This window comes from Mustela nivalis, assembly GCF_964662115.1.
Source record: "Mustela nivalis genome assembly, chromosome: 3".
NCBI lineage: Eukaryota > Metazoa > Chordata > Mammalia > Carnivora > Mustelidae > Mustela > Mustela nivalis.
In genome coordinates, this window is record NC_139022.1 from 165362154 (window position 1) to 165434242 (window position 72089).

At 34.7% G+C, this 72089-nt stretch overlaps 1 long non-coding RNA gene across 1 annotated transcript; it reads right to left on the reverse strand.

Annotated features, from left to right (window-relative positions):
- Positions 1-20810: 20810 nt before the first annotated feature.
- On the reverse strand, positions 20811-48867 carry LOC309860988. Its single transcript, XR_014309713.1, has 3 exons — positions 48808-48867; positions 33749-34056; positions 20811-21327 (listed from the first exon to the last, which is right to left on the reverse strand). It is a non-coding gene; the product is annotated as an uncharacterized lncRNA (long non-coding RNA).
- Between the last annotated feature and the right edge of the window lie 23222 nt (positions 48868-72089).

Genomic DNA, 72089 nt, shown 5'->3' on the forward strand with positions numbered 1-72089 from the left:
TTTCTAATCAACACCCTCAGATGTTCTACTGACAATGTACTGGAATAACCAAAAATTGTTATAACTTATCTCTCGATAGTATGTCATGGTGCTGTTCAATATAATACTCACTCACCAATAATGGACATTTCTATAATCTACATTTTCTAATATGGTAGCCACAAGCCACATATATCTATCGTGTAACCCAGAAACTGAATTTTAAATTTTATTTAAATTTAATTGGTTTAACTTGGCATAGTCATGTTCATGACTCATGGCTACTATATTAAATAGCACAGCTATAGATCAACATAGCCATTAGAAAAAAAATGCATCATCTAGTTATGTATGCCATGTTTAAATATTAACATACACTTTTATTTTGTTTTTATTTTTTTAAGATTTTATTTATTTACTTGACACATGGAGATCACAAGTAGGCAGAGAAGCAGGCAGAGAGAAAGGAGGAAGCAGACTCCCTGCCGAGCAGAGAGCCCAATGTGGGGCTCAATCCCAGGACCCTGAGACCATGACCTGAGCGGAAGGCAGAGGCTTTAACCCACTGAGCCACCCAGGTGCCCCTAACATATGCTTTTAAAATGTGTCCTGTTTTGAACTCCATGGAACTAATTTCACCCTTCATAGATCAAAATAAGGAATCATTCTTACACAGCTCAATAAATCAATGAGACAAGAAACTTCAAGGACAAAAATAAATATTTATTGGGAAAGCAGAATCTATTTATCCTCACTTAGGGTTTACAGAGATTTTGTCTTGCTACTGTTAATTCCTATCTAACAACCCATGATGTAGACCTGGTTAATATCCCAAACCTAAAAATTAGGAAAAATGGTAAGTATAGACCCATTCCTTCCCTTTCTTCATAATCAGCATAAATAATATAATGCCATGTGTGATATTTCTTTAGTCCTATTAGTTAATTTTATTTATGTTTTTATCTCCAAATATTCTATGAATTAAAGAAATTATTTAGTTTAAGCAAAATAAGTTGAATTAAAAAAATTTCCCTGGTCAGGGTGCCTGGGTGGCTCAGTGGGTTAAAGCCTCTGCCTTCGGCTCAGGTCATGATCCCCGGGTCTTGGGATCGAGCCCTGCATTGGGCTCTCTGCTTGGTGAAGAGCCTGCTTCCTCCTCTCTCTTACTGCCTCTCTGCCTACTTGTGATCTCCATCTATCAAATAAATAAAGAAAATCTTAAAAAGAAAAAAATTTTCCTGGTCAATAACTACCATGAGAACTTAAATTAACTTTTTTTTTGAATAGCTATAATTTTGTTTTAAGTTTTAAAAATGTATCAAGGCATAATTTACATAAAATAATGTTCGCATGTTAAAATGTTCATTTTTATAAGTTTTGACATATACACAATCCTTTAGCAGAAAATTTGGCATTTTGATTATGGGAAAGCTTTAAAGTTCAACTGCATATATAACAGGAAAATGAACAAAATAAAAAGTCATATTTTACACAAAGTTTATAAATTTTACAAAGTTGTACAAAAATTATAAATTTTATAACTGTTACAAGAATTTTACAAATTTTAACAATTTTACGTTCTCATGGAATAAGGTATTGAGTATCTCCATTATCAATGGAAAGTAATGTTCATAAAGAATATCTCCACTGTCATCTTTAGTATCCAACTTGTAGATATTAAATCACCACAGCATGCTGAGGAGATAGAAAGTAATCCCTTGTCAGCCAGTGTTAGTTTCATTTAGATATAACCCATTACAGTTAGCTCATGCTACATAAACATTTGTAGAATGGAATTCAAGGCACTTAAATAACCACGGAATAAGAAACTTGGCCCTCTGCCCAAAGAAGTCAAGCTTATAAGAGACACCATTTTATTTGTCCCTGAAGAAAATATTAATCGATAAGTGTTGGAAAATGGCAATTCTGAAGAACATAGGACTTCATTTTAGGAAATGAGAGTGGAAGTATGCAATTAGAAATGATATGTCTTTTGGAATTCTGTGTGGACCCATGTATAATTCAATTCATTAGAATTTTCATTAAATAGATGTTTATATATGTATGTGTGTGTGGGTGGATGTATGTATGCATATTAGAGATTGCCTTCAATACTCTATGATTCACTTGCCTTTCCTAAACTCCAGATACTTCTAGCCATTAGTTTATAATAAGTTAGGGTACATCTAGTCCTCTGAAACATCATATAATCATCATAACAAAAAAAATTACTGTCGAAGGATAAAATTTGTCTAGGCTCTTTCAATTTACAAAAATATCATTCATTAATAGCTTTTAAGGTAGGCAGAAAACATGTTTTTTTTTAAATTTTTAATGTATTCTTTTTTTTAAATTTTATTAGAGAGGAAACGGAAAGTCAGGAATGAAAGAAAATTCACAAAGTATGTAAGTGAAAAGCTAAAGAAAAACCCCTTTTCTTCCTCATACCATGCACTCCATTCTCTGAATGCTATTTCAATTTAACTTTAACCTCACTTCCAAATATAAGTAGCAGCCATAGGGTGTAAATCACCAAATGCCTGGTGATTGATATTATCTTGGCAAACAATCAATCATATGAAAATGGCATGTTGCAATGGATAGAATATCACACTTTAAATAAAGAACTAATCTATAGTCCTATTTCCCTGATGACAAGCCATGAATGTTAATATCACTGAGTGTAAGTCTACTCAACTTTAAAAGGATGGTTAAGGCCTGTGATCCCTATGTTAGTTCATTCCTCAAAAATTCTACACTTAAAAAAAAAAAATCTTATCTGATTTCACTCCATTTAAGGTATCTTATTTTAAACATCTAATAATCAGTATCATAAAGGAGAATGGATATTCCTAAGGATGTGCACCTACAAACTTCAGCTTTTTCATTAACATGCTCATTTCCATATTTCCTGATATTTAATTTCCCATACAATAGTCTTGGAAATTCAGTGTCTGCATTTTATAGGCAGATGTGAGTATTTGGTCTATGATCGCTACACATGCTAAAACATGTGAATCTGTTCTGAAATTTTTACTTCATTTTGCCATAAATGGTTTGTGATTCTTTGATAGCTATGATTACTTATTAGGTTAGGAGAAATATAATCAGTTACTCATTGCCACCTGTGCAATCAAATGTCAAGTATAATTCCTTGAAGTGAAGTGATACTTGCCAGTGTCTCAAATTCAGCTTCTTGAATGGATTATGAGAGCATTAAGACACTAAAACTTATGTGCAGGTGGGAATATTCTATATCAGTTTTCTCAGAAATCCTTAATTCCAAAAAGTCTTTCACAAACTTCCCATGATAAAGTCAGGTGAGCATGTTAGGAAAATGTAAGTTCATGAAGAAGAGAGGGTATGAACCTGAAGAAAATTAACAATATTGACAAATTCTTCCATGATAACATCAGACAAAACTATTTATTAGACTGGAATACATACATTTTAATAAGGAAAAAATAACCAAAAACAGCTGGGGGTGCCTGAGTGGTTAAGTGTCTTACACTTGGTTTCAGGTCAGGTCATGATCTCAGGGTCGTGAGATTGAGCCCCATATCAGTCTCTGCATTCAGCGTGGAGTCTGATTGTCCCTCTCCCTCTGGTCCTCCACTTGCACTCTCTCTCTCTTCCCCCTTTCTCTTTATTTATTGGAGAAATAAATAAAACCTTAAAAAAAAAGTCTGAATACAATCTTTCCTTGAATTTACCTCAATTATAATAATGAAGGGTTTAATATTTGGAATTTGTTGCTCTTGTTTTTAGTACATATGTTCCATTTTGTGAGAAGTGAACTCCAGTTTTTCACAGACATACCAAAATTTGTTCAGTTTTTAGGTAGGTACGAGTAAGTCAGTTTTGGGATACACAATCGCATATTGTTTGTTCACACATGTAGTTCACAACTGAATTCCATTGTCATGTTTGGGGAACTTTAAAATTTCACAGACTATGTCTTAGAAAATATCTCTAATATTGGTGACAGGACAGTTTTACATGTCTTAAAGTTAAGCATAGTATATTTTATAATTTTCTATCTTGAGCATTTTGATATTGATTTTATTAAATTTTCTTACCTGATTAATTGAATATTTCTTATACCTGGTAGTCTTGCAGTGCAAAGAATTGTAGCCACACAGCCTACTGACCCCAGCTGAAGGACTCCATGGCATTGTAACTATGGTGTTTCAGACACAGCAGTTCTCAGGATTGGGTACCTGTGTTTGAAGACAGCTACATTCTTCGAGGGTTTTAAATAGGGCAAAATGTACATGCTGAAGAGTCAATAGTCTGAGTGCTTTGGTTCCAAAACTTAGTTGCAAATGATATTAGAAGGGACATGTGAAGTATTCTTAAAACTAATTAAGTACTCTACAATGTAGATTTTTTTCACTTCATCTTCATAATGAGTTGATGAGTTAGGTATTAATGTTTACTATAGGGATTTAGGCAGGTAAAAAATATTACCCAAGAACTTACAGCTTTTCCTTGGTAACACTGAGATTTAAAACCTGGATTTCTGACGCTGGCAGGCTATGTTTACATATGCTCAGCATTTCTTTTAGAAAGAGAATAATAATTAATGTTTACTAACTTGAAATCAAAATATGAGTTACAAATCAGCGCATAATTTTTAAATGAGGCTACCTTTCTTCAGAGAATACTTATAGGAGAGTCTTTGTGTGTTATGGATTATAGTATGGGTTTCAGGATCCTATTAAAATACAAAACTATAACCAATTAATATCACATCATCTACCATTAGTATGTATTCCCTTTGTCCATACATAGCAGAAGAGTGAATATTTTTCATCAAATCATTTTTACTGTGTTCTGTTATTTGACAGAAATTATTCCCAGAACTTGACATTTTAAAAATGCAGGTAATTATGTTCTATAATGAGGAACTTTTCAACTGCTATGATGGGCCTCAAAATGCAAATTACCAAACATATTGACTATTAAATTATTAAATTAGCCTTTAGATCATAGATAATTTTGAATATTCCTTCATTATTAAATTTAACCATAAGCAAAATATACACCTTTGTTCCTCTATGTTTTCAGAAATATGAGCAAATATACATACTGTCATTATCAAATAATATCCAGCAGAAGAAAAGCAAATCCTTAAAATAGGTATTGGTACCAAAAAGTAAATCTGAATGTGTCACAAAAATATCCTCACAGTATGCAGTATAGAAGCAATAGGTCACAGAATTCTCTTAGTTACACTCACACACAGATATCAATCACTACCATGATGACACTTTCCTTTTGAAGGTGGTGATATGTAGGTATGGTTAAAGATTTAATATAATAAAACATATGCAAATAAATATCCATGTACAAACACAAACTCTGTATGTATCTTCATAGATCCATGTATGTCATAGTGGCATGCCAAAGAACAACATCAGGAAAGAAAATTAATCAGAGCATTTATGAATTAACCTCTAATTACTCAGAAAAGCAATTAGTTGTTTCTTTAATAATCCATAATTTCAAATAAAAGAGGTTGTACATAAGATAATTGTTCTGGTAATGATTATTCCATACTTATTTATTTATTTGCTTTTCCAGAAAATATATCAAAACTGCTAGCCACTTGAAACCATGATATTCTACTTCTTCTGCTAATTTGAGTATCTTCATTCTTTGATCTTTGTTCAGGCTTTATTATAGGCCCTTTAATCAAGACTTTTTGAGCCCTATTCCAACTAAAATTGGGAAACAAGCCAAAGTACCATGCTATCATAAAGGGAGTAGTGACTGATAAATGGCAGACATCACAAAGCTATAAAGAAACCATGGTATCACAGCACATTGTATCCAAATAATTACTTTACCTTTTGACATAAGAGTGTACTTTTCAATATATTATCGGAAGAAAGTGAATATTTTTAATGTACAAACTATACTAACTAAACTTTCCTAATAAATGACTTCTGCCCACATAAAGTATTTAGTTTTATCATAGACAAGGAGACAGAGTACAAAGAATAATAAAAATAAATAGGACATTCATTATATAAATTAGGTTCATTTTGACATTTTATGATAAAATTTCAACGCTGAAATATTGATATGGTCTCCATATACAATGAGCACTTACAGTGGTGTTTTTATGGAAGAAAACCCAGATTTTATCTTATTATTATTATTTTAGATAGAAGGCAACATCTTTTTTTTTAAAGATTTTTATTTGACATAGAGAGAGAGAGAGGGAAAGAATGAGAGTGAGAGAGAGCACAAGCATGCAGAGTGGTAGGCAGAGGGAGAGAGAGAAACAGACTCCTGGATGAGCAGAGAACCCAACATGGGGCTCCATCCCAGGACCCTGAGATCATGACCTGAGAAGAATCTCAGATGCTTAACCGACTAAGTCACCCAGGTGCCCCCCCCCCCAAAACCCAAATTTTAGTATAGGAAAAAAAAAAAAGATTTATAAGCAATAGTGTTCAAAATCAAAGTGTGTGCAATTTGAGTGTGGTTGGTATTAGAAAAAAATGTGTGAAAAGTTTATAGAAATTACCTGCACTGTCTTTGCAACTTTTCTGTACACCTAAATTATTTCATATTGATTTTTTTATTACAGCATATTGAAGTGAAGCCCCAAGCAGAATATGCCCGAGTTCCTCCTCTTGCTTTTCTGATATTACTAACTCTAGGTTAATGTATGTTTGGTATATCCTAGAAAATGGGTAACCACTCTCTTAGTCTTGACCTTCCCCCTGTTTTTACTAGTCCCAGAAAATATTCCTATTTGTAGATGGCTACTGATCCTAGGTGGAGAGGCATTTTTCTTGACCATAAAATCAGCTGAATTTAACCTGTTTGAGAAAAGGGGGAAGACTTTGCTTTCTCACCCTCCGAAATCTCTCAAGATGTCCTTGCAAGGTAATTCTCTTTTTAAGTTGTGTGATGATTCAATCATTTTCAAAACAAAGAAACAGACAAACAGAAAAATATCAACCAAGTAGCAAATGAGGACCTCAAGTACTCAAAATACTATTTTCCACCAAAAGGCAATGAGTCTACTTGGAAATCTTTTTCTTGGAAAGAAAACTGTAAAAAAAGAAAAAAAATCTACTAAAGATCTATAAAATAGGAATAGGTTCAAATTTGAAAAGGCTAAATAAATAACCAAATAATAGCTGATGAGAAAAACATTTCTACAAAATATTTCAGCCTAAACGAAAGAAAAAATGCTATAAGAATGTCAGAGTTATGCAACTTTGAATCACTTCAATAGATCTATCATTAAGCATCAACTGTTACTAACCAAAAGAAAGCTATCTAGCTGTCATGTCCCTCCTTTCTGAAACAAAATACCATCTACTGAAGGTGACTTGCTAAGAAAATAAATAATGACAAAATCGGATCAAGCCTCTAATTGAGATACAATTTATAGGAAAAAGGAAGACAGATAACTGTTATTTACATTGTGTGATAATGATACTTTGAGCAATATACTTTTATCTATAAATCTGTGTCTAAATATGTATGTCTCTATGAATGTATCTATGTATGTATGTATCTTTCTCTTTCTGGCAATAGCAAGTGGGGTAAGAATCCTAGGTAGTCTGATTTCTAATGCACTTGCAAGATCATCTCTTATTTTTTCTGCTCATATTAGTAGTATTTTCTTTGTTTGAAAATCATAGTTAGTAGACTTTATCATTAATATAAAAATATACAGAGGTCATAATAGTCATTAAAACATTTACATTCTCTGTGACACACACACACACACACACACATTTTACTATACTGGTGTAATCACTGTACTTATAAATTCTGAATGCATTATTATTTTGAAGATAGATAATGGCTTCTGATATACTGATAGTATGTATATTTAGCTTGTTATAAAAATAATCTTGTACACTTATCACATTAAATATTTTATTTTTCTACTGGTATTTATTTCCAGAGCAAGGATATCATATATTGAACAATAATGTTATGGAAAGACTAGTATCTAGTGAAGAAATATATTTCTATTATTATTGTTTTTAATTCAAAATACCGAATTAAAGAGAGACAAGAGGTTTAATATAAATTTTATCTGTGTATAAAACAAAGTATTTTTACCTAGAATTTTAGAGGGCAGAGGTAGTAAGGAGTATTTGCAGAATAACAAATGATTCATAGGTAAAGAAAGTTCCAACATGGAATTTCTTGTAAGATTATGATGCATTTATAAAGGGGATATTGATGTAGATATTTATATCCATCTATCTATCAGCTGAAAATGAGAGAATATGATAGGTATGCATGGACATGACCCCCTCTAGTACAAAAACATATATGTATATCAAAATTGTGTGCAGGCTAATGGAAAGACATGGGTTGTTGGATTCTTACTCAACCTATTTCTGCTTCCCGGAAGGTCTGAGATATTTAGACAGTTAAATAATGAGCTTTCCACATCCTTATTACTAGTAAAAAGTGTTAGTATCCTCTATTTTATACAGTTATTCTTACTATAAGTAGTATGCAGTGTGGTTCTGATTTCAAGTCCATGCTTCAGTGTGGAGTATCACATGGAGGGTTTTATTTCAACCTTGTGTGAAGTCATTCTTACCCAGTATTTTATGTTCCATTCTTCCATATGCTAGGCTGCTAGAAAAATTCAAAATGAAACTGATCATTTCCTTGAATCATTCCTTTTCTATTAAAGGAAAAATAATTGTCTCTTGAAATTCCTCAACTAATATTGCAAATGATTTTCTGTTGCTCATTACTTTTAAATGTTTTTGCTCTAGTTATGAGTAAACCTATGATGAATTTGCCTTCTATCCATTGTAAATGACCTTGCTTGCTCTCCGTGGCTGTAGTCTCCGAGCTCTCACTCCATCAGAATTAACAGAGATACAAGGGTTCTGAATGCTTCAAGATGTCTTCCAGCCAGAAAGCAAATTTAAATTGAGCAAAACCTGGAAAAAAACGTCTCTTTGTATTCCTCACAAATATTTCCCTGGTTGCAGCAACTGGGGATCTTTTGGTTAACCATTCTTTTTTTACCTACCACATGTAGGCAACAGCAGTTCTATAATGATAAAGAGTCTCAAATTATCTTTTCATTGACTGTAATTACCTCAATTATAGTAAAGACTACGGACAACTGAAGGTATATAATTACAACACATTTGTACTTAAAAATGGAGTTCCAATACTTAAAGATCAGTATTTAATGGGAACTACTCTAAAATAAACTGCCACAAGTGGACTTATGCTAAATTATCCACAAAACTACCAGATGGTTAAAGATGTTTCAATTTTATTTTACAGAATATCTAGTGTAAAACTCCAAATGGCACAGCCAAACTTGGAAAGAAACAAAATACGTGTTCAAGACTCTCAAAGTAATGCTTAGTCAGTTTTACAATACCTTGAAATTGATGTTATTCAACTGATGAATTTTATATGAAAATGATATAATTAGTTACATAAATAGTTTATATACATAATGTTGAATTCAAAGGCAGTTTTTCCACTCACAACCTATTGAATTGAGCTTAATTTTCCAACAGACCTGCTTGGAATTCTATAGATTCTGTCTGCAGAGTGCATTTGCTTCACAATTACCTCCATTCTATCAAGTAATTAAAAAAAAAAAAAAGAACAAGTCAGGCATGGATTATGGCAGCTTAGTTTAAAAGCAAAAAGATACAGTATGGTTTTGTAATTCAAAAATGGATAAATCTTTAAAATTTTAGTTCCTAGATGACTGAAATACACTGGCCCTTGAAAAATATTGTTTTAAGCCATATTGGTCTATTTACATGTGGACTTTTTTTTTTTCTGTAAATGCAGTACAGGACTGTAAATGTATTTTCTCTTTCTTATAATTTTTAAATAACATTTTCTTCTCTCTAGCTTACCTTATTCTAAGAATACAGCATATAATACATATATAAAATATGTGTTAACTGTTTATGTTATCAATAAGATTTTGGACAATATAGGCTATTATTTAAGTTTTTGAGGAGCTGAAACTTATACATAGATTTTTGACTGTGCAGAGGATCGATACCCCAACCCCTGCATTGTTCAAAAGTCAACTGCATTTTCAAGGGAATCAAATGGTGGATTTCACATATATCCATTACCTGCTTTCTCAGTGAGGATCATACCAAGTTTCCATGTTTTTGTTGTTGTTGTTTGTTTGTTTCTGCTGTTTGTTTGTTTTTAAGTAGACTCCACACCCTGCATGGAGCCCACACAGGGCTTGAATTCACAGCCTTGAGATCAAGACTTGGGCTGAAGAGTCAGACACTTAACCAACTGAGCCACCCGGGCACCCCTAAGTTTCTGTATATTAGGCAGAAATGATTGTGGCTGGATGGTGACAAGTTATTTTTACTAGTTTTAAGTTTGAAGTTATTTCTGGGTAAAATAGCTTCTTTTCTCTAAGACCCACTTAATAAGATATCTAGTAAGGGTCACTTCATAATTTAACCTATTGCAGCTCACATGCAGAAAGCAACATGGAAAAGAAGGATGTCCATAAAAGTACAGAATCAAGAATTTGGGGTTTTACACTTACACCTCTGATAAAATGTATTCACCCTACATTTGACTGACTATCTCCTCCCCATTCCCACACTGCCCTACTAACCATAACTCGATTCCAATAGGTTTGTCTTTTGTTTATGCTCTACCCATTGGCATGAGTCTTTTCCAACAGTGTAATTCCTTAGTTTTCTCCCTTCTGAGTTTGGTGTCCTTTCTTATTTAAACTCAACTTGACTGTTTTGGGCTTTAGAGATCAAGAACTTGCTTTTAATTACTCCTCCATTTTGCATAAGTAGTATTTATATTTAAAAAAATATTTAAAAAACTGGCAGTATAGAGCAATCTATACTTTCCATGCCATCCTGATCAAAATTCCACCGGCATTTTTGAAAGATCTGGAGCAAACAATCCTAAAATTTCTATGGAATCAGAAGAGACCCAAAATTGCTAAGGAAATGTTGAAAAAGAAAAACAAAACTGGCAGCATCACGTTGCCTGATTTCAAGCTTTACTACAAAGCTACAAAGCTGTGATCACCAAGACACCATGGTACTGGCATAAAAACAGACACATAGACCCGTGGAACAGAGTAGAGAGCCCAAATATAGACCCTCAACTTTATGGTCAAATAATCTTCGGCAAAGCAGGAAGAAATATCCAGTCGAAAAAAAAGACAGTCTCTTCAATAAATGGTGCTGGGAAAATTGGACAGCCATATGTAGAAGAATGAAACTCGACCATTCTCTTACACCATACACAAAGATAAAACCAAAATGGATAAAAGACCTCAACATGAGGTAGGAATTCATCATAATCATAGAGGAGAACATAGGCAATAACCTCTTTGATATCAGCTTTAGCAACTTCTTTCAAGATATGTTTCCAAAAGCAAAGGAAACAAAAGTAAAAATGAATTTTGGGGACTTCATCAAGATCAAAACCTTCTGCACAGCAAAGGAAACAGTCAACAAAACAAAGAGGCAACCCACGGAATGGGAGAAGATATTGCAAATGACAGTACAGACAAAAGGCTTATATCCAGGATCTATAAAGAACTTCTCAAATGCAACACACACAAAATAGATAATCATGTCAAAAAATGCACAAAAGATATGAACAGACACTTCTCCAATGAAGACATACAAATGGCTATCAGACACATGAAAAAAATGTCCATCATCATTAGCCATCAGAGAGATTCAAATCAAAACCACATTGAGATACCACCTTACACAAGTTAGAATGGCCAAAATTAACAAGGCAGTAAACCACGTGTGTTGGAGAGGAGGTGGAGAAAGGGGAACCCTCTTACACTGTTGGTGGGAATGCAAGCTGGTGCAGCCACTTTGGAGATCAGTGTGGAGATTCCTTAAGAGATTAAAAATAGAACTTCCCTATGACCCTGCAATTGCACTCCTGGGTATTTACCTCAAAGATACAGATGTAGTGAAAAGAAGGGCCATCTGTACCTCAATGTTTATAGCAGCAATGGCCACAGTCGCCAAACTGGAAAGAGCCAAGATGCCCTTCAACGGATGAATGGATAATGGGGATATGGTCCATATACACTATGGAGTACTATGCCTCCATCAGAAAGAATGAATACCCAACTTTTGTAGCAACATGGATGGGACTGGAAGAGATTATGCTAAGTGAAATAAGTCAAGCAGAGTCAATTATCATATGGTTTCACTTATTTGTGGAGCATAAGAAATAACACAGAGGACATGGGGAGATGAAGAAGAGAAGGAAGCTGAGGGAAATTGGAGGAGGGGAGACTGAGAGCCTATGGACTCTGAAAAGCAATCTGAGGGTTTTGATAGGGTGGTAGGTGAGAAGGTGGGTGGTGGGTATTATGGAGGGCACATATTGCATGGAGCACTGGGTGTGGTGCATAAACAATGAATTCTGGTAACACTGAAAAAAATTTAAAAATTAAAAATTAAAAAAATAAAAAATAAGAAACTGGCAGTAATTTTATTAACATGGCATGAAATTTCTTAAAACTGCCAAAGAAGGAAAAATTAAATGTGAATTGTTAAAACCCCACTGAAAAAGTCTTATATAGATAAGAGACCAGCTCCCTTCTTAGTAAGTCTTCCTGTTGCAGACTGTCCCAAATACTTCTCACTAATACTTTCCAATACCAATTTTTTTCAGTGTTCCAAGATTCACTGTTTATGTACCACACCCAGTTCTCCATGCAATATGTGCCCTCCTTAATACCCACCACCAGGCTCACCCCACCCCCCACTCCCCTCCTCTCCAAAACCCACTTCAGAAAACAGTGTTTGTCTTAACCAATCTGCACAGCAGCAGCAAAAGTATATAAGTTTAGACCTAGCTACTTTTTCAGTGCTGCACGAAGTAGGGGGGGGGAAAAGTCAAGTTACATGTTAGAGAATAATGTGTTTTTCCTCAGTTTGAAACCACAGAGTTAGTTAAGGCAGTGTTTTTCTCCCAATATGCTTATGGCCATGTTTTGCTTCTATCTGGGATTTTAGCACTGAGAGAAAAAAAAAAATGTGAAGGCGTTAGAATCATCTTATAAAAATGACTACACAGCATTCTGTGCCAAGCATTTATTTAGGAATTTAAGATGTATTAAGAGGTCACTCGGAGTTTTTACTATGTGCATACTTCTGGAATTTAGTTCAGTTCTTGAGTTTCTAAACTGAAAGAAAATCCTCCTACTATCTTTTGAAATGGTTTCATACTATAAATATACTCTGCACTATGACAGAAGCAAGATGTTTTAAGGCAGCAGTTTCTTAAGGACATGGCTTCGGTTCTTTTCCCTTTTGGGGCATTATTAGAATCTTAACAATGATGATGAATTTAGGGTTATTTGCTACAGAACTTAGCATAGTTATGGTTTCCAAATAGATAATAAATGCTCAATAAGTATTTTTAAACAGAAAAAATCAAAGAATTCTGTAATACAAAGAAATGACTACTGAAACAATATCATAAAATGAGAATTATAGAGATGTTGTTTACATAAAGGAAGCAGTAATTATATACCATTTCTATATGAAGTGGGTTTAATGGGGCACCTGGGTGATGCAGTTGGTTAAGCTTCCAGCTTTTGGTTTTGGCTCAGATCGTGATCTCAGGGTAGTGAGATTCAGCTGCACATCAGGCTCTCCACTGAGTGTGGAGTCTGCTTGAGAATCTCTCTTCTCTCTATCTGCCCTTCTCATTCCTGCTTTCTCTGTCTCTGTCACTTTCTCAAATAAATAAATCTTTAAAAAAAAATAAAGTGTGTTTAATTTTTAACTGACAAGCAACATTCATTTAAAAGGGATTATATACTGATTAAGTAGGAGTGGTATTTTTTTTCTCATTTTTGGTCCTTTTATATAGAATTATTCAACTTCTGCTGCATCTTCTAATGCTCTTGTCCTGTATCAATCACCATCAGAATGGCCACTGAATGACACTGAATTTAGTGTCAGGGTTCTAGACTTCAGCCACCAAAATTTTTCAATTCCCACTTGCTTCAGCAGTGAATTATTTATTTATTTATTTATTTTTAATAAGCATATAAGGTATTTTTATGCCCAGGGGTACAGGTCAGTGAATTGCCAGGTTTACACATTTCACAGCACTCATCATAGCATATACCCACCCCAATGTCCATATGCCCATCACCCTCTCCCGTCCCCTCTCCTCCCAGCAACCCTCAGTCTATTTTTTGAGATTAAGTCTTTTATGGATTGTCTCCCTCCCAATCCCATCTTCTTTCATTTTTTTCTTTTCCTACCCCCAAACCCCCCACATTGCATCTCCACTTCCTCATATCAGGGAGATCATATGATAGTTGTCTTTCTCTAATTGACTTATTTCGCTAAGCATAATACCCTCTGGTTCCATCCATGTTGTCGCAAATGGCAAGATTTCATTTCTTTTGATGCCTGCATAGTATTCCATTGCATATGTATGCCACTTCTTCTTTATCCATTCATCTGTTGATGGCATCTAGGTTCTTTCTATAGTTTGGCTATTGTGGACATTGCTGCTATAAACATTCGGGTGCACGGGCCCCTTTGGAGCACCACGTTTGTATCTTTAGGATATGTACCCATAGTGCAATCGCTGGGTCATAGTGTAGCTCTATTTTCAGTTTTTGGAGGAACCTCCACACTTCTTTCCAGAGTGGTTGCACCAGCTTGCATTCCCAACAACAGTGTAGGAGGGTTCCCCTTTCTCCACATCCTCGCCAGCATCTGTCATTTCTTGACTTGTTAATTTTAGCCATTCTGACTGGTGTGAGGTGGTATCCCATTGTGCTTTTGATTTGTATTTCCCTGATTCCAAGTGATGTGGAGCATTTCTTCATGTGTCTGTTGGCCATCTGGATGTCTTCTTTGCAAAAATGTCTGTTCATGTCCTCTGCCCATTTCTTGATTGGATTATTTGTTCTTTGGGTGTTGAGTTTGCTAAGTTCTTTATAGATTTTGGATACTAGCCCTTTATATGATATGTCATTTGCAAATATCTTCTCCCATTCTGTCAGTTGTCTAAGTATTGTTAACTGTTTCCTTTGCTGTGCAAAAGCTTTTGATCTTGATGAAATCCCAATAGTTTATTTTTGCCCTTGCTTCTGTTGTCTTTGGCGATGTTTCTAGGAAGAAGTTGCTGACGTTGAGGCCAGAGACGTTGCTGCCTATGATCTCCTCAAGGATTTAGATGGATTCCTTTCTCACATTGAAGTCCTTTATCCATTTTGAGTCTATTTTCATGTGTGGTATAAGGAAATGGTCCAATTTTATTTTTCTGCACGTGGCTGTCCAATTTTCCCAACACCATTTGTTGAAGAGGCTATGTTTTTTCCATTGGACATTCCTTCCTGCTTTGTCGAAGATTAGTTGACCATAGAGTTGAGGGTCTATTTCTGGGCTCTCTATTCTGTTCCATTGATCTATGTGTCTGTTTTTGTGCTGGTACCATACTCTCTTGATGATTGCAGCTTTGTAATAGAGCTTGAAGTCTGGAATTGTGATGCCACCAACTTTGGCTTTTTCTTTTCAACATTCCTCTGACTTTGAGGTCTTTTCTGGTTCCATATAAGTTGTAGGATTATGTTCTATTTCTTTGAAAAAAAAAAAGGATGGGATTTAGATAGGGATTGCATTTAGATAAAGATTGCTTTAGGTAGCATAGACATTTTCACAACGTTTGTTCTTCCAATCCAGGAGCATGGAACATTTTTCCATTTCTTTGTGACTACCTCAACTTCTTTCATGACTATTTTATAGTTTTCTGAGTATAGATTCTTTGCCGTTTTGGTTAGGTTTATTCCTGGGTATCTTATGGTTTTGGGTGCAATTGTAAATGGGACTGACTCCTTAATTTCTCTTTCTTCTGTCTTGTTGTTGGTGTAAAGAAATGCAACTGATTTATGTGCATTGACTTTATATCCTGACACTTTATTGAATTCCTGTACACATTCTAGCAGTTTTGGAGTGGAGCCTTTTGGGTTTTCCACATATAGTATCATATCATCTGCAAAGAGTGATAGTTTGACGTATTCTTTGCCAATTTGGATGCCTTTAATTTCTTTTTGTTGTCTGATTGCTGAGGCTAGGACTTCTAGTACTATGCTGAATAGCAGTGGTGATAACAGACATCCTTGCCATGTTCCTGACCTTAGCAGAAAAGCTTTCAGTTTTTCTCCATTGAGAATGAGATTTGCAGTGGATTTTTCATAATTGATATTTGATAATATTGAGGTATGTGCCCACTATCCCTACACTTTGAAGAGTTATAATCAAGAAGGGATGCTGCACTTTGTCAAATGCTTTTTCATCATCTATTGAGAGTATCATATGTTTCTTATTCTTTCTTTTATTAATGTATTATATCACATTGATTTGTGGATGTTGAACCAACCTTGTAGCCCTGGAATAAATTCTACCTGGTCGTGATGAATAATTCTTTTAATGTACTGTTGGATCCTACTGGCCAGTATTTTGGTGAGAATTTTTGGCATCTGTGTTCATCAAGGATATTGGTCTGTAGTTCTCTTTTTTGATAGGATCCTTATCTGTTTTTGGAATAAAGGTGATGCTGGCCTCATAAAATGAGTTTGAAGTTTTCCTTCCATTTAATTTTTTGAAGAAGTTTCAGGAGAATAGGAATTAGTTCTTCTTTAAATGTTTGGTAGAATTCCCCTGTCTGTCCCTAGGCTTTTGTTTGTTTGGAGATTGTTGATGACTGTTTCAATCTCCTTACTGGTTATGGGTCTGGTTATGGTTTTCTATTTCTTCCTGGTTAAGTTGTGGTAGTTTATATGTCTCTAGAAATGTATCCATTTCTTCCAGATTGTCAAATTTGTTGGTGTAGAGTTGCTCATAGTATGTTCTTATAATTGTTTGTATTTCTTTGGTGGTGGTTGTGATCTCTCCTCTTTCATTCATGATTTTATTTATTTGGGTCCTTTCTCTTTTCTTTTTATAAGTCTGGCCAGGGGTTTGTCAATCTTATTAATTCTTTCAAAGAACCAGCTCCTAGTTTCATTGATTTGTTCTATTGCTTTTTTAGTTTCTATTTCATTGATTTCTGCTCTGATCTTTATGATTTCTCTTCTCCTGCTGGGTTTAGGCTTTCTTTGTTGTTCTTTCTCCAGCTCCTTTAGGTGTAGGGTTAGGTTGTGTATTTGAGACCTTTCTTATTTCTTGAGAAAGGCTTGTACCACTATGTATTTTCCTCTCAGGACTGCCTTCATTGTGTCCCACAGATTTTGAACTGTTGTGTTTCCATTATCATTTCTTTCCATGAAATTTTTCAATTCTTCCTTAATTTCCTGGTTGACCCATTCATTCTTTAGAAGGATGCTGTTTAGTCTCCATGTATTTGGGTTCCTTCCAAATTTCCTCTTGCAATTGAGTTCTAGCTTCAGACTTCAGAGCATGTGGTCTGAAAATATGCAGGGAATGATCCCAATCTTTTGGTACCAGTTGAGAACTGGTTTATGACCCAGGATGTGGTCTATTCTGGAGAATGTTCCATGTGCACTAGAGAAGGATGTATATTCTGTTGCTTTGGGATCGAATATTCTGAATATATCCATGATGTCCATCTGGTCCAGTGTGTCATTTAAGGCCTTTATTTCCATGTTGATCTTTTGCTTAGATCATCTGTCCATTTCAGTGAGGGGAGTGTTAAAGTCCCCTAGTATTATTGTATTATTGCCAATGTATTTCTTTGATTTTGTTATTAATTGGTTTATATAGTTGGCTGCTCCCATGTTAGGGGCATAGATATTTAAAATTGTTAGGTCTTCTTGTTGAACAGACCCTTTGAGTATGATGTAGTGTCCTTCCTCATCTTTTATTATAGTCTTTGGCTTAAAATCTAATTGATCTGATATAAGGATTGCCACCCCAGCTTTCTTCTGATGTCCATTAGCATGGTACATTGTTTTCCATCCCCTCACTTTAAATCTGGAGGTGTCTTCTGACAAAATGAGTTTCTTGTAGGCAGCATATTGATGGGATTTGTTTTTTTATCCATTCTGATACCCTGTGTCTTTTGATTGGGGCATTTAGCCCATTAACGTTCAAAGTAACTATTGAGAGATATGAATTTAGTGCCATTGTATTGCCTGTAAAGTGACTGTTACTGTATATTGTCTCTGTTTCTTTCTGATCTACTACTTTTAGGGTCTTTCTTTGCTTAGAGGACCCCTTTCAATATTTCCTGTAGAACTGGTTTGGTGTTTGCAAATTCTTTCAGTTTTTGTTTGTCCTGGAAGCTTTTTATCTCTCCTTCTATTTCCAGTGATAGCCTAGCTGGATATAGTATTCTTGGCTACATGTTTTTCTCGTTTAGTACTCTGGATATATCATGCCAGTTCTTTCTGGCCTGCCAGGTCTCTGTGGATAGGTCTGCTGCCAATCTAATGTTTTTATCCTTGTATGTTACAGACTTCTTTTCCTGGGCTGCTTTCAGGATTTTCTCTTTGTCACTAAGACTTGTAAATTTTACTATCAGGTGACGATGTGTGGACCTATTTTTACTGATTTTGAGGGGCGTTCTTAGCATCTCCTGGATTTTGGTGTTTGTTTCCTTTGCCATATTAGGGAAATTCTCTCCAATAATTCTCTCCAATATACCTTCTGCTCCCCTCTCTCTTTCTTCTTCTTCTGGAATCCCAATTTTTCTAAAATTTTGCTGTCTTATTGTGTCACTGATCTCTTGAATTCTCTCCTCATTGTCCAGTATTTGTTTGACTCTCTTTTGCTCACTTCATTATTCTCTGTCATTTGGTCTTCTATGTCACTAATTCTTTCTTCTGACTCATTTATCCTAGCAGTAAGAGCTTCCATTTTTTACTGCACCTTATTAATAGCTTTTTTGATTTCAACTTGGTTAGGTTTTAGTTCTTTCATTTCTCCAGAAAGGGCGTTTATCTCTCGGAGAGGGTTTCTCTAATATCTCCTATGCCTTTTTCAAGTCCAGCTAGAACCTTGAGAATTGTCATTCTGAACTCTAGATCTGTCATATTACCAATGTCTGTATTGACATTGGTATTAAGTATTAGGTCCCCAGCCTTTGGTACTGCCTCTTGTTCTTTTTTTTTTTTTTTTTTTTTTTTAATTTGACAGACAAAGATCACAAGTAGGCAGAGAATCGGGAAGAAAGAGAGGAGGAAACAGGCTCCCCACTGAGCAGAGAGACCAATGCGGGGCTCTATCCCAGGACCCTGGGATTATGACCTGAGCCAAAGGCAGAGGCTTTAACCCACTGAGCCACCCAAGCGCCCCCTCTTGTTCTCTTTTTTTGTGGTGAGGTTTTCTGCTTTGTCATTTTGTCCAGATAAGATTTGCTTTCTCCTCCTCTGGAATTCCGCTGTTCTCCTTGGTGACTGAAGTTGGTCTTGGCTGGGTTTCTTCTTGATCTTCTGGGGGAGGGCCCTCTTATAGTGATTCTCAAGTGTATTTGCCCAAGGTGGAATTGCACCACCCTTACCAGTGGCCAGGCTAAGTAATCCACTTGGGTTTGCTTTTGGGAGCTTTTGTTCCCTGAGCAATTTCCATAGCGTTCCGGAGGACGGGAATGAATATGGTGGCCTTCCAATCTCCAGCCTGGAGGAGCCAATTGTTCAGGGACCCACTCCTCCGTGCGCCCTCAGAGAAAAGCGCCCAACCGCCTCAGTCTCCCTGGCCTTTGGTTGCTCTTGGAGGAAAGTGCTCAATTGCTCGCACTTGGAGATAAGCGCCTGGTCACTTCTGTGTCTGTGGCCTCCGGCGGTGCTCTGAGCTCACCCAGCCTGTGACCGGTTCAAGGTAACCCCGAGCTGAGAGCTCACTCCTCCGCTTTGTCACTGTAGCTGGCTTCCCAACTCTAATACCTGTGAGCTCTGTGACACTTAGACACCCCTGGTCCTTCTGTGACCCCACGGGACCTGGGGTTACTCTGACCCCACATGGGATTCCCCCTGGTTTAGCCTCTGGAGTGATGTCCCTCTGTGGAGCAGATTTTAAAAGTCCTGATTTTGTGCTCCATTGTTCTGCCACTTGCCAGGAGCTGGCCCCTCCCCTGCAGTCTATCTTCCCGTCACTTTAAATTCACTTCTCCACAGGTCCTACCTTTCCAAAAGTGGTCAATTTTCTGTTTCTAGAATTGCTGCTCTTCTTCTCTTCGATCTCCTGTTGGATATGTAGATGTTCGCAATGGTTAGATAAGCTATCTAGCTGATCTCCTGCTACGTGATGTCATCTCAGCCTGCTACTTCTCTGCCATCTTGACCTGTTCTGTCTGCAGTGAATTTTTATTAACATTTTCTGTTAACATTTTCTATATATGCCGTACTGGCATTTAATAATTGGATTCCATAAAATGCATGGCTCCGCTTCTGTGTGTGTGTGGAAATTACTTTTTCTGTTCTCTTCTCCTGAACTTCTTCACACTCTCATTTTCATCGGTGTCCTCAAACTGTCCTGAATTGTAAGATAATTTAGTTCCTTCTTCAGTAGGGAAAGATACATCACACGGATGAGGGTGTCTTGGTTTGAAAATTAAGCAAAGAAGAAAGAACTTACCTTCTTCTTACCTTCTCAGACACCAGCACTTTCTTTCCCCTAAATCCCAAGTAATGATCAATACCTCAGAGTTCAAAATTTAATCTTCAAATACATCAGTCATTTGTCAAACTACATTACCACTTGAACTATATGTGTATTTAATTAGTTATGTAAATAGTTATGTCAACCTAGATGGTTTTATATACACATATATATGGATATATATGAAATAGGAACAGTAGCATGCCTAACAAAAATGATTATTTATTCAGTCTTGATTTAATATTTTATTGCAATCTCTTAAAGTTGTATGTGTAGCTGGTAAGATCTGGAGTTTTAATAGCAAGTGTATTGACATGTGAAGTCTTTTGATATGTTCCCCAGCCTCCTTGCCTCAAATCTGTATAATCCATAAAAGACTTTTCCTGAAGAAAGAATGGTGGGAATAGAGGATTACATCCAAGCACCTTTGACATGTTTCCTGATTGAATCCTCTCCTAAGAATGGCTTTGCTTCAGTTTTGAACTTGTTGAGCAGAAAAGGAGCAGAAAACATAGTTTTTCTTTGTCACATTTTTCCTCAAGTGACTCTTCCAGCTGGAGGCAGAGATCCACAGACCTCTCATATTTTGCAATGAGTTTTTCAAGCAGCTTTTACATTTCATTTGATGTTATACCACATATCGCTACTTTCCTTTAGTTGTAGTATTTTCCCACACTTCCAACTATTCAGAAAGCTACTGATCTCACTGGGTAACATAAAAGATTTTCCACCGACTGTTGTCTTTGCTCTGCAGAAAGAATGGAAAGTTAATAACTGTTTGAAACCATGTGATCTGACATTGTAGAAGTCAATGTTTATATTAAATGATGCCTTTCCAAAGAGTGAATGCTACTTTGAATACCTGGTATTCTACTCACCTGCATGACACAGGGCTAGTTTTTATATAATTCTGAATTTTAGTTTTCTCATCAGGAAAATGGAGTGACAGATCAGTTGCAATTAGTGTAAATATTTAAGGGTATTCCTATGATGGGTCATCAAGAGTAGGAGACATACACATAGTGCTACCTGAAAACTCCTGCTGAGTTCTTGGCTTCTCTAACTAATTCCAGGTGGAGCCCAGGTTAGGGGTAGGGCTGGGGGATATAGAAAATGCAGTTATTCTGCCTGTCTTTCCTCCTCTTACTTCTCTTTATGTTGTTGTGGTTTTCTGTTGTGCATTGTAATTTTTCTGGGTAAGGTTTTATTGACCTTTCCAATTTTCTTGAATACACTTATTTTATTTCTATTATCTTACCCAGATAAGCTTTTTCTCGTGTACGATATATCCCCTCATTTTTCTCATTCAGCAAAAAAAGCTCTCCCATAAAGATGTTATCTGTGGTATTTTAATATATCTTAATAAGAAGGACAAAGAAAGATACTTCAAATATGGGAGAATTAAAAAACTGACTTATTGGAAAATAAAAGTCTAGTCAGTATAACAATAAATCAAAAAAGATCTTAAAAGAGAAAGGAAAAATAAGGCAAAAAAAGTGAATAAAAACTATACTATTTACAGTTAAACCTAAATAAATTATATAATAATTTCAGCTGAAATCTAAGAGTTATGAAAAAGAAGACAAATTAAAAAAAACATGATTTTAGCTTACAAATAAAATCACTAGTTATTCTTTTTTTTTTTAAAAAAGATTTTATTTATTTATTTGACAGAGGGAGATCACAAGTAGGCAGAGAGGCAGGCAGAGAGAGAGAGAGGAGGAAGCAGGCTCCCTGCTGAGCAGAGAGCCCGATGCGGGACTCGATCCCAGGACCCTGAGATCATGACCTGAGCTGAAGGCAGCGGCTTAACCCACTGAGCCACCCAGGCGCCCAAAAATCACTAGTTATTCTAACACATGAGAGATTGTGACTTGGAGATTTAGAATTTAATAAAAGTATTTTCTTGACAGCCATGATTAGTATTTACTTTAGCATTTTGATTTAAAAAGAATCTACCACGTACTAGAAATGGAGGAAGTATAGACATTTTAGAATTACTTGCTGGATCAAGAATAAAATAGGGTAAAAGAATAGTAATAATAAGGAAAGCATATTAAATAGTAAACATATAAAAATTATTGAGTAGAATTGGGTTAAGGGGAATAGATCAATGATAACCATGAATAGGTTTTGCTTTTGATTAAGTAACAATCAAAAACCTAAAAAACTGGGGTGCCTGGGTGGCTCAGTTGGTTAAGTGTCTGCCTTCAGCTCAGGTCATGATCTCAGGGTCCTGGGATTGAGCCCCACATTGGGCTCTCTGCTCAGTAGTGAGCCTGCTTCCCCCTCTCCCTCTCTGCCTGCCTCTCTGCCTACTTGTGATCTCTGTCTGTCAAATAAATAAATAAAATCTTAAAACAAAAGAAAAAACAAAAACCTAAAAAACAAAAACAAGATAGATGCTGTATAAAAAATATAATGAAACTATGCAATAGATGAAAAGAAAGTAATAGCTGTATATAAGTATTTTTGAAAAGGAATAATCACAAGATACCGCATTGCTACTAGGAAGGCAATTAGTATTTTTGCACTATTAGTATTTTGAAAAAAAATACATATATATGTAGATAGACATTCACACATATAGATATTCATATAAAGTTAAACTCCAAGGCATATACATAAAAAATACAAAAAATAAAATGTTCTATATTGATATATCCTAAACTGTTTGCAGAAATAAAAGAGAGAAAATAATAAGGAGCCCATTTTTTGTTCTAGACACAACTGTATTCTCATTTTTACAATGAATATGTAGGTGAATGTTACTTTCACATTTTCAAAAGTTAATTAAAAAAAAATAGAATGTTAATTTAAACCAAAGAGACCTTTAGGGAATTTGTTAACTCTTAGAATTTATCGTTTAGGTTATGACCTTATCTAATAATGCATTGATGTGATTGTAATATAATTTCAGTTTGGTATGATATAATTTAAAATGATATGCAGAACAAAAATAGAAGTTTACTCTTCTCTACTTGTCCTTCTTGGTAGTTGTTAGTTTTGAGGAATAATCCGTCATGATGTATTTAAACACTTCTGATTTACACAGATAGATGCCTAAAAAACTGAATAGTACACCCATTCATCTCATTGATCCCAAATAATACAAATGATGTAGAAGCTATTGGACAAATGACTCCTTGAGTGTGCAGAATGTACTTTCCAATACTTCTTTGATATTGTCCATTGAGATGGGCACATATATATTGTTTTGTCACAGTCCTGAATAAAAACTCATTTGGATTAAATGAAAACAATAGTAAACAAAACCGTTAAAAACTTGGAATGGAAGTTGAACACTTTAACCATGAGCAAAACCAGAAATAGAAAAGAAAATAAAATAGAAATAAATAGAAAATAGAAAAGAAAAAATAGAAATAGAAAAGAAAAAAAACCTCAAAATAGAAAAGAAAAAAAGAAAAGAAAAATATAAATGAAAATAGAAAAGAAATAAATAGAAAATAGAAAAGAAGAAAACTGGAATAAAAAGGGTTATAAAATTTTGAAGATGCACCTAATTTACAAACAGAAAATAAGTTCCTTCTCATATGTTTACTGAATGAAAACATGATATGTTAGTTATATAATGTAGGTATAATTTTGATTTTATTTAGAATAATATATTATTTACACACCCTGGTTTTTTTCCCAAAAAGAGCAATATGCACAATTCATACACTAAATTATGACCCCCGCCCCCCAAAAAAAATAGTTGAACAAATAGGGATCAATGAAAGGAGACAAAAATAGAATAAAGACAGAAATTTTAGTAACTAGTCAATATATTGCTATAAATTAGCTCAGAGTCAAATCAATTATATAACTGTAGTCTTCAAAAGCCAAAATAAAAGACAGAATCACCATTGGTCATGTGAATTAAATTTTCCTTAATTAAAAAAAAGTCTATGGCCTATCAATTATTTATCTTAAGTTTATAAATATCCTTAACACTGAGACCTCTAATGAGTGTCCTAGGTAGATCCTCACAGCTGTATCAGTAGACACCACTGTATAATTAGTAACTAACCCAGAAACTCCTTGTGGTAAATATGACAAGGATTTGTATGTTTATGTCTAAAATTCCCTCCATGTAGAATAATACCATAAAGTCAAAACACATTCTAGGAAAAGTTGTTTTTATGGCTGGAATGGGAGAGGTGGAGGATGACAATTTGGCATAGACTGTGTTTTAAGTGCACAAGCCTGTGGCTTGACTCGATCCTCATTTAGATATTCTTCTATAAACACTTCCATGAGTTGGATGTGTTTCTGAAATATGCTGATGTCTTGACTTCAGTATCTCAGAATGTGAACTTATTTTGAAATAGGGTCATTGCAAATATAGTCAAATTAAAATGATATCATTGGTGTGGGCCCTAAAACAATATGACTGGTATCCTAAAAAAGAGAAATCTGGGCATGGAGACAGATACACATAGAAGGAAGACAATCTGTGGAGACAAAGAGAGAACACGATGTGATGATAAAGACAGATGAGTGATGTTTCCACAAGCCAAGAAACCAATCTTGCTAACACCTCAATTGTGTACTTTTAGCCTTCAAAACTGTGAGAAAACACAGCTCTGTTTAGGCCACCCAGTTTGTAGTAGTTTGTTACAGCAGCCCTAGAAAACTGATATAACCATTTCTCTCTACCACATTTTTGATAAATATTGTGTTGTTGTATTTTTGAGGTTATCAGCTTTGAGAAATTCATTCATCTAGAGATGAATGTTGCATGCTGCAAGATAATAGTGTTTTGTTTTCACTTTCTACAACACTACTGATACGCTTCACAAGGGCAATTATTGTTGTCCTTTCATTTACTGATATAATACAAGAGACCTGAATGGTATGTTTGGCATATGGTCGACACTCAATAGATATTTGTTGCATGAATGATTGAATCCTCTAATGAGAGTTGATGAGTCTAACCATTACTTCTCCCTGAGCAGACTGTTATCCAGCCGTATCACAGAAGTAGACCAAGGGAATACTTACCAGCAAATACAAAAGATTTCCTCAGCAAAGAATTATGGGTCAGCCCCATAAGGAAAAATATTAAATTGAGACCCTAGATTCCTCTATTAAAGAGAATATCAGAGTGCTGTTTCCAAACTTGTGTTTCTAAATATCCATCATTAAACCTTGATGTAAGAAGGAATATTGAGAAATGAAAACTGCAACGGAAGGTAAACCTGGAAAATTTCTGCAAGTATCTTTGTCTAATCATTTAGAAGATGACATTAGATCGACATTTTTATCCCTCTGTTTCTCCAGTAGTTATAGAAATGATTGGATCTATACAGAGTCTAACACTTTCATCAAGAGGTTCATGTAAAATCAACTGTTGTTATGTCATTGCAAAAGAGAAGTTTGAATGCATCTGACTTTGGCACAATTGTTAAACAGAAAACAGAAAAACCCTCCACACATTTAGTTTCTACAGTGGCACTGTTGTAATAACATGGGGGCAATAAGAGATGGTCCTCAACTTATAATGGTTGGACATAATGATTTTTCAACTTTGCAGGAGTGCAAAAGTGATACTTCTTTAGCAGAAACTGTGCTTCACTTTCTAAAATTGGATCTTTTCCCAGACTAGTGATATGTGACCCAATCCTCTCTCATGATGCTGAGCAGTGGCAGCCAGTGCTGCTCCCAGTCAGCCATCTGATCAGAAGGGAAAACAACTGGTACACTTACAACCATCTCTACCTATCCCATAAAACCATTCTGTTTTCCTCTTTCAGTACATTATGAAATAAATGACATTAGTCAACACTTATCACAAAATATTGCCCAACTTTAGGCTGATGTAAGCATTCTGAGCATTTTCAAGCTTGACTAGGTTAAGCTATGATGTTTGGTAGGTTTGCTAAATGCATTTTCCATTTAGGACATTGTCAATTTATGATGGTTTTATCAGGATAACCCTATCATAGCTTAAGGCAGATCTGTAGTGAATTTGATTCAGCATTATATATATTAGAAAAGGATCTTGAAGTCTATCTCTTGTTTTTATTTTTATGGTCTAATTTTCTGATTTCTTAAGACTATTCCTGATAACATTGATTGATAATTTCCTTTATAGAAATTTCTATAAGGAATCTATGCTGAATTTGTACAACTTCATTCCTGTTCCTGGAGATAAGATCAAAGTAGACCAATAGATACTGAAAGTAATACTACATTATTTTTAGTGTGATTCTTAGGTCATAATAAAAAATTAGAGTAGTCTTAGGTGGATTAGACTTGCTTAAATCTCATATATTTCTCAATTAAAATATTATAGTAGTGATGATATTAAAAATGTATTTGATTTGATTCTGAGTAAAAGCTCCTAATGGTTAAAAACAGTTCAGAACAAGAAGTAGTTTACTGACAATGAAAATCATCATACAGAATAGTTTTTGTATAATTTGAAAAGATTTTCTCTCTGTGTAGAATAGTCTATAACTAGATATTTTTCATATGAAAATACTCTGAAAAATACCCAAACATATTTAAAAATAATAAACATGTCTAAAAATAACTGACTATCCCATCTTTATATAGAAAAATAAAAGATGTATGCAATAGTATATGGTTTATAGATGAAAAGAAAAACAAAATATTAGTGATAATTGTTATAAGTGAGCATATGATTTAAAATCAAGTGGATATGAAATCAAATATTGACTCTACTCACAAGTAATTTAAAATGTTCATATTATTTCATTTCTTGGAGCCTCACTTTTCTTATGGATAAGAGAGACAAGTAATGCTTTAATGCATATTTTGTGTGTGTGTGAGTATTAGAGAATATATACAAGGCTTGGTGTCTTCAGGTCTGGCTCTTTAATAAATAGAAGCTCTTCATTTTAATTAATTATGTTAATAACCACAGCCTAAGCCCAAGAGAATTGGAGTTACTAATCTAAGTATGTTCATTCTTGAGTAAGGTCCAAGCAAGATAGATTAGCTATTCTATGGGAAAATAAAAGTGATATTAATATAGAGGTGGGCCTGGGCCAAGCAACAATCTTAATTCTTAAAGAAAACACATATTTAAAATGAGTAAAATTACCAGATATAAAGAGTAAAAGAAGTTCTGTGTTAGCTCTATCCCTAACATACAAATATATATAAGTTGAGAATTGGAAAGATCCAAGGGGAATGGAAAACTGAAACAGGAAGCCTTAGCATAGATTTTAGAAACAAAATAATAGGAAGCTTATGGCTTAAGAAGAAAAACCTGGAGTGCCTGAGTGGCTTAGTTGGTTAAGTGTCTGCCTTCAGCTCAGATTATGATCCTGGGACCCTGGGACTGAGCCCCATACCAGGCTCCTTGCTGAGCAGGGATCCTGCTTCCCCTTCCTCTGCCCGCTGTTCCCCCCTGGCTTATGCTCTCTCTCTCTCTCTCTCTTTCTCTCTGTGCCATATAAATAAAATTTTAAAAATCTTAAAAAAGAAAAAGATGAGAAGCCCAGTCACTGTGGCCTGTGTAGAATAATCAGAAAATGGAAACTATCCCAAAATGGAGTATCAGGAATTGTTAGCGAATGTAGGAAATTTAGGAAGAAACACATACATGATTCATAGTTGGATAAGAAAGGGTAATTCATTTTTCGAGTTCCATTAGACTAATGGAAGTACAGTATTCAGTCGCAGGGCAAATCTAATGTTCTAAAACCCCACAACCAGCTCTAAGCCCTATTGTTGCTGGGCCTTAATTTTGGCTCTGACAGAAAGAACTTTACTTTGAATATATGTTTAAGGACCAAAACCTAAATTCACTACAGTTTTGTCCCTAGCATTTCCACTGTGCTTCTCCAATTAAGACCGGAAATAAAAGAAATTAAAACATTCCATTTGTGACAACATTTTGTAAGTCCAGACCACTTGTATAGTCATCTCTCACCCAGAAGGATGAGGAGCAAATCTTTCCAGTAGACACATTCCGAAATGAATTGCGTACATTCCTGACATTATTCTGATGTTCTTCAGGCCATGTGTCAGGTGAAGTGTCCATTGGGGTATGGAGTCGAGTTTAGCATTTTTGATCAAAGGGGATAGCCACGATTTACAGCCTCCCTTTGATTCTGACCTCCCCCTCTTTCTCTTACCTTGGAGGTTGATTACTAGTTATTAACAATTTAGACAATACGAGATAAAGATCATACTAGAATCATCAAGTGAGCTGGCAGCCTTTTCCTTTTTTATGTACACTAGAATAATTTTATAGGATTGGAACTTTTTCTTGATCATTTCATAAAATTAACTGAGTAGATGGATCTTTCAGTGATTACTAAACTGCTGATTCAGTTTGGTTAGTATTGATAAGGAAATTCAGTTTTTATGTGTTAATTGATAAGGTTTTATACATGTATACATTACTGGAAATTACCTTGTATCTATTTTCTTTTTTTTTTTTTTTAAGATTTTTATTTATTTGACAGACAAAGATCACTACTAGGCAGAGAGGGGGAAGCAGGTTCCCTGTTGAGCAGAGAGCCCGATGCAGGGCTCAATTCCAGGACCCTGGGATCATGACCTGAGCCAAAGGCAGAGGCTTTAACCCACTGAGCCACCCAGGTGCCCTTACATTGTATCTATTTTCAATAGGTTTTTCTACTTAATATATATTCTATATATAGTCCTATCTATTTCATATTATCCAAATTATCTATCTCAGTTGTACATTTTATTTTTCAATGTGTCTTGAGATCTTAAAAATACTACTAGTCCTGTCAAAAAGTCAAATTTGGTTTCTCCTTCCCCTTCCTCTGCCTCCTCCTCCTTTTCCTTTTAGCTCCACATTTTATTTTCTTCTATTTTCTTTAATTCTTTTCTAATAACATCACATTTTCTATGTTTTACGGTTAATTTGCTGCATTTTTTTTAACTTCAGGACTTTTTATATTCAATATTTTCTTTAAAAAAAAGATTTTATTTATTTATTTGACAGAGAAAGAGAGAGACAGCAAGGGAGTGAAGACAAGCAGGGGGAGGGGGAGAGGGAGAAGCAGGTTTCCCGCTGATCAGGGAGCCCGATGGGGGGCTGGATCCCAGGAGCCTGGGACCATGACCTGAGCCTATATTCTTATTTTTTAATTTCACATTTAAGAATAAATTATTTCCATCTACTGTTTTATTTACATCAGACTAGTTTTAGATATAGTGGTTTTTTTTTTTTTTAAGATTTTGTTTTTATTTATTTATTTGACAGACAGAGATCACAAGTAGGCAGAGAGGCAGGCAGAGAGAGAGGAGGAAGCAGGCTCTCTGCAGAGCAGAGAGCCCGATGTGGGGCTCGATCCCAGGACTCCGGGATCATGACCTGAGCTGAAGGCAGAGGCTTTAACCCACTGAGCCACCCAGGTGCCCCAGATATAGTGTTTTTATTACATTCATTTCAAAATACACTAAATGATATTACATTATTCATTTATTTGTTGTTTAAATAAAATTGTTTATTTTTTAATAATACCTTGTACTCTCATGAATACCAGATGTTTCCAGAAATAGCATGTATGCCTCTGACAATGGGCTAAATAATTTCAAAATATCATGTAGTTTGTGTAGAGTTTCATGAATCACTTTATAATGGCATATATTAGGCGATTTTTTATATATACAATATAGAAAAATATAGTTATACAATAAAAAGCAAGGTGATATATAGCAACGGGAAGGCACACAATGTCAGATGATACCATTTGTTGACTTTTGTCCCTCTATTGTTTCTATATTTTTTAGTCTCATTGCTTTTTTATCAAAAAATTGCATTTGACAATATTCCTCAAATTTTAAGGAAAGATTAAATTAGATATTTTATGTAAAACTTTTGTCCAGCTGTAAAGCATTATGAAGTTTTAATATAACAAAATGATGTGTTTCAGAAAGATAAAAAGCTTAAGGTCTTAGTAAATACCATACTTTGGTGATAAATACTGAATTCTTGGTATCATGGCAAAATACAATCCTCCTGTTATATAATGTGGTTCCACAAAGTATAGACTGAGACATAAACACAGCACGGATCTTTACAAGAAGGAATTGCCAAAAACTGTGAAGGGTTTGAGGTTTTATCCAATTTGTAAGCTGCCAAGTCAGCTTCCCAGTTTCAAAGTGTTAGTGAAAAACATAAGGCACCTGGGTCAGAGGCAAAGACCGTTACTACTCACAGAAAGCAGCAGCAGCATCATGTTCTCATCAGCACCCCTTGCCTCCCTCTCGATTTACTTGGGGCAATGTAGAGGACTTCAGCTGAATGCTCTCCACACAATAGGGTTGGGTCACGGCTGAGGAACTCTATGTTCAGGAAAACCCCAATTTAGAGGTGGGCTATATGCAAACCTGCCCCATATTTCCTGGGAGACAGGCATTTATTTTGTATTATCCTCATCAGGAAACAAAAATATGCCCTCTTTTCCAGAAAGAGATATCATATCCATGTTCCAATGTTATTTGCTAGACAAACATCCTTGAAATAAATAGTCTGGAACACAGACTATCAAGGCTGCTTCACAATATTTTGAGAAATACAAGAGATCCCTTAAGAATTGTCCCTCAGTGAAAGTATTCAGTACACATCTGTGCCCATTAATAACACTCTGATCATTCTTACTAAAGATCTTATATGTAATTTGCCTAGAAAGCATAAAGATTAATGCAAATTCTATAAGGAATATTTGGGAACTCAGATTTTGACATTTATTTCTGTTTACTAGTAAGTATAACAATCTTGGATATGAATTAAATGACTGGAGAGTCAAGAAATAACCGCATGATTCATCACAAACAATGTCATTTATTTGTTATTTCTAAATGAAATGACATTCACCATTTCTCTTGCACTACCTTCTCATCTTAGAACAAGCTCACATCATCTATGACATTTCATCTCCCAGAGATGGAATAAAAACAATCTAAAGGAATGTCTTCTACTTGTAAAATCTGATAACAAGTGGTAAGTACCAGATAATATGAGTTACACATTTTCAAAAAAGACTTGATGGTTTAATAAGAGTGTTTTGGACATACTTAGTACATAAATGATTAATCCATGTTAAAATATAAATCACTGACAAAAGCTTGTCACGTCAATATCATACTGCTAATTGCCCATTTCAAGGAATTACCAAGTGCAAGAATTTCCCTGACATTTTCCTCAGGCAAGGCAATTGAGAGAAATCTATTTAGTCTCTTTGCAATCTTCCTTTAATGTAAAAGAACTTCATTTAAACCCTCTTTATGTAGTAATCCCACTTATCCTCAAACTGGCTTCCTTTCTTTAATATGCTGTTAGAAGTTCATAATTTCACTTTCAAGACCACTATCTAGTGATTCTATTTATTTTTATTCTGCTTGACTCCTATTTTTTTTTTTTCCATATGAACAAAGAGATCCAAAGAGAGTTACTCTCTTTGGAAAGAATCTCTGATATGCTTGTAGAGTACAGCCGTGATTCATAGCAGATATGATTCTAAGCTTGACCTCGTGTGATGGCAAGGGTTTTAACAAAGAAAAGTAAATTAAGTGATGCTTGCAAATTCAAACTTGAATGGGTTGTAGACTTAAATTATTAGAAAAGGGGATTCATTTTAGACTAAAAGACTATGAAATGTCCCATGACAAGTAGATCACCCAAGGTTTTAAACCATAATTTGAATGACAGTATTAAGGGGGGAAAGTTTTGAGAGATGTATCATGGGTGTAAACTGAATACAGATTAACATAATCTCAGATAATTCAATTTTGATGTGAATCTATAGCAATGTTATTTTTTAGGTGTATGTGGTTTTTGTTGCTGTTTTTTGTTTTGTTTTGTTTTTAACAAACCACCATGTTCAAGAACACCAAAAAAGTTACCTCAGAAGTGATTTATGTAAATCACTGTTTTACATAAACAGACGTGGGACATTTACTTGACAGTAATAATATGAGCCAACAATATACTAAGAAACATAGCTTATCTCATTAAAATTTACACATCACTATTAAAAGCATAATGTGATAATTTAAAAATATATATAATCTTTGATAAATCTGCAGGGGTTGCCAACTCTGGAAAACAGCATTGCCCTCAGTTCCCAAGATTCCAATTTTTCTTGAAAAAAAAGAATGCAAAACCAGTGTTACCTAGCTGAAGCCCAGAGTAAAGAAAAGAGACTAGACTTAGTGTGAACTACCCTCCTGAGTAAAATGAGGAAGTTATAGAGAAGCAGTTTCCAATTAAAACTTAAAAATATTTTTTATTCTAATGGTGAGAAATCCAAACATTAAAACAATGGATCGGATTGCTTACTGAGAAGTTACCATCAGCAGAGATATTTAATATACTCTAAATTACTGCCTGCCAACATCTCGTGACCTTCCTTGCCAAAAATGGCCTTTTCAACACTGATATTCTGTAGTTCTGTGGCAGTTGATATGTAGATTTTTAAAATTTCCTGTTTTATTATTTTTTTTCACTTCAACAGGAAAAATATAAAACAATATTTTTCAAAAGAAAGCTGAAGATCATTGCAAATGGGAAGAGAAGGATATTACGATCAGTAGTATGGCTCAAAATAGGGTTACTAAATTAATTCACTTTTTGCATTTGGATTGATATTCTTATATGACACTAATATTACATTTAAATAGTCAAATTTCAGTCTACCTTTTTTTTAAGTTATCAAGAGAAAATTAAGTTTATGGAGGATAAAGTATTTTAACAATGAGTTTTATGTTTTGGTGAGTAATATTATTTAGGACTAAAGATATTTTTAAAAGCTGGCATGTGTAAGGCTAAGCAAAGAGGTACATAATCCCTGAATAGCAAGGTATGTTCTCAGAGAGTGATGTCTGCCGTAATCCTCTGAGAGCATAAACTCTTCGACCTCTTTTACAGAGGCTAGTATCCTCCTTTCTACATCACTGATTTTCTGTATGCACAGCTCCTGTTCCTAGCAAATCAGTGCTACTTTGTCCTAATTTTCATAGACAGAATTTGCTATTTTACAGAGAGCTAGGACGTATATACTGAGAAAAACAGCAAGAAGCTAAATCAGAAGACTTTCTCTTTTATGACACTGGATTGATAAATCAAAAAATATACTTGTTTCAATTGATGGTTGTATTACTTATTTACTGCTGTACAAAAAAAAAAAAAAAAAAAAAAAAAAACAACTCACCTTTTAACAGTTTAAGAAAGCAAACCCTTATTATCCCACAGTTTCTGAGGGTGAGGAATCCAGGTGTCATTGGTCCCCTCTGGCTCAAAGTCTGTTACAGTTTTAGAGTCATAGTGTTGGCAGGGGCTGTGGACACATCTAAAAGCTCCACCGGAGGGAAATTGTCCACTTTTAAACTCATTTTCAAAACTGTTGGCTGGTTTTAGTCTCTTGTTACCTGGACATCTGCACAGAGCGATTCCATGACATGGCAGCTAACGATCCTACAACACGACAACTGGCTCCCACCAGGAAGAGAGAAAGAGGATCTGAAAGAGAAAGAGAGAGATAAACCAAGATGAAAACCTGAGTATCAGGACGTAGGGATTACTGGTAGCCATCTGAGTGTCTTCTTACCAAAGGCTTCTACTGATCTTTTAATTTCTGGATTCCTACCTAAATTATTCAGGGTCTGCATACAGGAATACACAGCTCTCTGTGGAATTTATGCTTTATTAGCAACAGATGAATGGCTGTTCATGAGTTCTTTCTCAAGGAGAACATGACCTTATTACATTGCAGTGCTCATCCAGGCTAATGGATACCCTGTGATGTCATTGTCTGATACTAGTCAACAGAACACCAAAATTAGCATTTGACAAATAAATATTTATTTTTAATATTAAGAATCGGGGTGCTTGGATGGCTTAGTGGATTAAGCCTCTGCCTTCGGCTCAGGTCATGATCTCAGCGTCCTGGGATTAAGCCCCACATCGGTCTCTATGCTCAGCTCAGCAGAGAGCTTTCCCCTCTCTCTGCCTGACTCTCTGCCTACTTGTGATCTCTCTCATTGTCAAATAAATGAATAAATAAATATTTTTTAAAAAGGAATATATTAGGACCCCTGGGTGGCTCAGTTGTTTAAGCAATTGCCTTTGGACCAGGTCATGATCCCAAGGTCCTGAGATCAAGTCCTTCATCAGGCTCCTAGCTCAGCAAAATGTGTGCTTCTCCCTCTGCCCTTCCCACCCATTTGTGCTCTCTCACGCTTGCTCACTTTCTCTCAAATAAATAAATAAATAAAGCTATAAAGCTTAAACAGAAAAACAATACATTAATCTATTTTCTTGAGTTTTTTTTTTTAAAGATCTTATTTATTTATTAGACAGAGAAAAATATCACAAGTAGGCAGAGAGGCAGGCATAGAGAGAGGAAGGGAAGAAGGCTCCCTGCTGAGCAGAGAGCCCGACGTGGGGCTCAATCCCAGGACCCTGAGATCATGACACAAGCCAAAGGCAGTAGCTTAACCCACTGAGCCACCCAGGCACCTCTTAAGTATCTATTTCTACTTATTTTCTATTTTCACACAACTGAAATGCACTTAGTCCCATTTTTATTAGTAAGTTCACTCTCCTTTTCAGAAAAACTGGGAAATTTAACATTTACCAGAGGAGGTCAGCTCTTTGCATTTTTAGTTTTGTTCTAATTCTCACTTCAGTTCCAACAAATTTGTCTCTTCATACCTTGTACTTCTTTGTAGCCTATGTTCAGTATATGCTAACTTATATAGTTTGTATTCCAAGTCTCTGACTAGATTTATTACCTGTTATTAATTGTTCAACTATGATTGGACTAAATTCCAATATTTTGCTTTAGAAACTGACGTATCTTATTTATTATACATTCACCTTAGTAAATAGAATATTGTTGCATGTTTAATATTATTATTAACAATATCTGTAAGTACTCTCATAATTTGCAAAGCTTTATTTAGCACTGTCATATTTACTAATTACGATAACATTTAGAATTACATATTTTCATTTTATGATTAAGTTGACACCTGAGGTTAGGTGATATCTGTGTTGTGCAGTTTTTAAATGGTAAAGTCAATACTTAAATTTAGATTTTGTCTATTGGATACCTTAAAGTCTATGTAAGTAAATGACTACATTGCATAACATTAGAATAAGGAAAATTATAAAATAGTAAAGAAAAGTCACTTTCAAATGTTTTCTTCTTTTAGTAAGCCAGGAACATCCAGGAGCAATTTGTTACAGAGAAAATTTGGTTTAAATGGGTATCCAAAATGATACACCATTATATTAATTTTGGTAGACATAGTTCTTACATTCTGTACTGCCAAATGCAAGGTACATAGTGTTCGTGGATATTCTGCTGATTTTTGGAATGCTGGATCTCTCTAAGTGTTGGTAGCACTGCTTCTCATCACATTCTGTGCCAGGACTCTTAGTATGATACCTACGTATGATACTGCTAGCAAGACCAAAGCTGAGGCAGGAATCCCAGGATAAACATGAAGAAAACGCATTGGCCTAGTGAGCAGTAGATGATTTAAATTGCTCTAATCAATTCAATAAAGTAGGTATTAGAATGTGGTATTTAAGCAATAAATAAATATTTTGAAATCGTTCATTATATATACTTCTTAAATGAAATTCTTGGATACAGAGAGATAGTTTTGATTTATTTTATTTAGAAAAGAAAAAATCTGTAACACCATTTTTCACTTACTGATTTTATTCCTTCTATATACAAAATAACACTACCAAAATTTCAAGGTGCTAATTTCATTTCTTTGATTACATTGTATTAGAGTATTATACTTGGGGGAACATTGCTGAGGGAAATATTTATCTTCTAATATTCTCTCTTTCTCTCTCTCCTCTATGTGATTATTTTCAATAATAAAATATTAGAACTAGACAGGCTTTCTGAAAAAAAAAAGGAAAGAAAAAATTTAGCTTAAATTATTTATATAAAAGAATGAGAAGATTAACTTGTATTTAGGATCACTCGTTGCCAAGAGTTCTACATGAGTTATCCTACGTTTTTTTTTTACAGTAGCTTTGCCAAGTAGATATATTTTATGTTAGAAAAATAAAATGTGCTTAAATAATTTATTTCTAACAAAGGTAATAATTAGTATAGCTGAGAGTTTGGTATCTTCCCTTAATTCTTCCTTACAGTTTTTAAGAAAACACTATAATAAGTAAGTGACGGTTGCCATAAAGGGGTGTCCATTGCTTCAGTTCTGTGGAATTAGCTTGTTTGTTTTTTCCTAGTGAATAATACATTTTTAAATTATTAATTTATCTATAAATTGGGCTATGCCAAAATAACAAATTAAGCAAAATGTTCAGAATGGAAAATTTGAGTTTAAAATTGAAAATTACATTATTTCCTGCCTTAAAATCTACTTATACGATTGCTTGTGGATGGTTATGGCTAATGAGATAAATTGAGTAGAAGTAAAATACTTACATATTACTAAAATTTGAATAATAATTTGAATTCATACATTTATTCATCTCATATGAGATGTTTTATTTAGTCTTCCTTGGTCTCTAATGACCTTCCCCTCTGTATCCCTGCTTCTTCCACTCTCCTTAGTTACTCTTACTAATGTGTCAAATCCTGGCATTATCAACTCTGAAAACTTTAATTTTCCTTTGATGGCAGACCTGTTCTTTTTCTTCCATCTGTCTCATTACCAATAACAGTTATCTTCTCATCACCATGCCTCCAAAAACCAACAACAACAAACACAAACAACAAACAAACCAAAAAACCCAAAAATTAAAAGGAAAAACAAAACAAAAACAAGAACCTCCACATTTTTAGCAACATCCAGACTTGCCTACTTCTTTTTGTGGAAGTAGTCCTATATTGGATTTAGGCTAATCAATTTCTGCTCAATTATACCATCTTCTCTTCTTCCTTATTACTCACCCCCTCATGTCCTTGAATTGCATCATTCTGGCTCTCTTCTGTTGTATCAAAATTGAAAAATATAGTTAAAATGTAATTGATTGACATTTTTTTTTAAAGATTTTATTTATTTATTTGACAGAGAGAGATCACAAGCAGGCAGAGAGGCAGGCAGAGAGAGAGGAAGGGAAGCAGGCCCCCTGCCAAGCAGAGAGCCCGATGCGGGACTCGATCCCAGGACCTTGAGATCATGACCTGAGCCAAAGGCAGTGGCTCAACCCACTGAGCCACCGAGGCGCCCATTGATTGACATTTTTTTTTTTATTCTTTCTCCTCGGTTTTTGTGATTTCATAGTATACTTGATTTTTTTCTTCTACAGTATTTCTTCTCAATGTTTCTGTTTTTGTGGATTATGACCACCCTTATTTGTCAGAGTCTGAGTTCAAATAATGTAACACATTTTATTTAGGTTAAAGAGTTTATAATAGCAAATGTCTGTTTTCTTCTTTCAGTATTTGCAATTTTATTTTTATTTATCTGCTTATGTGATATGTCCATAATACATTCTTTTAATTTAGACGATTTTTCTCATAGATTAAAAATAAGCAAGTATATATTTTATGTTTACCTTCTTTTTTTAAAACCATTTTCAGCACTATTATCTTTAACATAGTTCAAATACTGGATAATATATTTGTGGTTTAGAGCAATCTCCTACTAATGGATTCTCTTAGTCTTCCAAATATTTTTTCATCTGAGAAGGTCTTTAATGTTCACTTTTAAAAAATATCATTATTGGGGCGCCTGGGTTGCTCAGTGGATTAAAGCCTCTGCCTTCGGCTCAGGTCATGATCTCAGGGTCCTGGAATCAAGTCCCACATCGGGCTTTCTGCTCGGCAGGGAGCCTGCTTCCCCCTCTCTCTGCCTGCTTGTGATCTCTGGCAAATAAATAAATAAAATCTTTAAAAAAATAAAAAAAATACCATTATTGAGATATAAGTGGCATATAATAAATTACATATATTTAAATTTATAATATAATAACTTGACATGGTATCACCAATGAAACTATCATCACAAAAAAGCAAGCATATTCCTCACCCTCCTTTAATCAGGCAATCACTGTTCTTTTTCAAGATATTACAGTTTCTTTTTTTAATATTGATAAGGTCCTACAAAGCTTTTCATATAAATATATACACACACACATATATAGTAAGATACATATGGAAATATATATACTAATATTTCCCATATGTTATATATAATCTTTCCTAAAAATATAATCTTCATATATATGTACATACATGAATATAATCTTAGCTTTACATTTAGATCTACAGCCAATTTTAAGCTAACATTTGTATGGCATAATCTCTGGATCAAAGTTTTTAGTATGGCACATGTATAGGTCTTTATTCCATCACCATTTGTTGAAAGATGTTAATCATCTTCTCTCCACAGAATTGCCTTTAAACATTTATCAAAAATCTGATGTGTATATATATATGTGGGGACTTATTTTGGGGTTCTCCATTCTGTTTCCTTATTCTATTTATATTTGTACCATTATCACATTTTAAAAATAAGTCTAGAATTTTTAATAAGTCAGAGAATATTATGGGCACTTGGGTGGCTCAGTCTGTCAAACATCTGCCTTTGGCTCAGGTCATGATCCAGTGTCCAGGGATCAAGTCCCACATCAGGTTCTCTGCTCAGAGGCGAGTCTGCTACCCCTCACCCCTTGCTCATGATCTCAGTCTATATTTCAAATGAATACATAAAACCTTTTTTAAAAAGTCAGAAAATGTTGTTCCTCCTATTTTGTATTTTTTTTCTAAGTTGTCTTGACTATTATAGCTCCTTTATAACCCATATGGATTTAAAAATTGGTTGTCAGTTTAGTCCCCCACCAGAATAGTTAAAAGTATTTGATTTTGAAAAAAAAAAAAAGTATTTGATTTTATATGGCATTGAGTTGAATCTAGAGATTAATTATGGGACAATATTGAATCTCAATATATCTCTCACTTTTCTTTTCTTTTCTTTTTTTTTTTTGTCACTGATTTCTTTGCCAATAATGTATAATTTCAAAATACAAAATTTTCCCCATATTTTACCAGAATTTATCCCAAATACTTAAAACTGTTGTTGCTATTGTAAATTATGTTGTCTCAAATTCAAAATTTGTTTCTTACTGCTATTTATAGTATAGCTGATTTTTGCACTTTGATATTTTACCCAACAACCTTGCTACAGTTACTTATTACTTATAGTAACTTTTTTTTTCTTGTAAATACAATTAGATTTCCTACAACGCTTATGGTATCTGTTAGCAAAAACAGTTTTGCTACTTTATTTCCATTATGGTTGCCTTTTACTTCTTTTTCATGCCTTATTGTACTTACTGGAAGCTAATGTAATCTAATTAGCAATGGCAAGAAAGAACTTCCTGTCTTATCCCAGAGCATGGGGGTGGGGGTGAATGGGAAGCCTTCCCTCTTTCACCATTATGTGTGATATTATCTGTAGATTGTTTTAGATATTTTTATCAGGCTGAGGAAGTTTCTTTCTATTCTTCTTTTGATTTTTTTTTTCAGTGAAGCACGAATGTCGAATATTTTTCAAACGACTTTCTGCATCTGCAGTTAAGTAATCATATGGGTTTTGGAAAAGTTGTTTAAAATGGTGAATTGCATTGATTAATTTTTAGATATTATATCAACTTTATATTCTCATAATAAACTGTATTCAGGCATGATGTATTATCATTTCATGTGTTATTGGATTTAATTAGATAAGTTTTTTCAAAAAAGTTTTCTTTTTTTGTTTTCATGAGGTATCCCTTGGTGGATGTACTGAATACAAAAGTAGAGTGGGAGGAAGATAAATTGAGAGCACTTAAAAGAAGCAAAAATTAGACTAAAACAAATATATCCTTGAATTGACAGAATAGAATATTTGCTGTATACCTTGGCTCCATATAAATTATGTAATCAACACAAATATAAGAAAAATAAAATTAACGTTCATTGATTGATTGATCAAAAATATTTTCTTGCTGAAGACCAAGTAATAGAATTATGAAAATATGAAGTATTGTAAAGGCAAAAATGATGTATATACCATAGTTAGAGGAAATGTTTGTTCTTTGTTCATATTAGAGAACTAATACAGAGAGCTTAATACTAATGAATCAAAGTGACTTATAAAGATGAATTATAAAGTTAACCACTAGAAAACATGTCACAAACTAAAAGTTTAAAAATGTATAAAAAAGAAAACAGCATAAAAGCTTAAGTGAGTTAAGAACAAACATACTGTAATAATCAATAAATTTAAAGGTGTTTAAAACATCCATTAAATTCCTGTTCAGGGGGTATCTGCTTGGCTCGTTTTGTTCATTAATCAACTCTTGATTTTGGCTCAGGTCAAGATTTCAGGGTTGTGAGATCCAGCCTTGCAGAAGGCTCTGTGATCTGCATAGAATCTGTTTGTCCCTCTCCCTCTGTTCTTCTTCCTTCCCCCTCCTCTCTTCTCTTTCTCTCCCTTCTTTTCTCTTAAATAAATAGAATATTAAAAAAAAAATTCTGTTCAGACTGAATAACATGACTAAACTGAAATTTGTGTCTTGTGTAAGGAATGTACCTAAAACAAATTAATTCAGAAAATAATAAAATAAAAGAATGAGCAATGATATATTAAGTACAGACAAAATTATCATATCAGTTGTCAGGTCAGTGCACCTGAAATGATATACAATGTCAGGTGAATGCAAACCACAAAACGTAAATTAAAACAAAGAAGAATTGCAACACTGACATTTTGCAGCATATACAAGAAACAAACTACTATGAACTTCTAAAAAGAATAAGAAAGCCCGTTGTGTAAGGTTTTTGAAATAATTCCAATATGATTTTAAATGAAAAACGTGTTAAAAAATGTATAAATAGCAGGCTGTCTTTGGTAAAATTTAGTAAATTCACCACATACACTTATTCTGTGATGGATATAATTTTTTTTCATAAAGGTTAGCATATTATATTTAGATTTACACCTGACTATTTTGTTTTTTAAGAATAGATTTTAAATGCATGTAATTTCATTTGGATTGCGGCATAATTTGAAATAATTCTGAGTACATAATCTATGTCATATATTAAATATGTACAAATTTGAAGTGAGCTTCAATTCTGAGAGTCAGAAATTCCTTATACAATTAAATACAATTTTGTAGTTTGATATTTCAAAAAAGAACATTTTTCATTTTGTTTTGAAATAACCATTCACTGTTATAAAAGCCAATATTCTTTCATATTTATTTTTATAGCCATGGCATTTGTTTTTACTCAGTAGTTCTCAGCTAGCTGTTTAGTATATAAAGTATAGTAAGACTTTATTCCATATTGCTTACTTTTAGTTTTTATGCTGTCATATTTTCTTAAAAGAAAAATGGTGCCTGGGTAGGTCAGTCGGTTGGGCAGCTGCCTTCAGTTTAGGTCATGATCCCAGAGCCATGGAACTGAGCCCCACATCAGGGTCCCTGCTCAGCTGGGAGTCTGCTTCTCCCTCGGGGATTCCCCCCTCTTGGGTTTTATCTCTCACTCTCAGTCTCTCTCTTTCAAATAAATGAATAAAAACCCTAAAAGAATTAAAGAAAAATTTATTTTTAATATCTTTAGCACTAAAGCAAAAAATATATGTGGTATTATTAAATTGTTTGATGTTTAACATCGTATATATATTTCTTCAAGTAATTATTCAGTGTACATTATATTACCATTTTATTATCCAATGTATATTATTTATATTGCTTATGCTACTATAGCTAGAAGCAGAAGATATTGACAGGTTAATCTGTAAAATAAAAAAAAAAAAGTTGGAGGTCAAACATTATAGAATCCAGGAATTGTGCAGGATTTTAATTTTTAATCTTTGCATTCATTACTTAAATTTACGTGAGGCTGAAAGTAGAAAGGGTGACCTTTCTCTAATTTCACTTCTTTTGAAACTTTTGTGAATGTGACTGAATAAAGAAGGATTAAATTGTTTGTAAAATCCAATTTATTCCTCTCAAGCAGGTTCCCAGAAACACTAGGCCTGAGCCTTTAAAGTCATTTAAGAGGCTTTGTAATTTGGATCTAACTACAGTTGAATAACCTTAAAGAAATTAGTAAAATTCTTTGAAAAAAAGACTATATGTGCCTGTGTGTCAAATGGAATCCTGTGCATTCTCAAACTATCTTCCTCCCACCCAGCTTTCGTCTGAATTCTGATTTACTGAATCCAAACTAGTTCCTCCTGCTCCCACCATCTTTCCCTTCCCTCTCCCTCTCTCTCTCTTCCTGCTATCTTTCCTTACTTCCTATTCTAAGCCCTAGACAATACATTGCTTCAAATTGTGAACAAGATGGAGATGGTCCTCATCTTACAGCTCCCCTTTTTTTGTGAGAAAATTTAGGATCCGATCCACATCAACGTATGTATGAGTACATATGTCTGTTTATATGTGTGTGTGAGTGTGTGTGTGTGTGTGTGTGTGTGTGTTGTGTGTATGAAGAGAGAAACAGAAAGACAGAGAAGGAGAGAAATATATTTGGGAATGAGATTTTTATTTCTTTTGATAGCTGCATAGTATTCCATTGTGTATATATACCACATCTTCTTGATCCATTCATCTGTTGATGGACATCTAGGTTCTTTCCATAGTTTGGCTATTGTGGACATTGCTGCTATAAACATTCTTTTTGCATCATATGACATATACTATAAAAAGCAATTTTACAAACCTTTATCTCCAACTAAAAGCAATCTACTTGGAGCGAAGTTAGTATTTTGTTTTCATTAAAAGAAATGAATAGATAGGAGTCATTTTAAAAAGCGTGATGCTACTGATTTCACAAAGCATTTCCAAAGTTTCTTCTTTATTTTTTGAGGGCTCTGTAAAAAGTATGTTGAAGAGAGGGCACCTGGGTGGCTGAGCGGGTAGAAGCCTCTGCCTTCAGCTCAGGTCATGATCTCAGGGTCCTGGGATTGAGCCCTGCATCAGGTTCTCTGCTCAGCAGGGAGCCTGCTTCCCTTCCTTTCTCTCTGCTGGCCTCTCTGCCTACTTGTGATCTCTGTCTGTCAAATTAATTAATTAATTAATTTAAAAAATATGTTGAAGATATAATCATATCCCATGTCTGTTTTTCAATAAAAACCATGATTCTGTTAAAAAGATTGTGATTGGATCAAACAAATATGCATATAAGATATGATATTTTCCGAGTGCGACAATAAATTATATAATTATAAATAAAAATTACATTAATCTATAGTTATAACATAAAACCAAAAAATGCTTAAGCTTGAATTATTCAACATACATTAGGTATTTTACCATAATAAATAAACTCTGCATCTCACTGGATTAAAAAAATATCCATTTTTTCTTGCTCACACACTTCCATCAATATTAGATTGGGGCATCAAGGGAGTGGAGTAGAGTGGAAGGGAGCATTACTCCACCTTTCTTTGTGAAGGATCAAGCCTCAGGTGCCTGCCACTCCATGCATCCATGATTTCCTACGCAGGAGAATTAAATTAATGGCAATTCAACAGTGGCTTCTCAAGGTTCCATCTGGGAAATAAATTAGCATTTCTGCTGACCTTTCATTTTTCAGGGCAAATCATGTGATCACACCAAACTTCAAAAATGAAGTAAAGTACATTTTTTTAAGGATTTTATTTATTTATTTGACAGATAGAGATCACAAGTAGGTAGAGAGGCAAGCAGAGAGAGAGAGGGGGAAGCAGGCTCCCCACTGAGCAGAGAGCCCAATGTAGGACTTGATCCCAGGACCCTGAGATCATGACCTGAGCTGAAGGCAGCGGCTTAATCCACTTAGTCACCCAGGCGCCCATAGTGAAGTACAATTTGACCATGCACATGGAAGATGGAAATAATTGTATTTTAAGAACAAAAATCACTATCAGAACAATGATATAATTGTAGACCTTGGAGTATCAAACTTCAAGGTATGAGGCACATGTTGATAGCAGTAGATACAGAATTCAGCTCAAGATAATTCAAGATGACATATAGGCTGAGAAATTCCCAAATATCCTGACTGCATTAATAGATTTTTGTCCAAATGACAAATCCTATCTCATAGTCTCACCACCCTTTCCAAGTTGTAGTCAGGAGCCTTCAGTTTGGATAAAAATTGATAACCTGAAACTCATGAGTAGACGGCATTGTCTGGGCTTAGTCTTGGATCTTAAAACACGTGTCTGTGGTGTCAGTACTCATCACATATGTGTTTATGAAGGAGGCTTTGCTATGACAATTATCACCCTGGGAAGCAGAATCATTACTAAATTCCAGTCTAGACCAATGACTTATGTATCTCATAAGCCTTTGATACATCTTTTTTCCCAAAACATTTTCCCTGCACCTAAACTTTAGTAACAGGCATGGATATTACTTCAAATTGAACCCACGTCTGTAAATGTCACCATCTTTCCCAAGGTTTGATTATCAAGAAAATATCTTATTATTGCCACAAAATGGGGTTTGTCCTGTTTGTATCCTGATAAAGTCCCGTGGTTAAACTCGCTATTATTTTAATTAACTAATACTGTGTTGGCTGTCTTCCATGGGACCCATTCCTTCAGGCCTGTATCTCTGAATCAAAGCTATTTCCAATTATTGCCTAAATTTGTGTTTTGTGGCTACTGTAACCAGTTAACATACACCTCCTGGTTTAAAAGGACAGAAATTCATTCTATCACAGGTATGGAGCATCACGGAGCGGAAATCAAAGTGTTGACAAAGTTTGGGCACGTTTTCCAGGGCCTATACAAGAAATCCAGTTCCTCACAGACAACCATTTTATTTGCCAATGTCAGTTTTTAGTCTTTACCATGCACACATTTATTTTTATATATTTACAATATTTTCATAAAATTATTGCACATTTAACATTTAAACATCATAATGATGTGAAATCTATTGTATTATGGTCTTTTTTTTCTTCCTATGCCACTCAACCCATTACAGTTTTGGTAAATGGTGTCAAGACTTCTCTCTCATTTCCTCTCTCATATGTATATATATATGAATTTCGGAGTAAATATAGTATCAGTCTATATTATTTTCTCTCATCTTATTTCTCACTTAATAAAATACTACAAAAATGCCTGCTGTGTGTAAATATACACCTTGCACACAGAATTTGTACATGTATTTTAATATATTTTCAAATGTATATTTACATATATGTGACTTATTTTTAATAGCAGCATGATGCTCTCCATTAAAATGTACCATTTTTTACTTAACCTTTGCCTGTTAATCAATATTCCAGAAGTTCCCAGATTTCTACTATAAAAATGTCAAAATAATCACTGTATTACTTTATACAGTGATGCTTTCATCTCTATAGATTTTTCATATAAAGTGGGATTTTTGACTGATGGATGTATATTTTAATTTTAATTACTACTATCAGATTGCTTTTAAAAAGTACTTTACCAATGCACATTCATAACAGCAGTGTGTGAGAATGCCACATTTCTTTTATTTCTGCAAGCACTGGGTTTTATTATTTGTTTTTCTTCATGATAAGGAAATCCATTTCATTGTTATTTTTACTCAATTTTTTTGACAACCTCTAAGATTATCCTTCCTTCAATCTACTGCCAGCTTTGGGATTCTCTTTGGATATCCCCTTTCATGAATTCAAATCCTTTGCCAATTTTTTTTAAATCACACTGTATCTTTTTCTTAATTAGTAGCAGGTGTTTGGACAATATAACTATCAAAACTTTATCTCTGTTAAATACTTGCCGTTTGCTTTGTTTTGAAGTTGTAGAATGGAATAGGTTTAAATTTAGAAGTATAAAACTTTGTATCAGTGTTTTATATATTTTTTACTTCTGGATTACTTATCTCCCTTTGCGTATGCATTTATCCCACTAACATTCTATATTCTTGATTCTTTTTAAATATTTTATCTTTCATGCAATTTATATTGATCTCTCTATACTATGAAGCAAAATTTCAAATGTATTTGTCTAGATTCATGGCCTATTTTTTCAGCAAAATTATATATCCCATAGAGATGACATACCATCTTGTCATGTATTAAATTTCTATACATACTAGAATCTAATTTTGGAAACTTTATTCTGTTTCTCTAAACTATTTTCTGTTATCACTAAAATGTTATACTCTTTTTGTTAAAATTGTTTAGTGAGTTGGTTTAATGTTTGATGACAAAAATCTTTTCTAACTATTCTACCTTTTTGGTACTTTTTAAAAAATAACCTTCACCACTTTTCTTTTACCACAAGACTATAAAATAGTTTTATCTAATTAAAAAGTCAGTAAACTTCTAGAGATATACACTCAAAATACATGCGCTTATCCCAACTTTACTATCAGCCTACAAATATTTTCTCCACAAAGTAAAATAAAGATATTTTTAAATGGCTACCAAAATCCCTATACTATATAGCCTTCATCTTCCTCTTTAAAGATTGGGTTAATTTTGTGTGAATCCTTAGAGTGGACCAATACAATGTTTAACCATTACAAGTTAACAAATTTAACCATTATAACGTGTTGTAAGAGCTTAGAAATCATTTATAAAACAGTCCATTCCAGTATTTTGTTACTCTCCCATCATTCATTATATCAATGACTGCGAATTAGTTTTGCCATTCTCTATATTATATCTCTCAGACCTTGGAGTGCCTACTATTTTTTCTGGAACAGACCATACTAAGATACCTTGGAATATATTGGAATTGAGATCAGGACACCAAGAGGTACAAAGCAAACAATGGGTTTCACAAACCTACTGTTCTTTTTCGACAGTAATACTTAACAATAGCCAGATCTTTTTCTGCATTGCTTTAGTCTTTTACCAAATGAAGAAAAGTTTAACTTTTTCTTAATTTTCTGAAAGTCCTTAAAGCTCAGAGCTATCCTTTAACAATGACCAAGATGATCATAGGAAAGGAGATAAGAGAAGGTAACTTTCAAGTCTAAACTGAATCCTTTTAGGGAACACTGGGGACAATACCAAAATTTAAGGGAATTTCAGGTCAGGTTATTACTTGTAATATGGCATCAGTTTTAAGTTTATAAGATGGACATTCACAAAATCCTTTTAAGAAGCAAAAATTTAATTTTTTCTACAAATTCCCAAATATGAAAAAGAGTGAGCCAAGTGTTTTCCTAAAAAAAAAAAAAAAACAAAAAAACAAAAAACAAAAAACAAAAAACAGACTTAAAGAAAAAGAAAAAAAGCATCTCCAGAAGTGATCCCTTAGAACAGATATGGAAAGAACAGTGTGCTTGGCATAATTCATTCCAGAACAATTATGACTGACAATAAAATGTAAGAATTTTATTTGACTTCAAGAAGTACATTAATTGTTTAGAAATAAGTACATTTTAGGATCTAAAAGAAATCACTTGCCTTCAAATATCAGAAATATTAACCAACATATGGAGCAACTTGCTATCGGCAAACTTTGGCACCAGCATCATGTATTTCAGTGTCAATTACAAAAACAAAATATGGTTCTTTTCTTGTGAAAGAAAATTCGCCAATATTGTTTCATAATGCTGTACAGTTTCTTAGTAAGCCAGACCATTCATCACAGTGCGGTGGCATGTTGATATTATACACTGACAGTAATTTCTAAAATGGCCCCTTGAAATATGAACTGGAAAGGAACCCCTGTGGAACTCTGAGAGTAGGTACTCATGAGCTAACCATTATTTTAACATTTCACAGTTCTAATCATTTCACCTTTATTGATGCTAGGGAGAAGGAGGGCTCCTGAGCGCAGAGGAGCAGGAGACAATTATTAAGAGTCATGATTTACCAGTTCCCTTTGCTCTGCCCAATGGAAAATAAAAATGGTGCAGAGTGTCAGTACACATCTCAGGTCCCATGGATTTTCTACAGCAGGTACCTCGAGGTTGTAAAGATGATGTCGTACAGATGCAAGATTAGAACATTTGCGAACAAAGGTTATGTTCAACAACTGTATTAACTAGAAAGTTTATTCGTAGATGCTCCCTGTTCAGTGATAACCACCCACACTCAACTACACCAGTCATTCCAAGAGAAGCACACCACTCACAGACACTCCCACACCAACACACAGGAGACTGTCATAGTTGTGATTTCATCATCTGTGTTGCATTTCTTCCTTTATGTGGTAAATATAAGGGTTTTTTTTTTTTTCAAACTTATTGATTTAAAACACTGAGGTAGAAGTCAGAGCTTAGTAGTTTTGATGTGGAAAACAGGCAAAAGAATAATTAAATTTCCTTACTACTTACGGCCCACTGACAGGTCATTGAAACAGGCAGAGTGACCTTGCCCCAGGAACTCAGCTCCCTCCATGGTGACACCTGCTAAGAGCAAAAGGCAATCTCAACCGACAGCCCAGAATCCCGTGAGTCTACCTTTAACATATAAAAATTCCTTTGGAATCTTCCTTTATCTCCACCCCTCCCCCAAGATACATGTAAGCAGTCATCCCCCAAGCATATGACCCATCAATGTACATCTGAAGGGTCTCCTGGCCAAGGATTTTTAGAGAGTAATACATGACATTTTCCTAACAATAGCTATTCCCCTCAAGGTCCTGGAAACCTTGCTTCCAAAATCCCTTAGAGACTTAGACTATCTCTAATCCCTTCACAACTGGAAAGTCTATCATGGGCCACTCCTCTTGACCCCAGTTTAGTCCTTTCTGCCCACAGGTCCTCTCCCTGTGCTTTAATAAAACCACCTTTTTGCATCAAAGACCTCAAGAATTCTTTCTTGGTGTCCGTTCTGAGCCCTAACATCTTTTCTATCTTTATACATCAGTTTCATTTTCTGCCAGCTCTGTATTGATTACATCATATATCTTATTATGTGTTTTGTTATTTTCAGACCAATCCTCTGCTTAGTTTCACATATACTGTACTGTTAGACATACTCTTACTACTTTCAATTTCTCCATGTGGAAAGAATATACCAAAAAAAAAAAAAAAGAATCTTTCTTTCTTTTCTTAAAGAATTTACTTATTTGCGAGAGAGAGAGAGAGAGAGAGAGCACAGTGCGAGAGTGAGAGGGAGAAGCAAACACCCCAGTAAGCAGAGATCCTGATGCTGGGCTGGATCCCAGGACCCTGAGATCACATCAGCGGAAGGCAGACGCTTAACTAAATGAGCCACCCAGGCTCCCAAAAAAATGTTTCTTAAACAGAGGTTTTCAAATTTTCTTCAACTTTAACCATATATATACATAAGCACACATACACACATATATGTTAATATATTTATATGTATGTATGTATATATGATTTTATTTAAATTTAAGTTTGTTAATATATAGTGAATTATTAGTTTCAGTTGTAGAATTTAGTGACTCATCAGTTACATATAACACCCAGGGCTCTCTACATCACATACCCTCCTTAATGCCCCTCACCCACTCACCCCATCCCCCACAATCATCACTTTGTTTCCTATAGTTAAGAGTCTCTTATGGTTTGCCTCCCTCTCTGTTTTTTTTGTTTTGTTTTGTTTTGTTTTTTAAAATATTTTATTTATTGACAGAGAGAGAGAGATCACAAGTAGGCAGAGAGGCAAGCAGAGAGAGAGGAGGAAGCAGGCTCTCTGCTGAGAAGAGAGCCTGATGCGGGGCTCGATCCCAGGACCCCGAGATCATGACCTGAGCCGAAGGCAGAGGCTTAACCCACTGAGCCACCCAGGCGCCCCACCTTCCTCTCTGTTTTAATCTCCTCTTATTTTTCCTTCCATTCCCCTATGTTCATCAGTTTTTTTTTTCTTAAATTTAACAATCTACATGGCAAAACACCTGAATTCCTGTGTCAAATGTGTTGCCAGATTGCTTGGTCACAAGAGAAATTGCCAACATTTGCTCCAGACAAGGCACAGTGAGACGAACTGCCCCTTCCCTCCGAGTGCTAAGCCCTCCCCTGCACCTCCTCTGCTTCCTCATTAAGGGGCTCTTACACTCCGTACCCTTGTGACTTATTCTCTTCCTCTTCCCTTTAATAGTTGCTCTAAGGGAACTGAAATAAAAAAGAAGAGATAATTCATTTTCAGTGCAAGCATTCCAAGAGCAGCATTTCATATAACTCAGAGCCAAAAGTCCAGGTTAAAACACAGATTTGAAGCTGAAAATACTCTGAGGGAGTTAAAAAAAAAAAAAAAAGTTTGCCTCTCCTCAGTTAAATGGAATGAAGGATTTTTTTTTTTTTCTAAATTACAGGAGAATATCAGAATAGAGAATTTTGACATTAATTTTCTCTTTGTCGGGTCTTGCATTTTAAAAGGCAACAGTCTGTATAATATACAAGGACCGGCCTATTTTCCGTAGCTTTTTAATTAGTAGTTTCTTTGATTTACCAAGTATAAAGTATCATAATTATCTTCCTAATGACCCCAAACTATGTTGCATTAACTTATTTTGGAACAAGTAAATAAAGCAGAAAATAATAACAAATATGCTCTGGCCTTACATCATGAGCTCCGAGCAGACTTCTCTACTGCGTCATAGACCTTGTCCACACATTTCCACTGGCAGTGCCTGTGGGTATTTTCAATGTAACATTTCTAAAATGACTTCCATTGGTCATTTTCCTTTCTTTTCTTTACTTTTAAAGCTCATTCAGAGGCTAGTATTGTCCAATTTTATTTTCTCCTTTTATCAGTAGTTAAAAGCTAATTTTTTAAAGGATCATCAATGTCTTAAGAAGGCAGTCAATCTGCTCAGTTAGGTTAACACCCTTTTAAAGAACGTACAACCCAGGCAAATAGACCCCACAAATAGATATAAAAGAAGGGACGTTATTGAAAGAGTCAAGGCCACGGGGCCCCATGCAGGTCTTTCTCATTTGCTTTCTCTCCCTTAGATGTTATTCTCAGATATCAAGCGTTTTGAATGTTTTGAATTACTTCTATGTAATGCTCCTTACCAGAGTTGCTACGTCAAATTTAGTCTTGAATAGTTCCATCCAACAATACTCTTAGATTTGTATAGTTCTTAGGTTTAGAATTATCCCATGAGGTTTACAAGGTAGGCCTATTCACATGAATATTAGTGTGAGATCATTGGATGAGAAGTTACAGAGAAGAGACGGTGCTGTCTCTGTCAGAGCATTTATGTACCTATAAATATTCCCGCAAATGTCCCCTTGAAAGTTCATTCAGTGGAGGTGGTAGCAGCTTATTTACAAAAATCTTGCCTACATCCTGATAAACAGAATCTGTAGATGAGCCAAATGGGGAATCAAATCCCCCTAGAAAGTATTAAATTATAGTGAAGAACTTATTACAGTACATCTAATCTCTATTTTGAAGATCGTCATTTCTTTAAGCATAGCCATAAACCAAATTAACTTGAACCGATGCTCCAAATGAGAAGCTGTGTGCATGTGCTTAGGCCTAGTAATGTCTTCAGCTCGGGGTGAAAACGCCCACTTAAGCTACCTCATTTCCACCTCTGCCTACTCATGTACGTTAATTATGTAACGAGGGTAAAACCTTGCAAGCGATCTGAGAATGTTTATGTAACTAAACACAGCATCTTATAAATTCCTGCAGTCTTCTGATTTCCTATCATTTGTGTGCTAATGTAAAGCTTGCTACTCAGGTCTTCCATTTAGTGTGATTTAAAAAAAAAAAATGTATAGAACTGCTCTGATGCATTAGACAAAATTTGCAATGCAAATGTTGTTTTCTGTTTTAAAACTTTTATTATTTGAATTTTAAAATTGAGGCATTCTTATTATAAAATTTGAAAATTCAGAACCTTATTGGGAATAAAATGTAAAACTCTTTCCCAACAATTGAAGAATTCTTTTATTATCAGTAGGTACAGTCGTAAACTTTTCTTGTGATTTTCTCTTTAGAACTCCCTATCTCCTTCTCTCCCTGAGCCCAGCTTCTTCCACACTGTCTTCTTCCCTCCTACCCTCCCCCTCCAATCTCTCTCTCTCCCATCCCTCTGTCCCTCTGTCTCTCTCCTCTTGCTCTCTTTCATTTATCCTCATCTTATATAACTTTCTCTCACTGTCTGTTACTTTCTGGGACGTTCTTTAGTCTTCAATCTCAGAGCCATTTGTTAGTGCTCTTTCTCTTCGACTCTACACACATACGCATGCACACACATGCACACGCACAGTTATTTTTTGTATTGAAGAACTGCAGTTGCCTTCATAAGAATCCCTAACATTTCTTATTTGGGTTATATCTAGATTATTATTTTTTTTCAGTTGTTGCTTTTAAGGGGATATTTCCACCCAATATGTCTTCCGTGTTTTCTGATACACATGAAAACTACTGTTTCTTATATGCTTGTAGTTCTTACTTCTATGTAATGCTCCTTACATTGGGTAAACTTAACAAAAGAAAACTAAGTATGCTGATAGTAAGAAAGTTTATTTGTTCTCAGTTTCAAAGGGAGTGTTGGTTAACAGGGTCACCACGCTGAGGAATATTTGTTGTTAGCTTGGGGCAATTATGAGAAGTGAAGAGAGTAGCTTCTATTATTAATATATTGATTTGTTCACTTTGTTTTTTACAGATGTGGATATGGGATTTTATTTGATATGTTTCAGAATTAATAAATCTCTTTGGAAATTTTTATTAGCTGTATGATAAACATGTTCTTCTAATTCTAATAAAAATATCATTTGACTATAGGTTATAATTCTTTTAGAAAATTTTGTTAAACTGATTATTGTCCTATATAGGACTTTGCCTAAATATTCCAAAGTTTTATTTGCATTTCTACTTTTTATTTCTGAAAATTTATAGTGTTCTATTTCTATTTTTATCAAATCAGGATTTACTAATATATAAAACATTCTGAAATACTTTTTAAAAAAATATTCTAAACTATGAATTTAAAGTACTAGAGAATTATTCAGCAGAATACCATTTGAGTTGATACTCCCATGGTGTTTAAGCCACTCTGTGATTCTCTAAATTAGGCTAATTAAACACACAAACAGACATGCACACACACATCTAAGGTAAAATGTATTTAAAATACGTATTGAATGTGTTGTATTGATTGATATATATATATAATTAATTTTTCTTTTTTAATTTTGCTTTTAGCAATGTTTGCTTTTTTCTCCTTCTCTGACTTTTTTTTAGGTTGATCCAATTTCTTTTGTTCCTATGTTTTTTTTTTTCAAAATCCGGCATTCTTTTCCTCCTCCCAACATCTGCAATTCATTAAATGCAATTTCATTAAAATATGTCTAGATATTAATATATTTCCCATCCTACCTAAGATTCATTTCTGTATTAAAATCTGGGAAGCTGTCCAGCATTTCTGTCTTTGAATAGTCCCTCTTGCCCATTCTCTGTTCTGTCTTTCCATGTAAATGAGAGGGTTCCCAAGATGAAAGTTGGTCTTTTTTTTTTTTTTTTTCCTGATTTCAGAAATGTTAGCTCATCATTTCTATGGTGTTCTATTATGTAAAAGTTTGTCAAATAAATCCAATCCCAACTCAAAGTGTGACTATTACACAAGGACATGGATCCAGGGTACAGAAATTTTCACTAGGGATGGTTGGAGAGACTGCCCACAATAACTAAAGTATTTAATGATATGAGTTTATCTCTGAAGTTAGTGGCTCACTCACATTTGTTCAAATATAATAAAGTTAATTATTTATAGATTTAGCTGATCAAAATTTATCATGATGTTTATCATAAAAGAAAAAATAAATTTTAAGTAGTTTTATTTTTTTTTATTTTTTTTTTAAAGATTTTATTAATTTATTTGACAGAGAGAAAGATCACAAGTAGGCGGAGAGTCAGGCAGAGAAATTGGAGGAAGCAGGCTCCCGCTGAGCAAAGAGCCCGATGTGGGGCTCGATCCCAGGACACTGAGATCATGACCTGAGCCGAAGGCAGCGGCCCAATCCACTGAGCCACCCAGGCGCCCCAATTTTAAGTATTTTTATTTATAATATAAGGTTTCATAGGTGGTAAGTAAACCCCAAAGCATAAATCATTCCTGTCGTGTCTTTGTCTTTTAACAAATCTGATCTCTCAAAGGCTGGGTAAGTTTATTATTCTTGGTAAATATCAGATATTCACCAAGGTATACTTGTATTACTAAAAGTATTTGATTTACTTAATATGATATAATGCATTTCACTCGAGGTAGAATTTATTTAGATTTTAGTTTTTTTTTTTTTAATCAACTTTCCAGCCACACCCCCTCCTGCTCTCATTTTCAGAAAAAATAAGAAAAAGAACACAAAGCAGAAGCTGCTTGACAGTAACTTCCAGTTTTCAAAGAAAACCATAGACTAAAACTTTTGAGGGAAGGAATTTAGATGTGTTTAGGGCTGTATTTCCAGCACAAAGAATATACAGGACAAAATTTGTTGGGCTATTAACTCAAATACAATATTTGAATGAGTGAAGGAATGGAAAAGGTTTAGCAGACTCAGGAGGATGAATAGAAAGGGTGACATAACCACACACGGTGTGAATACATCTTGGATGTAGAGTGTGGACCCTGGGGCTCTGAACAATGATCATTTCAGCAATAATGTTGTTTGTTTCAGTTAAAAATATTTCAGACTTCAACATTTTCCACAAAACCTGGATAGAAATAAAACCCACAAACAAACAAACAAACAAAAAAACCCCAAAACCTCATAATGACTGAGATTAAATTTTACTTAAGACTATTGAGACACTGACATCGGTTGATTTTGTTTGGTTTATTTGTATGTTTTATTACTTTTTGCCACAACCTCTTAGCACTTTTGAGTTCCCGGTCCAAACACCACATATATTACACACATGGAGTTTTATCCTAAATTGCTATGATTGCAAAGAATTACAGGCAGATTACCCAGTTGGTCATATAATGTTACTATATTTGGAGACAAGATCATGACCTTCTTTGACTTAAAAAAAAAAAAAAAAGTACCATTGTTCATAAATGTGTAGAATACTAAATTTGTCCTTTTAAATGTATTTTATTTTATTTTTTAAGGATTTTATTTATTTATTTGGCAGAGAAAGAGATAGATCACAAGTAGTCAGGGAGGGTGGGGGAAGCAGGCTCCCTGCTGAGCAGAGAGCCCAATGTGGGGCTCAATCCTAGGACCCTCAGACCATGACCTGAATCGAAGGCAGAGGCTTGTTGAGCCATTGAGCCACCCAGGCGCCCCTTTTAAATGTATTTTAGCCTATCTTTTGCTTATTCTTAATTGTGGATGGAATAAAAACAAAATTAAGAAGGATATCATGATAAGAGTGTTTTAAGACTGTGAAAACTTAGGTGGTTGGATTAGTTCCCTATTACTGCTGTCACAAGTTACCACCAATTTAACAGACCTTAATGTTCTGTGGGTTAGCAACCTCACTGGCCTAAAATTCAGTGCCACTTGGACTTTGTTTATTTTTGGAGGATCAAGGGGAGAAACCCTCTCCTTATCATTCCCAGCCTTTGGAGATAGCCCCCATTGCATCCTGTAGTGCTCTTCCATCTTGAAGGCAACAAGGGAGTTTAGAGTCCTTCTCATATAGCGCCCCTGTGACATCTGTTTTTGCCTTCATGTCTTTTCTGCCTCCCTCTCCACTATAGACTTTTATGGCTACATTGGGCCCACCTGAATAATCCATGATAATCTCCTTATTTCTTTTTTTTTTTTAAATCCAAAATAGAGTACCAGGGAAATGTGACATAATGGCATAAAGCACTAAGCCATTTGACAGGACATCCTTTTCCAAAGCGGGCACCAGCATACAGTCATGTAGCTTTCCCACTAATTGAATCCTAAAGATTGAGTAAAATATTCTTTCTACAACATGTTCACTTTCGTTTATTATAGAAGTTTTCGAAGTACATAATTCACCTCCCCTTCACCACCTTCTGGCAGGAAGGACATTCCACCTGAGAACCTACAAATGGGGTCTTGTGCTTATCTGATGGTCAGCACCCCTCAGTTACTAGTCTCACATCTTCCCCATGGCCACAGCACCAGATTCACTGACCAGACAGGGACACCCACCGCGTACCTGCCTAACAGTGCCTTCCTGGAAAGGCTCTGTTCTCAAGGCCCCCTGCATTTTGTTTTTTTAAGATTTTATTTATTTACTTGAGACAAAAAGAGAGTGAGAGAGAGAACCTGAGAGGGGAGAGGGTCAGAGGGAGAAGCAGACTCCCCGCTGAGCAGGGAGCCTGATGCGGGACTCAATCCCAGGACTCCAGGATCATGACCTGAGCCGAAGGCAGTCACTTAACCAACTGAACCACCCAGATTTCCCCTCTGCACTCCCTTTTAAAAGCCATATAATCCCCCTATCCTATGCCTAGAATTTTGAGTGCGAGCTCATCTGGGTCCGCCAGCATAAAATAAACCCAAGTTCTCCTACAACTCCGAGTGTCACTTGGTCTCTTGCTGGTCTGATTTTTATTTTTCTGCAACAATACCACTCTAAACCCTTTGTATAAATTAAGCAACTTCCTGTTCAAAATTATAAGGTAGGTATTGTGTTGTACCCTCATTTGGAATCACAGAAAGATCTGCTAATTTGTCAAAGTTCCTAAGGTTACTAAGCAGTAGATTCAGGATTTGAATCCAAATCATTTAAACCTAGGAGTTGCACTCAAATATCGATGGGATCAAAGCAAGCTTCATGGCCAGCAGAGAAGGCCAAGGCATAGACAGGGTGAGGCAGTTTTCTCCACCCCAGAAGCAGAGTCATACAAGACAACCTGTCTCTCCAATCCAAGTCCAAGTTGCATGATCCAGAGAGGCCCAGGGTTTCCTTCTCCCTGCTTGCGGTCTTCCTTGAGCCCATCTCCTGCCCTTACCAGCCCTTACTCTGCGCTGCTTTTCACTCCCTAGGCACTTCTACCCTACTTCCTTGAATTAGGCAGTCCCAAATCAACCATTTCACAGAGCCTTACCATACTGAAAGCCATCTGAGCCCTGTTGTCCCCAGACAAGGAGCACATCAGCTACCTCTCCTGGGCAATGGGTTCTTTCAGTATGCTGGGTTCAGATAAAGTATTAGCAACCTTCTCTAGCCTCACTTCCTATCATGCTACCACAAAGGCAACACTTCCATCCTCTGTGGCACCTGCAAGCCATATCACTGTCACCATCCACCTTCCCACCAAAACAGAAGAGCACCTCATTTCCTTCAGAGCTAGTTTTCTGTATCTTGAAGGTCAGTCTGGTCCAGCTTTTCCACTCACCAGACCAGATCCTGGACCCGCTGCTCTGCCTGTGATGGATTAGAAAGAGTGGCCTGGAGAGGGATCCTTACACCCCGATAATATCCTCTTCTTTCCTTGTCTCCACAAATCCAAGACCATCTAATCTCTCTATTTTAAAGTTAGCCGATTAGCCATCTTATTTCCCCTTTGTCTTGCAATCTGACGTATTCACAGGTGCTGGGGATTAGGACACGGACATTTGGGAGAGGGTGTTATTCTGCCTATCATCATGACATTAAGATAACTTTAGGATGGGAAGCATTAGTCAAATACTCCCATTTAATGAAAACATGCATTTATCAACATTGAATTGATATTATTTAAAATGAACATCTTATAATAATGATATGACTTGAAAAACAACGTGAAGTAGTCTTATAAGGAAAGCTCCCTAAGGAAAGATGGGACTGAGAAAATATTACAAAGACTCACACTATTGTGAAAAAGAACAATGCATTTGAATCTCGAATATGTGTGCATGCTTGTGGGTATGTGTGAGAGGGAACATACAGCGAAAGAAGAAGAGAAAAATAAGAGCAAAGGAGAAAGATGATAAACTATTTGACAAATAAAGTTTCTCATGAAATAATTTTCTATTTAAGATAATATTTGTTCCAGCAAAATCTCTCTGAGATTTCTTCAGGGAATATTTGTTTAGACATGCAATCATTTACACCATTCCTTAATGGCCAATTTCTTTTTACTTAAAAGCCACCTTTGCAAATTTCTAACTAAAGATAAGGACAGTGCTGAAATTATAGAACTCCCTTCTTTCGTGTTGCATTTTCTCTTTCCTGTCTGTGACACCAGTGCACCATCACACTACAACCAATAATTTTACTTTCCTAAAGTGTTTTCTTTCAAAAGAAAATCAACAGGAATTCCTTCCTACTCTTAATTTCTTATTCAAATTGGTTTACTGTATTCCCTTTATATCTGTGTGTGCACGTGTGTGTGTGTTTTAATATAATGCACTTCATGATGCTGACCTGACTTGGAAGAAATTTCATTCACATTTGTTCATAAGGCTTTGACTTTGACTCCCTCAACATGTATTTCTTTCCTCAGTTTTAGAAAGCTGGTCTATTAGTCAGAGTCCTTTTTGAGCTAGAACTAGTGGCAGTACTTCTTTGAACTTAACATAACAAGACAGGTTTAATCATCTCTTGCCCTTCGTGTATCATACTCTCCACTTAGCATGCTAAGGGCATTGTATATGTCCTAACATCCCTACATTATTAACAAGTCCCAGGGACACTATGAATCAATGCCACCTTGACTCATCTTTCTAATACACAGTTTATGAACCCCTACTTGCGATTTTACCCCAATTTTCTACTACAAATCCTTCTAGAGTTCATCCAAGTTAGCTATGACTTATTGTGTTGCCTCTTGTATTTTGTATGATACTTAACACATTTATAACTTATTTTATACTTATTTTTATTAGTATCTTCCTTCCTGCTGAGACTGTGAACTCATAAAAAGACTGCATCTTTTGTCCAACCCTGTCTTCCAGGTTTTAGCCGAGTGGCTGGAATAGAGAAAAGCTCAAAATATTTTGAAGGCTGAAGGAATACAAGATGACTCCCATTTCCCTTTGTCTGCCTACCTAGGCTTGGAATAGGCATTATGCAAGTAGAACTCAATAAACCTTTTTGTTTACTCATTATTATGTATTTTCTAGACCCTGTTAACCAGTATTTTCCAAAAAAATATGTGGTGACTCTATGTATAAGCTCTGGTCCTATAAATTCAACTTAATTTTATGCCACAAGAAGATAACAGAACTGGAAATAACACAAGTTTTGGACTCTGTGACACCTGAGTTGGAATCCTACCTCAGGTCAGTCTAATCATATGATGTTGAATACTGCACTTAACTGTCAGTAGCTCAATCTCATCCTCTTATGTATAAGAAACTGAATTTTGTTTAGATACAAGATAATATAGCCCATATGTTAGATTTCTTTTCAATAAAAATATTTCTTCACTTTTTTTGGATATCTGCTTCTTGATTCATATTTTTCTGTGTTGCTTAAATTACTGTTCATACTTATGGATGCTATTATTTTACTATTTTTTATATATTCCACAATTAACTTGTGTAAGTCTTTGTCAACTTGTTTTAGATTTTTTAACTAAATCATTATCATATTTGGTGATTTTAAGGGCTATTTATTTTCTTCTTTTTTTTAGAAAAATGTCATTTACAAGCTCTTTTGAGTGGGAAGTTCCCTTTTGTTCACTTGTTTTTCCTTCCTTTTCCATCTTATGGTTGCTTCTGACAAATCCCATTTTGAAACACATTTTATATTTGGAGATCTTGCTCACCATTTCCAGGAACATTGCTGCTTGGCTGGGTTTCCAAGGACAACCCTTCAGCCACCCCAAGTAAAGATGTAGCTTTGTAAGTATCAGCTGCAGCTAGTGGAGTTGTCTCAGTCTTGGTCAGCCCCTTCTCAATGAATGGACTGTCACTAGTGTAGGCTTTAATCTGTAAGTTTCCTCTTATTCCATTGCAGCTCACATTTTCCTAGAGAATCTAAACTCCTGGGCATATGGATAGATTAATTTCCGGATTCAAAGGCCAAAAGGGTATGCCAGCAGGTACTGCTCATAACCCATTCTGTTTAGCCTCTGTAAAGATGTTCAATTTTTAAATATGCTTCTACCTATTCTCCTCTTTATAGTAGTGGTGGTGATGCTGTTAGTGGTGGTAGGACACAGCACAATGATCTGAACAAAGAAGTCAATTAATATTATTTATTGAGATCCTCTTTTCCAACCAAGCATCACACAGAAATGTCAAACTCACATTTGCACAAATATGAAAGCAATGCATTTCCCCCTAAATTATGCAATTATTAGAGCAATTCATGTATCACTGCCTAGCATTATCATACTGAGTTATGGAGCCTGGAATCTTGAACTTGCCTTAAATATCTCTTTTTCCTTCTGCAATGCAGCAAAACTATAACCAAGTACAGAAGACTATTTATTAGAGAGAGAGAGAGAGAGAGAGAGAGCATGTGAATGAGTGGGGGGAGGGACAGGAGGAGAGAGAATCCTCAAGCAGATTCCCCGCTAAGTGGGGAGCCCATTTTGGGGCTCTTGCCTAAGATCCTGAGATCATGCCCTGAGATGAAATCAGGGAGTCAGGTGCTCAACCAACTGAGCCACCCAGACATCCCTGTTACTTGTTTTATATCAAGACATTTCTTAATTCTCTATTGCTGTTACCTAATTCAGGTTCCCATCATATCTGATGTCATGCTGCGGGAGTTATTTATAAAGTAAGGCTATATATTGACTTCATTTCAGTATTTTAAAGTAGATAATGGGGATCCACTGAATTTTTTTAGGAAGAAAATATTAGCTAAATCTCCTGGTTTTAGAATAGCATAAAGATAGACCACCTCTACTTATAATTCCCTCCAATGTCTACTTGCTTTGATGTTTCTACATGCTGTTTACATGCATTAGCAAGATAAACTTGCAATCCAGGAATGTGTGTTGACAGGCCCTCTAACTGTTCATAATGGAATGGGCAATAAATCATAACTGATTTTCCTATTACTTATCATTATAAAGATGGCAGACATATTTATTCTTGTGGACATAGGATACAACGGACTCTGTAAATGTTACAGACTACAAAGAGTGGGAAAAGACTGACAATTTTCAAATTGTTGTGAATTGAGTTCATCTTAGTGAGCAATAGATAATAACACTATTTTTTAATCCAAATGCTGAAGATATACAAATATGTTTGGAGATCATATATAATACTCTCCATAATAAATGTGTATTCAAGATTTAAACTATGACTTCTATAGCATTTGATACTGAGATGTTTGTCCAACAAAAATGCCACAATATACCGTGCTCTTCAAAATGCCATGTGTCTATATTTATATCTATATATTTTTATCTGTATCAGTACATGTGCTTTGTGTGTGTGACCTTAATTTTCATAACCTATGCTAAGGACAAAAGCAAATAGATGGAGACATTCTTAAAGATGAAGAATCTGAAGTAGAGAAGACACTTTCCACAGAAAACCGTGAGAAAATGTATTGTTGTTTCCTAAAACAGTAGCAACAGGATTTAAATTTTGACTGACAAGATACGCATAAACACACTCACACACAAGATTGTTAATACGATTTGGTTTGAAGGAAATTAGGTCTACATTTTTAGTGGCTAAGTAGCTAACCTTCAGGAAATATGGGTAACAGTCATTTCTTACATACTTCTTAATATACACCTAAAAATATATTTTAAAATTTTCATGTTGGTATAGCCAGTCTCTAAAATTAAAAACTATCCTCTCAAAAATTTCCCAAATACTGTAAGGTCTCTGAGGAGGTATATGAACTCATGTGAGTTGAGTAAATCCTGGAGCCTTTACTTCTATTTTTAAAAATTTCTACTTGGGTTATATAGTAAAACATAAGTAATATTTAATAAGCAATAATCAAATGGTGGTGATTACTGTCAATGTTTCTACTGTTAAGCCAGCAGTACCCAAGCAGATGGAGCCCACTGTTATTCAAATTTATATGCCATTTCTTATATAATGCCTCATAACTTATTTTTGAGCAGAATTATATCAAACCATTATAAAATTTGTCCAATTTAGTTGAATATAAAATGTCTCCCTCTAAAATGAGTCATAAAATTATTAAATCTGTTGTAAAACCTATAAGATGGAATTGAGAGAGGAGGTGATATTGAATTTTATGTGTGTGTGTTTGTGTGTGTGTGTATAGCATCTATATAGATTATATATATGTACAAATATAACATGTACATTATATACAAAGATATAGATGCAATATACATGTGTTGAATTTTAGAGTTTTCATATATGCATCCCTCTTCATATGCATACAAAATCTCTAAACTGCTTTCTGTGTATCTGGATTCAGGAAGAAAGGATTTTAATATTCCTTTCATTTGATGAATCTTTGTTCTGGAAAACCAATAAAGATAGTCATAGTGATATACAATTTCTATATAAAGGCCTTTAAAAAATAGAGAAATTAGGGGCACCTAGGTGGCTCAGTGGGTTAAGCCTCTGCCTTTGGCTCAGGTCATGATCTCAGGGGCCTGGGATCCAGCCCTGCATTGGGCTCTCTGCTCAGCAGGGAGCCTGCTTTACCCTACCCCTCTGTCTGCCTCTCTGCCTACTTGTGATCACTCTCTATCAAATAAGTAAATAAAATATTTTTAAAAAAGAACTGATTTTCTTTTCTGCCAAGAGGATCAGTATCTATTTAAAATGACATCTTTATAGTGGCACCCAATTAATTAATACTCATGAACTAGAAACCTAATGGCATTTGCCTGTTGATTTTTTTTTTCTATCTCAACCCACTCAGAAATCTATAGAATTAAAGAAAAATTCAAAAGCTTCTTTTTGCTCTATGATATCTCCTGTTGGTATCAAGGAATTCAACTCATGTAGGGGCAGATGCTTGAAATACCTTGTGGTATTTTCTAAGAGATATTTTGACAGAGGTCCATTTAGAAATAAATACAGATTGTTTGCACTTTTATCCAAAGGGGACCCACTATGCCAATGAGAGCTTCTATGTTTACTTTTGCTCTTTGGAAGATTCCTTAATAAATCCTAGCATCGTACCATAAAAAAAAGAAAGAAAGAAAGAAAGAAAGAAAGAAAGAAAGAAAGAAAGAAAGAAAGAAAGAGGGTGATTTTACTTGAAAGATCACTGGTGATTAAATAGGCCACAATGAGGGGCTCCTGGGTGGCTCACTCCATTAAGCATCTACTTTTAGCCCAGGTCATGATCTCAGGGTCCTGGGATTGAGACCCACGTTGGGCTCCCTGTTCAGTCAGTCTGGGGTCTGCTTCTTCCTCATCTTTTGCCCCTCCCCACTGCTCCTGCTCTCTCTCTCTCAAATAAATAAATATATAAATAAAATCTTTAAAAAATAAGTAAATGAGTAAATACACAACAATGAAATGTCAATGTCAGGAAGAAATGTGCCTCTGTTTGGGTGGTAAGTGGTGTTCCCAGACGTGAACATGAGTGGATGTACAGTACTGCTTCTATTTCCTACTAGTAGAATATAGCCTCAGATGGTGTGTAACTGTCTGCTGTCATGGAGTTCGGACTCCATTTTTTTTCAACATCATCTTCTGGTATCTAATATCTTGCTTCATTCACATTTCTCTCCAGTGTAATCCAACATCTCCATCCCTTCACTTTCTTCACCAGGTTTCTCTTATTCAGCCTTAGTGAGAATGTGGGGGTGCACAGGGTTATTCTTTGCTTACGCTTTACACTTTCTAATTTTATTGTTAAGGTCTAATCCCTTCTCCTGACATCTCTGAGGACTTTAACTCTCTAGATTCAATTTTGTCAATCAGAGTCTCTTTTCATATCCTCATAATTCATATTTTAATTATTCTGGAGACTATATTTGTGCCTCTGAATGGTTAAGAGAAGATTATCACTAAGAGTTGAAAAGCAAAAAACTCAAAGCTTGATATTTCTAGCTCCATTACTTATAAATTATGTGTAAATACTACACATATTTCTCAGAAAACAATCAAACTCCATGCAAATGATGACATTATTCAAGATTGTATCTGGTGGATAATACCTTATGTAGGTTAAAATTTTAATAATGCGATAACTTATTTAAGTGCTTTCTGGCTTATCTATATATTACTTTAGGTAATTAATATTTATTAAGGACCTATTCTATTCTAAGTCTTATGGATATAGTAATAAAATATTCTATGCTAAGTCTTAGGGATATAGTAATAAAAAGACAATAAAGGAGTCTGTTCCCATGAAGCTTACTTTTGATTAAAGGAGACTTAAAAAATAGGTAAACAAAGATTATAAGTAGCTTCATTAGAGATAAGCATAATGGATAAAATAAAAGAAAGTAATAGAGGGTGACCAAAGGAAGGATCATTTGAATTATGTGATCAAAGAATTGAGGGTAAGCCAACCCTTGAGCTAGAATTTGAATGCAAGGGAAAGTGAGACTATTCTCTGGGCAGAAGAAATAGTAACCAAAATATCTTCAAGAAAAAATCAGTTTTGTTTGTGTACTAGCTTGCTACGACTGCCATAATAAAGTACCCCACACTGGTGGTCGTAAATAATAGAAATGTAGTGGTTAACACTATGAATGTTCGAAGTGTGAGAACGAAATGCTGATAAGGGTTGCTTCCTTCTGAGAGCTCTGACCAAGAATCCATTCCAGGAATCTCCCTTAACTTCTCGTAATTTGCTACTAATCTCTTGTGTTCCTTCACTTGTAGAAAACATAACTCATCTCAGCTTTCATCTTCATAGCACATTCTCTCTGTGTGCATGTCAATGTCCAAATTTTCCCCTTCATATAAGGACACCTGTCATATTGGATTGGGGACCCACCTTATTCCACAATGATTTCATCCTAAGTAGTAATAACTGGAATGATTCTATTTCCAAATAAGTTAATATTCTGAGGTTCTAGGAGTTGGGATTTCAAGATATGGATTTTATGGAGACACAATTAAACCCACTAAAGATTGTGGAAAGAAAGTTTTGTTGTAAAACAAAACATCCCAAAACATAGTGGCCTTAAACAATAATGATTTATTTCTCCCATAAATTTATTTGTTGGCAGTTAGATCTAGAATCAGTTGGTGGCTAAACTACGTTCTTTCATGGATTTGTGTTCAGCTGATGGTTTAGTGGAACTGCTCTACTTCTAGAGTTTGGCTGGTTATCAGTTGATGTGGCAAGTGAAACTGGGCTGAATGTCTTTTATAATCCATCAGGGTCCCAGAGTTATTCACATGTTGACATCAGTTCCCAAGAGTAACAAAAGAGAATGTCCAATGTGCAAGTGCTTTCCAAACCTCTGCTTGTTTTACACTTATTAATGTCTCCTTGGCCAAAGTAAGCCATGCCTAAGTCCAATGTGCTGGGAACTGGATTTCAACTCTTGGGAAGATGAACTGCAACATGATATGACAAAGGTCGTGATGCAAGAATATGACAAATTTGTGGTCATTTCTGTAATTGACCACAGCTTATCTCAAGACCAGAAATAAAATTTGTAGGAATATCTATATGTTTCAATGAAATCATTTTTAATATGGTAATATAAAAAGAAATTTAATATTTTCATTGTGTATGTGAAAGAAGTGAAAACAGAAATGACAAAAAAAAAAAAAAAAAAAAAAGCCGGGGCACCTGGGTGGCTCAGTGGGTTAAAGCCTCTGCCTTCGGCTCAGGCCATGATCTCAGGGTTCTGGGATCGAGCCCCGCATAGGGCTCTCTGCTTGGCAGGGAGCCTGCTTCTTCCCTTCTCTCTCTGCCTGCCTCTCTGCCTACTTGTGATCTCTGTCTGTCAAATAAATAAATAAAATCTTTAAAAAAAAAGCCATAAATTAATTCCCCTATCCTCACTTCCATAACCCTTTTTCCCTCTGCCGGTGGGAGAGGACTTTCATGATCTGTGTATTTTTCTTCATACAATGCACATAACTCATCTGGGATCGACCATTTATTTTTCCAAGCCAAAAAAGAATCAAAAGTTTAAGATTCTAACTCTCAAGACCATGACAGAATTATAGATTCAATCAATACAATGCCTCTCAGTACTATGGGCTCACATTTGAACAGGTTTTGGATATTGGCTATTTATCTTTATCCTCTTTTAACTTCAGTGAATTACCACGAAACCTTCTGCTTATAAATTTGCCCCTTTACTCTAAAACTATTACATTAAGAGTTAAGAGTTATTTGATTGACTTAGTCTTTAATTTCAAAAAGAGGATTCAAATTCTTTTTACATGTAATGAAATTTTTTGCTTACCAATGACCCAGTATCTACCCATTCCTTCATATTTCTAAGAGTAGCCTGATTCCCTGCTGGAGAATTATACTTTCCCTTTTGAGGAGATTTTTGAATGCCCTCACATAAATAGAGGATGAGAATTAAATTAGATCAATCTGACTCATTGCCCTGGGATTTTTAATCATGAGATAAATGATTTAATGATGAAGCAAATAAAACAGAAGTTCATTACTTGTGGAAACTCCCTAATGGGATTATTGAGTAATTTCTCATGCATAGCTTTCAGAGCTTCCCAATGTTGCCTTTTGCTAATCCTGGTTCTTCAGTCTCTTTGATTCTGCAAAATACCTGATATTTTTCTAACCAATTGTTTTTCTACGCAAGTTAACCAGGGTAAATTTCCCTTACCTGTATACTCTTACAAACTAAATGATTAGGGTTTACATATTAAGAAAATGTAATGCCTTTGAAAATTCTACTGCTTCTGTCATGTTGAATAATATAAAATTATATTTAAATAGTGATTAATTTTGAGTGAAAGCATACTCATTATATAAAATGTAAACATCATCTGGTCTTGTTTTTACTTCCAGTTACATGAAAAGCCTACTGATTTGTTTTAAAATTTCAACTATCATGATTAAAAATTTCCATAAGAATATAGAGTATAATTTAAAACTTGTTTCTATTTCTTGTCACATTGTCTATATTGTATAGTCTTTACACTGAATAATGTAGTTAGGTTGAATATTTGAGCAACTAATGGGAATGATTTGAGAATGAGTATTCTGTAGGCAGAGGGATGGATGCAAATAAAAGAAGTTGTATTCTATATGAAAAAGCCCAACTTATGAAATAGGGGAAAAGTTTTTATTGGAAAGTGATATAGCTGAGAAATAATTTTGATTCAAAGATTTTTTTGAAATTTTAACTAATAGTTACCAGGAAATCAAGTACATATGTTAATACTCTATCACAATGTCAAAATAAATAATTATAAAAATAACACTCAATTTAAAAATAATTTTAAGATAACAATATAGGAAAAATCTGCAAATATATTTAATTGTCTTGCTATGTTATTTTTGTCTACATTTGACTTCTTGATTTCTCTATTTCTTTCTTTATTTATTTCTCTCTCTCTCTCTCTCTCTTTTTTTTTTTTTTTTTTGGATTGAGATTGAGCACAAGCTTGTACACAACCTGGAGAGTAAGAAAAGAGGCAGAGGGAGAGGAAAGAGATAATCTTAAACCGGATCCATGCCCAGGGTAGAATCCAATGTAAGCTCAATCTCATAGCCCTGAGATTATGTCCTGAGCCAAAATCAAGAGTCCAACACAACCAACTAAGCCTCCCAGGAGCCCCTTGACCTCTCTATTTCTAAAATGTTGTATGTGTAGCAAATAGTTATATGATGTTTATTCAATAAATATGCATGTAACCGGCAATGAAGGTGTACTACTCAGGTGCTGTTGGTCTTTAGCATGTATGTCATTGAACTGATTTCAAATGCTAGCATGTGTGTGTCTCTTTGTTGAAGCCTTCACTTAGTGGCAGAAATATGCATACAGCAGGTCAGAGCAGAAACCCATGCATACAACAGGTCAGAAATATCAGAAAAAAAAATTGTTTGAACATGCCTTAACCTATGATCAGTGGAGAAATATCCTTACTTTCTTCACCCACTGGATGGAGAAACTCCAAGGCACATATTTTGGTTTTTCCACAGGATTAAGCCCCGGTCATTCATGGTGCTAATTTCCTTGGTATCACATTGTTAACTACCTGTACCTCCCTTTCACTTCATGTGTCCCCTACTTTTTTCTTGGAATGACTTTCACAATAAACTAATTGTACCTGAATCTTTGTCTCAAGATCTGCTCCTGAGCAAAACTAAATTCAGATGAAAAGGAAATGTTTTGTACTATTTGATTTAATCTTGCCAATAATTGTTTGCCATACATAATAGAAATATGTAACATTTATTTAGTATATTATAATTTACACACAGCATTCCTTGTATTGTGACATTTTATACTAATTTCTTCATTACTCCTCTTTGTAATGCATACACTCATAAAACTAATTTTCCCTGTAATTTTCAAAAATTGCAATTTCATCCTCCTATATTTTTATGATTCGCTGTGATGTGAATCTTCATCTCTGTTCTGTTCAGAGCCAAACTGCAGTCATCCTTTATGATTTTATTCAGGTAGAAGTGGATTACTAATCCATTTTTTCAGTACTTGTTGGTATGTGAATGTACTGAAATACCTTGTAGTTGAGTTAATTCAAATTAAAAGCGTAGTATAATTTATATGTGTGTATATATATGTATATATATACATATATATATTTATTACATCTAGAAGATTCTAAGTCAGCAAGTCAATATTTCTAAGGCATATTCTAAGTCAATAAGTCAATAATTTCAAGTGGACAACACTTTAGTTCCTGAATTCACTATTAGAGTTTTGGTTTGTGAACTTTGCTTGTCTGTTTTTTAAAACATTTTACTTATTTATTTGACAGAGAGATTGCAAGTAGGCAGAGAGGCAGGCAGAGAGAGATGGGAAGCAGGCTCCCTGCAGAGCAGAGAGCCTGATGTTGGACTCCATCCCAGAACCCTGAGATCATGACCTGAGTCGAAGACAGAGGCTTAACCCACTGAGCCACCCAGGCGCCCATGAACTTTATTTTTAATACTTTAAGTTTATTTATTTTTTATTGTCCATTCTCATAGGATTTTCAGTCCTATTGTAGCACAGAGCAGATACTGTTGTAAAGACCATTTATGTACATTGCATAGTCGGTAGATAAAGGCTTCTAAAGAACAAAGACCACAAAAAGTGTAAAAAATAGAAATTAAGAGTTTTGTTGTCTATATGCTTGACTCTAGAAAATCTGGTACAATATATATTTTATAAAGAAGTGAGGGATGTCAAGAAACAGATTGGAATATGTACCTTTGGAACTGGGAATAAAATTTAGAATATTGGGCTCAATTTCCGTATAATTTAAAAATACTGTCTTCTAAATAGCCACAATATAAAATGCCAAACTTTAATGCCAGACTTAGTGACTACAGATTTTTATTGGACCTCTGGACCAGTTACTATTTCATATATAATTTGAAAATATTTATAATGAACATAAAAACCCAATATTAGTACATAATTCAGGCAATTCTAAATGACTAAAGTAGTTTTCAATGAATTTAATTTAACTATATTTTAGAGTTATATATATAAGGACCAGTAACTCAAAATTGAAAGAATACTCTTTCTTTCTGACATTTTCTTCAGTGACCCCTCTTGTTTATCCTGGTGGTCAGTTTTACCTGATCACCTTAGCAGTAGTCATAGCTGTTTGCTGAGCAGTGGTAGAAACAATAAAATTGTCTATTTTAAATCAAAATTATTACTTAGAAGACTGGGTCATTTGTTCATGTGGTTCAGTGCATCTTAATACCTGGCCAAGGTGTAAAATAATTACGGGTAAATTCCAGTCCAACATTGGCCCTTGTATGAACCATATCAGAAAGGGGTACTCTTCAATTTGTGCAAGTTTGCTTTGTTTTCCATTCTTTTCATAACTCTCTCTCTCTCTCTCTCTTTATATATATATATATATATATGTATATATATATATATATATATATATTTAATTTGCAAGAAGGTATAATAAATAACAGAAGCAGGGGTCACTTAAGGAGATATTCAAGAATAAGCCAGCATTCTGTAAGGAGATCTAAAAATAAAGCCAAAGAGAAATTCTGCCCACTATAATTATAAGGAAATATGTGGATTTACAATGTCAAGTATCTGCAAGACAGAGAAACTAAGGCTTCAGTTATAAATGGAACATATATTATCAAACATCTCCAACAGACAAATATAAGACACTTTAAAAATTACATCAGTTCCTGAAATTAAAGATAAGAGAAACCATAATATAAGAAAATGAAAACATTTTCTACCTAGGTTTAAGCTCCTCATCTTAAGGCCAAGCAAAAAGAAATGAGTGCAATGAAGTGAGACTCTGATGAAAAGTCAGGTTATTACTTCTTTCAAAGCTTCAAGATATTTATAATCAAAAAACACATCTACTTGGAGGTAAAAAAAAAAAAAAAGAAAAGAAAAAAGGTCAGTCAACCATGTACTCAGGAAGAGAGAGCAGTGCTGTTCTATTTAAGATATTCTTATATAATTTTTTATTTTTTATAAACATATATTTTTATCCCCAAGGGTACAGGTCTGTGAATCACCAGGTTTACACACTTCACAGCACTCACCAAAGCACATACCCTCCCCATAAGATATTCTTAATGATGTGGAAAACTGATATAAAGATTTTCTGATTTGCATGTATTATTGATTTGTTTTAATATGTTCCTTTTTGGTAACCTACAGATGAGTTTACTTATGATTAGATCTCCTACAACATTGTTCATATGTTTTTATTTTTTTGTGAGCTATACTTAATTTTTAACTTAATCAAAAGCCAATAATATTTTTAAAAATATATACATAAAATAGGGGCACCTAGCTAGCTCAGTTAGAAGAACATGCAATCCTTGATCTTGGGGTCATGGGTTCTCGCCCATGTTGGATGTAGAGATTACTTAAATAAAAAAATTTAATTTAATTTAAGAAAAAACCTTTAAAATTTTTAAAAAATAATGTAAAATATAAGATGTCTGAAGACATTGTTATACCGACACTTCCCCTACTTTCTAAGGCTCACTTTTAGGACACTAACTTGAAAGAGATAGAAAGAACACAAAGCAGGGGGGAGTGGCAGGCAGAGGGAGAAGCAGCAGGGAGAGAAGCAGGCTCCCCACCAATTAGGAAGCCTGACTCAAACCTGATCCCAGTACCCTGGGATTATGACGTAGGCTGAAGGCAGATGCTTCTGACTAGCCATTTTTTTACTTATTTTTAATATTTAGATACATCTTATCCTTAATAATAACACCTCCGTAAATTTCCCATGTTGAACATTAGAGTCCATTATGTTTTATCTTATAATTGATCATAATTCATAGAAACTAAATATTTACTAAAAATGTAGAAAAGTTATTAAAAGTCCTTGTAGCAACTCATCACCAAAAATATAACTTTTCTACTGTTAAAAGCAAGACAACAGGTCCAAACTGGAGTCACTTATGCTAAACCCCATTATCGCCAATCCAAAACCACTTAATTGTGGTTTCTGTTCTCCCAGAAATGCGATCTTAAATCTCGGGAATTGCCTGGACAGTACTAATTAGGTCACCTGCCTTATAGATTACCGCCAGTCTCTAAAAGAAAATAACCTTGTAACAACCAACCTGCTTTTTTGCCTATATAAATTCCTTGCCCCAAAGCTTTCTATTTATAAATGTCTTTCATTTTGTTCAGCCCCTCAGAGCTTCTCTTTATCTACTAGATGGGATGCTGCCTGAGTTGAAATGATTTCTGCTCAATAAATTAATATTTTTTAATATATTTCAGTTG